The sequence below is a fragment of the Lycium ferocissimum genome, chromosome 6, assembly GCF_029784015.1.
Source record: "Lycium ferocissimum isolate CSIRO_LF1 chromosome 6, AGI_CSIRO_Lferr_CH_V1, whole genome shotgun sequence".
NCBI lineage: Eukaryota > Viridiplantae > Streptophyta > Magnoliopsida > Solanales > Solanaceae > Lycium > Lycium ferocissimum.
The window spans coordinates 68,888,247-68,960,335 of record NC_081347.1 but is presented as its reverse complement, the minus strand read 5'-3'; the positions used below and the strand labels follow the sequence as shown (position 1 = coordinate 68,960,335).

At 35.9% G+C, this 72,089-nt stretch overlaps 2 protein-coding genes across 2 annotated transcripts; one reads left to right on the top strand and one right to left on the bottom strand.

Moving 5' to 3' along the window:
• Window positions 1–14,591: 14,591 nt before the first annotated feature.
• On the bottom strand, window positions 14,592–27,482 carry LOC132061590 (uncharacterized). Its single transcript, XM_059454368.1, has 5 exons — window positions 27,404–27,482; window positions 26,993–27,201; window positions 23,915–24,227; window positions 18,287–18,405; window positions 14,592–14,906 (listed from the first exon to the last, which is right to left on the bottom strand). The coding sequence occupies exons 1-5, from the start codon at window positions 27,480–27,482 to the stop codon at window positions 14,592–14,594; spliced, it is 1,035 nt and encodes a 344-aa protein (XP_059310351.1).
• A 442-nt stretch (window positions 27,483–27,924) lies between these two features.
• LOC132061589 (uncharacterized) lies at window positions 27,925–29,329 on the top strand. The gene is made up of 2 exons (XM_059454367.1): window positions 27,925–28,724; window positions 29,284–29,329. Exons 1-2 carry the CDS (start codon window positions 27,925–27,927, stop codon window positions 29,327–29,329), a joined length of 846 nt encoding a protein of 281 aa, XP_059310350.1.
• Window positions 29,330–72,089: the final 42,760 nt, after the last annotated feature.

Below are 72,089 nucleotides of genomic sequence, written 5' to 3'. Positions count from 1 at the left end.
TGATCAATAAATATGGTTGATTTCCATTGTCTATCACTAAATATGATTGATTTCCATTGTTTATCACTACATATGGCTGATTCCCTTTATTGATCACTAAATATGGGTGAACCAGTAGTATCTGTTTGCGAGTGTAGTAAGTGGAACAAGTTTGTAGTATCATTGGAACAACTGTAGTATCCTTTGTAACAACTATAGTATCCTTTGTAACAACTATAGTATCTATTGTAGCAAGTGTAGTACATGTTGCAACAACTGTAGTATCTGTTGTAGCAATTATGGTATTTGTTGCAACAACTGTGGTATCTGTTGCAGCAACTGTAGTATCTGTTCTAAGAATACACTTAGAATTGGCCATCTAATCCATGAAATCACTATCTAATCCATTAAGGATGTTAGCGTGTGTGTGTGTGTGTATGTATGTATATATATATATATATATATAGGTATCTGTTCTAAGAATACACTTAGAATTGGCCATCTAATCCATGAAATTACTATCTAATCCATTAAGGATGTTAGTGTGTGTGTGTGTGTGTGTGTGTGTGTGTGTATTCATCACTAAATATCATTGATTTCATTTGTTAACACTAAATATAGGTGAATCAAGTAGTTCACAACAAATTCGCTCTAAATATCATTGATTCTCTTTGTTGATCACTAAATATGGGTGAATCAAGTAGCATCCGTTGCAACAACTGTAATATCTGTTGCAACAAGTGTAATATCTGTTGTAACAATTGTAGTATCTGTTGCATCAAGTGACATAGTTGTGGAACAAGTCCTTACTCTTGTTGGATAAAACACAACAAGTTACCCACTTTCTGCAATAGGTCACTTCACTTGTTGGAAAAACCCCAACATGTAACTTAGGTGAACAAGGCACTGTGGTTGTTAACAGATTGCTTATTTCTGGAAATCTTTTAGCAATTGGATAAAACACAAGTTACTAGTTGCTGCAACAAGTCCTGTTACTTGTTTGATAAAACCCAACAAGTTATAATCATTACTTGTTAGAAACTGTTCAGCAATTTATTAACAACAATACACACATTTGTGATTTGAACACGATCAACATATCATATAAACCAAGTTCACAAGCACCAAGAACATAAATTACCATTCTAAAAAAGAATAACATTAAAATGTCATAAAGTTCCAACAAATAACTATTATTACAACACAGTGCAATTAACAACTATGGAACATTTCGGCTTGGACAACAACTACAAATCTGTTGGATATTTTCTACAAATAGATGTCCAAGTTCAAGTATGTTCCAAGTGTAGAACTTGTTATCAGATTGGATATCTTCTATAAAAATGTTATACCCGTATTTTGCACGTTCGGATAATTTTAGATAATTGTGTCAAGTTACTTCTTTGCCACATAAGTTGGTTATAAAAAATTTAGATGTGAAATATTGGAAAACTTGTTGGAATTACAAAAAAAAACTATGAAATCCGTGTGGATATCTTCTATAAAAATGTTATACCCCGTATTTTGCACGTTATGGAAAAATAATGGAATAATATAATTGATCAATTTGGAAGAGGACATGAAAATGAGTGCAATGAATTGGTATTGTTTGGTTCATAAGTATGGTTATAAAAAGTATATATAGATGTGAATTATTAAATATATTGGAAAAAGGCTAAATATTAAAATTTAAATTTTCCAAAAACATTTCCTATTAAAAAAAATGGTTTCATGAATTACCAAAAGGAAGATTAGGAGAAAAGGATCATCCTTTATATGTTTTGGAAGTTTGTGTATTTGTGTATGTCTTGGAAAAAATGGGTTAATTATTTTGTTTAGTATCTTCAAAAAAAAAATATAGAAATGGAGCCCATGGTGTATATAGGGCAGTGTGTGGTGTTGTGTTGTGTGATGGTTGTTGTTGTAATGAAAATATAGAAATTCATGGAGTAGTATGCCCAAATGGTATAGATTGTGGTTGGTTTAATTGATTTTATTAGAATGGAAATTGTTGTTATGGTAGGTTCTATGATGTTAGAATAAAGATTTAATGGCACAATGAAAATTGGATTGTGGTGCTTGAATTTAAAAGAAGGAAAAAATTGTTGTTGTTGTTTCAAGAGTAAAATGAATTGTTGGAATATTATGTGGATTATATTGTATTGAATTAATTAAAGAACAAGAGCAAGAAAAGAATCGGAATTGACTTGAATTGAATATGGAAATTGTTAGTATTAAGAATGTGTTGTTAGTTTGGAGGGTTGTATATAAATAACCCCATGAAATCTTGCTTCCAAAATTATTTTCTTGTGGTTTTCATACTAATTCAAGGATGACCTCTCCTTGTCCTAGTTAGTTGTTTTGGAAGATTGAGTTCTTGTTTCTTCAATTCAACACTTGTACTTTAAGGAAAAAAAGTTAGAAGGAAAAAGGTAAGAGTTGACCCAATGGGACATAATCCCTTCTATCATCACTTGTTTTATGTTATGAAGGTTTGTTTGTGTTGTAGTATATATATATATAGTAATATATAGAAATATGAAAGTTTGCAAAGTAGGAGTCCATGTGTGCATGTGGCCGAATACATGATACGAAATGTTTTTGAACAAAGTTGTATAGTAGAATGAGTTGAATTTTATGTTGTATTATAGTTGTGGTCATTGTGGAATATGGAAGTGAAAGTTGAACGAAAATATAGTTGGAAAATTGCATGTTGGCCGTGGGGTATGTAGTGATGAACTAATGATGGATTTATTTTGTTTAACATGCTAATTGTGTTGTTGTGATCTTTACAATGTAAATGAAGATTATATGAGTGAAGTTGGCATGAAAATGGAATGTAGAGAATTATGTCATATTAATGCATTTTATGATATTAAGCTCATGAAGTTGTTAAGGTGCAAAGTTGTATAGTTGTTGTTGTTGGAGATGAATTAGTAAGTAGAAAATGTGTTGGAATGATTTTGTTGCATATATAAGAATTTTGAGATTGAATATATGGAGAATTGAGAATGTATTGAATATTGGATATATAGCTTGGATAAATAGCTCTTAGTTATGTTCGAATGATCTTAAATTAGTATGTGGATATGAAAATATTGACATTGATTTATAAATGCAAAGTTAGTTTGGAAGTTGTTACTTTATGTAGAGAAGACTATTTGTGTTAGTAAGCAATTTTAATCGCTACTTGATGTTGTGTATGGTTGTTGTTAATATTTGAGCCGAGTTAAACTCTCGGGGTGTCGATTTATAGGGGAGATCTTTAAAATTTCGGTAGGCAAATACTAAACCCAAGTTGGAAGTTTGAACCTCATGAATAGAATCGGTAAATGTGACCATTTGTAGGTTTTTGACGAAACGGGATCGGAGTTTCGACGAGCTTAAAGAGCAAGAAAGATATGTAAGGCTCCACCCTTCCTTCTCTTGGCATGTCCTAGATGTAATAGGTTTGAATTCGGATCTCGGGAACGACTCCATTCTTTGGAATCTACGTTTAAATTTACCCCTTTTCCATTCAAGTAAAATTGAATTGAATAATTCGTAAACGAGTTGGAAAGATTGTCTAAACATCTAGATTTTGGAAATTGAATCGACATCTTAAAACTCTTATAAGTGATATTGTGAACACTAAAGTACGTATTATGTCTACGCCACCTCATTTGACCCGAGGTGGGCCCACTATTCCCGAGTTTTTAACAATATTTCTTATGACTCGTTTTGGGGTAAAACTCAAAGGAGACTCTTGGCTACTTTCTCTAACTCGTTTTAATTATTTTATTGAATGTCGTAATTTGTTTGAAATATGAAAACGATTTCAAAAGAATATTTGACACAAAAGTTACGACATCCGATAGACATACTTTATGATTGTCGCTCACTTTCTTTTATATGATTCGCCATCCGAATTATGCCATCGAATCTCGTAAATGCCTTATATTTTGGTATGTACAAATACTCCGGAAGTTTTAATTTGATACAAGCGTTCGAAAGGTACGTGCTACGTCTATCGTCGATTCGTTCCTAAAAGACTTGCCGCTCGGATTATGCTTCGTCGAGTCTTTGTAAATATTTTATATTGCATTTAGTTTCTCACTACTCCACTCGTGGATGCCTCAATGCTTCCTTCACCGAGCCGGGCCAGGATATGTTATCAAGCATCTTCCGCATTGTTCGCCGTGCCTCGGTGTGAGGCGGTATACATGTACATGGGTTGTGGAGTATCTTTGTGCCATGTACACTTTGATATGATATGATATGATATGGCCATCTGATATGCTATGATATGTGCACATTCTGATATGTTCCGATATGTTGTGGCGCCAGTGTCGAGGGCGACCACTTTCTGTTTATCGAGTCCCATAATGGGGCCGGCTATGGCATATTTTCTGTTATGCATTTGCCTATGTTTTATGAGTAAGCACTTCTGATACTAAAATTCATTATGTTTTGTATCCTCTGTTCATTATGATTCGTTTGTCGTATTTTATGCTTTACATACTCGTACATATTCCGTACTATGACCCCCGTTCTTCGGGGCTGCGTTTTATGCGCGCGGTACACATGACTAGAAGACAGTATAAAAAGATGTTCCGGCGGCATTGGCAAGCTCGCTTTTGCTCTTGGAGTCGCCGAGTCAAAGTGTGTATCTATGTGTTACGGTTATCCGTTAGAGACTTTAACGCGAGTCGTGGGTTCAGCACATCAGTTTTGTATCCGGCTCCATCAGCCGATATGTCGTTCTGTATTATGTAATAAATTCCATGTATTTTAGATTCTGTTGATTTGAAAATTTCAAAAAAGTATGTAGAAAACCATTTCCGAAGTTGTCATTTGTGTTTGATTAAGAGTCTCGGGAGTTATGTCCGTAATAAGAGTCCGCGGGTTCGCTCGTTCCGAGCATGGGGAGGTGCCCATCACACCCTAGTAAAATCAGGGTGTGACAAAAAAGAACCAGATAAATATCAGGACAAGAACAAAAAAACCATCTATTGGATATCTTTTCCTAAACCCTGAACCATACCAGGACAACAACAGAAAAATCATCTATTTCACTACAAACACACTACAACAACAATCTGAATTTTATCCAAACTTTTCCTAAACCCCTAAAAAAATTAAAACTTCTTTTCAGTATTCTTTTTGAGTAGGGGGAGGGGGGTGGTGCAAAAAAAAAAAAAAAAAAAAAAAACACAAAAACTTTTCAAAACTTTTTTTTTTAAACAAACATTTTTTTTTGAAGGGTGGGGGATGGTGGGTGCAAAAAAACATAAAGAAAAACTTTTCAAAACTTTTTTAAAAAAAGCAATTTTTTTGGGGGGGGGGGGGGTAGTGAGGGGTGGGAGGAGGAGGGGAGAGTGGTGAAAATATTAAAAACAAAATATCAAAATTTTTTAATTTTTTTTTTGGGGGGGGGGGGGGGGGGGGAGGCATGGGAAGAGGAGTGGAGGTTTGTAAGAAAAATCAAAACTTTTTTTTAGATTTTTATTTTTTGGGGGCGGGGGAGGGGGTGGTTTGTGAGGGGTGGGGGAGGGTTGCGAGGAGGAGGAGGACGAGGGGTGTGAAAAAATAAATATTTTTTTGGAGTGGGGGTACTGAGGGGTGGGAGGAGGAGCGGGGTTGGTGAAAAAACAAAAAAAAAATATCAAAACTTTTTAACTTTTTTTTTTTGGTGGGGAGGGGGGTGTGGGGAAGGGGTAGGAGGAGTGGAGGTTGGTAAGAAAAAATCAAAACTTTTTAAATTTTTTTTTTGGGGCGGGGAGAGGGTTGCGAGGAGGAGGGGCGGGGGTGAAAAAACAAATAAAGAAAATCAAAATTTTTTAAATTTTTTTTGGAGGGTGGGGGGTAGGGGTGGGAGGAGAGTGCGAGGAGGAGGGGGGGTGAAAAAAAATTGGCGGGGGTGGGGTGGGGGTGAGGGGGCGGGGGAGGGGCATGGGGTCGGGGGCGGGATCTGGGCGGGGGTGGATCAAAGTGTTAAAAATAAAACTTGAGTACAAAGTGTTAAAAATAAAGTTGAGGGTCAAAGTGTCAAAATTGAAACTTTTGGCCAACTTCAAAAACCCTTAATCACTAATAGAAAATTATCACCTCCACCTAATAATTAAACTTGAGTCACCTCTCCTAAAATAAAAAACTAAAGAGTCACTAATAAATAAATGCTCCTTGAAACTAGATGATGAAAGCACGGGCCCAACACAAAAAATAATACACATTTTTTTTAATCTGTCTAAAAAAGAATGATATATTTGTATGTTTAAAAATCATTTAACTTGAAAACTTTCCCTTTTACCTTTAATGAAATGATTTAAATTCACACAAGTATCTATGACTTGTTTTAGACCACAAGTTTCAAAGATCTTTTCTTTCTTTTCTAAACTTCGTGCGTAGTCAAAATATGTCACATAAATTAGGACAGAGAGAGTACCTTTTAGTAATATAATTATGAAATTTTTGTTATAGAAAGTTTTATAATTCAATTAACTGAAAATATCAATCAATTATTTTACTTAGTCCGCTTCTTCCATATATGACTTTCCTGGTTTGGTTCTCCAATTGAAAGATTTGAAATATACCTTCTCCTACCGAGTTTCATGCCATCATCTCTTTCTACTCAACAACACTGAAAAGCGCTTTCATGTGTTAGCATCTATTGTAGTCTTAAATTTTTAAGTATAGACCAACTTCATCATTTTAAGAAAATATGTGTATACGTTTCTTAACTGTTTATATTTCGTCTTCTTGATGTTATTCCTCATTATTTGTGTGAGACGTATGTGTTTAAAATTAGTGCATTTTTATCCTCACCCAAAGGTATAAGTTTTAAATCTTTTGGTTTTATGACTTCTTTAACGATTTTTGTATTCAATTTAAATCGTTATTTCTTTTTTCCTAAATTTCTTTTCTTTAAATTTTTTCTAAGCGTACCTTACCATTTTCTGAACTTATTATCATTATTTAAATGTCTTTTTTTTTTTTGCAATTGTCTCCTACTTCTTCACGTGGACCCCACCTTAATTTTAAAAAAAAATTATTTTAACTATATTAGAAGAGTGGGTGGTTGACGACCAAACCCACTCGTCTAATATTCCTCTCTTGAAATTTTTGTCCATCTATTGCGCTGTGAAATCACCATGACTAACAAGATTAGGTAAAGAAGCATATAACATTGTCAAACGCGGTATTTAATTTTGTCGATTCCATTAAAGAAACTAGAATGGCTAATATATAATCACAAGTTGTAATCAACTAAAATGGAGCTAAAAAGTGTAAATTGAATGGCAGATTACTAGACATTTTTCACTAGTATCAAATTGATGAATTGAAAAGGAATAACGCGGCAAAGGGAAAAAAGATAAAAAGAAAATTTGGCTTTATTGTATGGAATTAACAGCAATAATCATATCATTACATGATAAAAATAAGAGCATTACAATTTATGTGACACTATTATTGACTGCGCAAGAAGTTTAAAGAAAAGGAGCTTTTTTGATACTTGTGGCCAGTCTTAAACACGTTAAATGCTAATTTGTGTGCTTATAAGATCTTTAAAAACTTATAATTTTAAACATGTCATGCTATTTATATGATTATAGAAGTTTCTCATTAAATATAAACGAAATCATAAACATATAAGAGTTTCTTATTAGAACTACATTTGTTCTTTTTAAAAGTGACTAAAAATAAAATAAAATTTACATAAATTGAAATGGATAAGGTACAAACATTGGTTGAGGTACAACTTGAAGCTTATCGTGTTTCTTATTGGACTATAAATGTCACAAACTACAAACAAACAAACAAAAAATGTCACAAACTACTCACCGTGTTTTTTTTTTTTTTTTGCGTGTCGAATAGTTGCTCCGAGTTTAACTAATTTAGAAAAGTCTCAAATTAAAAGAAAAACATTCAATACTCCCTCCTGATAAAAAAAAGAGTCCACTTAGCCATTTGCATACCCCTTAAGAAAATACTAACTTCTAGACAAAAATATGTAATTTGACTAAACTACCCCTAATTAAATAGGCATTGGGATTTGATCATATAACACTTAATAGGACCAAATATGGAAAAACAAGGTTAATCTTTCTTGATTTGATAAGTGAATACTTTTTTTGACCCAAGAAAAAAAGGGTAAGTGGACACTTTTTTTTTAGGGAAAACTACATATATATACATGTTAAGGAGAAATATCTACGAAACGTGACGATAGTTTTCCTTATTTACAAAACATAACGATATATTACGAAACATGACGGATTTTCATATATTTTTTGTTTTTTAAAAATTTAATTTTATAATTTTTTAAATTTTTATTTTTTATTTTTTTGCTCAAAGTCTTAAAAAATTACCTCAAATTTTTGTGTATGAAAGCTGTATGAAAAATGTATGAAATGTGTATGTATGAGCAAAATTTTTAATATAATTTTCATACACAAAATTGTGAGCGAAAACTTTAAGCCTTGAATATTATATGAAAGTTGTTACAATGTTGTTGTAGTTGTATTAATTTTCCAGAAACCTAATATGAACATTATATACAAAAAATATGAATGAAATTCTAAGTCTTGAGCGAGATATACACATTTTATACCATTCTCATGCATAAAATTTTGAGTGTCATGTTTAAGCCTTGATCGAGATATACACACTTCATACATTCTTCATACATAAAATGTGAGCGAACTTTTCAAGTCTTGAGTAAGATATACACATTTCATACACAAAAATTTGAGCGATTATTTTAAGTCTTGAATGTTGTATCAAAGTTGTATACAATGTTGTTGTAGTTGTATTAATTTTATAGAAATCTAACATGAACTTTATACACAAAAATGTGAGCGGAATTTTAAGACTTGAGCGAGATACAAATTTCATACTGTTTTCTTACACACAATTTTGAGCGGATTTTTAAAGCCTTGAATGAGATATACAAATTTCATACATTTTTCATACCGTTTTCATACACTAAATTTTGAGCGAACTTTTTAACCCTTGAGCGAGATATACACATTTCATACATAAAATTTTGAGCCAAAAAAATATATTAAAAAAAAAAAATATTTTTTTTAAAAATAAAATAATATTTTCAATTTTTTTTTATTATTAATTTTTAATTTTTTTTTAAAAAAAGCATGTTTTGTATAGGGTTTGTAATGTTATGTTTTGTAAATATAAAACTATCGTCATGTTTCATAAATATTTCTCCTTAAGATGTATATATACGTAGTTGTCCCTTTTTTTTATCCGGAGGTAGTTAAGTCAAACCTCTGCTTTAAGGCCTAACTTTTGCCCGAATAGGCCTAATTTTGGGCAAATGTGAGGCATTAAGGCAGACGTTTCACAAAAAGCCTTGCCTTGCGAAATTCTTTTTCTTTTTTCCACTGAGCGAGGGTTCGAACCCAGAACCTCGGGGGTATTTTCGGCCACTTTTTAAACTAAGGACAAAAATTAAAGACCAACGCGTTTGAAGGGCAATCCGCACAAAAAAAAAATGTTTATTTTTTTTGATATATACTTTCATATGTTTTGTTGCATTACAGACTTATATTTGAAATACATGTGTAACTTTAAAGTTTAAAGTAATCAACTCAAAGATCAACTAAAAGGGGGGAAAAGCATAAAAACACACTCAAATTACAGTGAAATCGTGGAGTACACACCTTTTTTCTTGGGGGTTCCTATGACCCTCTTGAATATCAAAACCGAGAGAGAAATTTATTGTTATCCAATTCGCTATACAAGATTACAATTGTTTTTATGTCATTCATCTATATTTGCTGTTTTCTATACGTTGTCTATTGATCCGTGGAGTTACAGTAAGATGTCTTATTTATGACATAAAATGAAAAGATCAGGTCATCAACGTATTATTAAGAAGTTGGACTCATATTAAAACGACAACCAAATCAGGGAGTAATTTAATCTGGTCCCATGACATTTATAGCAACGCGATTTTGTACATTGACTATTATTTGGCTGTGAAGTCATTGGCATTTTGTTGAAATTAAGGTCTTTGTCAATATTCAAGAAGCAGGTTCCTTGAAAAGATATACTCCTATCTCTAATATATTCATAGCTTTAAAATACTTATAAAACTTAGAGTGAATGTTTATGATTTTACCAAAGCTTAAATTATCGAGAAATTAATTATTTCAAATATGGGTGTCATTTCTGATTTTTTTGCAACTTGTTTTTTGAAAATATAGTTTTTAAATATATTAACCACTAAATATCTGGTCCACTCATTTAAACAAAAAGCAACAAGCAACAATTGTTTTTATGTCATTTTCAGAGATTAGCTAATATATGTACAAATTGAAAGTAAAATTTATGATAAAATGAAAAGATCAGTCATTATTTTGGACTCTGGTCAAATTACTTTAAACAAAATACAGTAATTTAATATTTGACAATCAACGCGATTTTGTACATTGACTATTATTTGGCTGTGAAGTCATTGGCATTTTGTTGAAATTAAGGTCTTTGTCAATATTCAAGAAGCAGGTTCCTTGAAAAGATATGATATACTCCTATCTCCTAATATATTCATAGCTTTAAAATACTTATAAAACTTAGAGTGAATGGTATGATTTTACCTGAAAGCTTAAATTATCGAGAAATTATATTATTTCATATGGTAGTGTCATTTCTGATATTTTTGCAACTTGTTTTTTGAAAATATAGTTTTTAAATATATTAACCACTAAATATGAAAAAAAAAATGGAAATCAAATATAGCTTTAGTCCATCGATTAGTTCTGGGCCCCTTCCTCTCTACAATGACATCAGACAAAAAGAAAAAATCAACCATGACACGAAGGTGAATAACAAGTCAAAAGCAAAGTTTGTTTACGCGGTATTTTGACCGATTTCATTAAAAGAATCATCTGGAAAATGAACCAGAAGTACCAGAGACTAGCTAATATATACTCACAAATTGTAGCAAACTAAAATATGATTAGAGGGTCATTCCTTTAATTCTCACTTAGATGTCAAAAAGCCTCATTAGTTCCATACTACACAATATTTGAATCAAATTTTTTTCCAAGCTATTAGCTATTGGGTGGAGGCAACTGGAGGAAGGCAACACGGGGCAAAGCATTTTGGTTTATGGTAAAGCTTCGATTAGTGAATTGTTAGGGTTTTTTAAATGAGGATGAATTGGTTTAATTTCATGGCTACTAATATCCCTACTCATCCATGAATTAGTGGAGTGGACGCAAGGTCTTTTTTTTGCAATATTATTCCTACAAGGAATTACCTTCTGATCAAGTCAAATGGCTAGAGAGCTAAGATTTTTAGCAAACCAAAGTATCAAAAATGTTGTCGCCACCAAAGTCTAATTGGAATATTCATTATAAGTCCCCTCCTCCTCGTCCACCACCACCTCCATCAGCACCGTCAAACTATCGACCCTGACTCATGCTAGCTTATAAGAAAATGGACTTTCGACTTAACTCTAAAGGTAGCTCAAGAACGTAAAGATCTTGTCCACGACCATATCAGGAGAAAAATGATCCAAGCCCTAATCTATGTGGAACTCGACGCTATCATGTCCAGATAAGAAGCATGCAAAAAGTAAGTAGATCAAGCTTGAGGAGCTAGTGTATTGATATGGACTCAAAAACATTTTGGTTTTGTGTTGGTTCTATTTTCCAGTTTGTTTACATTTTTAAGTGTTTGGATGAATTGATTTGAGATTATTGTGAAGCATTCACTCCGTTTAAGTGTAAGTAGTATCTTTGTGTGTGTGTGTGTAAAAAAAGGCTCATTTTTAAATTCAAAAATATTAACTTAATTATTTTTTATTAACAAGTTGGCTTTTCCCACCAGAGCATAAATTATTTATGATGCATTTTTTTCATCTCATTCCCATCAAAAGACGATATAATGAAAATTAAAAATACATGGTAAACGACAGGTTTACTATTGAAATGTTGGAAAACTTCCTATTTTTTTCCGTGTGAAAACACTATTAAATAAGTTTTTCCTACCAACATGACATGGGTAATAGTCCCATGAACATTTTTTTATCTTGGAAAAATTTATTTGGAAAATAAATAAATAGAGACTCATTAACTAAAAAATTTTATGACAAGATTTATAAACACAAGAATATTATGACATGTTTAAAATTATCAGATTGAAAAACGTTTCTTTCCCTTTTAACTATTTGTCCAGTCAAACAAGGTCACATGAGATAAAACAGGGTGAAATATTTTGAATTTGATTGTTCTTTTTTTTTTCAAAAAAGAAAAAAAAAACTTTCTGACACGATTATGCTTGAGCATTTATTTCAGCCAAACAAAAAATGATTTGAACAACTTAATCGGTTTAAAAAATCCGTTTTATAATAAGCATTATATTTTTTAGTTAGACATCAAAAGATTTTGGATATCTAACATTAATTATTAAAATATTAAAATGATATTAACAAATTAGAATCAAAGCCTGCATTTCAGTTAAATTTTTTTTAAATTTTAAATGGAGAGAGTTCTTTAGAAATTGTCTTATATCCTTTAAATCGAACTTGATTGACATGTTTGGAATTGAGTCGAATCTCAAAAATCAAATAGGTTGCTAAATTAAACGATCAAAAACTTTAATTGAAAAAATTGACTTTTGAATATGTTGTTCAAGTTAGAACCACAAGCCTCACTTTAGGAGATTTTTTTATTATTATTTCTTCCTTCTTTTTTAAGGGATCTACAGCTTAAATATTGGTAAAGACCTCAATTTCAACAAGCAGATTGGCAAAGACTACCGAGTCAAACCGTCAACCTTTCAAAATCGAGTTGCTAATGAAAGTCATGGGACGTGACTAAAGCATTTGATTAATTCGGGAAAGTGATGAGCAGATGAGGCTAGTATCAAAAATGTTTTATTATTAATCGTCCATGAAGATATTCAATAAGTGGGAACGGAAGAAAAATAACCGAATACAAAGAATATCTACGTAAAGAATTATATTCTCTCTTAAAATATGACATTTGAAATCTTGAAAATAACATATGTTAATTTGCTTTTATAGATAAAGACGACCTGATAATATAAAATTTTATTTACATTGACACTGACGATATTTATTACTTAAACTGATAACTAATTAAAATGGCTAAAAAATGCGCAAAGGGACATTCCTTAAATTGCCTGAAATTATATCCCTTTGTTCTTTTGAGACATCAATCATAAGAGCACTTAAATTTAGAAAAACCGTAGTTCCGTATATACTTGAGAATTTGACAGAATGAGGCCAGCAGGTATAATTTCATAATGTCTACTGATATATCCTTGCAATATTTTTCCTACAAGGAATTAATGTTATTTTCTCAACTCAAGGCTGTCGAAGAGCTAAAAAGTTTATACAGGAAAAAAATGCGGAGGCACACCGCCATCGCCACCACCACATCCTAATGTTGTAGCTGTGACAAGATTTACAGGTTTTACTAAATAAACCACGTAAATTTGTGTAAAAATCGAGCTTGAGAGGCTAGTTCATCTTCTGTTTTAATAATTAATAAATTCATAGGATTCTGTTTTAAACTTTGCACTTGAGTTTGAGGATTAGCTCACTTGGTAAGTTAGATGCCTTTCAAAGTTGAAGAGGGGGGTTCAAATTCCATCAATAGCTTAGCATTTTCTATAAAGGTCATGGACTCAAATAAATATGTATTTAAATTGCTTTCACTAGTAAAATTGTACTATTTATTATTGGGACCGTAAATGTCCCTAACTATTCACAAAGAGTGCTAGCTGGTCTGGAATACTGAAAATATGGACATGCCATTAAAGATTGAATTTGTTGTTGAAGATCCTCTTTTCAGGGGACCTACCTCATGAAGGATTGATAATGACTTTAATTTCTTCTTTTTTCTCTTTTACCGTTTGATGTCCAGTATTCATTTGAGTCTTATTAATTTGAATTCGCATCGGAAAATTTCATGTTAGAGGTAAAACATTAGAATTGATATAATTAAGTCTTGTATGCAAATCTCACCATCATCCATTATAAAAAGTTTTTTGTTACGTGTTTGGCTCAAGAAAAGAATCAGATTCACATGTAAAGAAACTTGTCGTAAATCCAACATAAATATATATGTTTGTCTCATGCCTAACTAATTAGACTTCTAGATAAGATGATTACATACATCAATATAAATATGATTTCTTAATTTAACTTTGTTATATATAATATTCAAATAATAAATTTTTTACAGCTAGAGAGTCTTAAGAAAAAGTCACAACCAGAGTTACCTCTTAATTGTAATGTTTCACAATTTTTCCATCCGACGGACCCAAAGTACAATAGGAGTATATGTTTACAGGAATTACCTAAATTTAAGATTGTTATTGCATATGAATTTAAGATTACTATGTGAATCTGTAAGTTTCAAATCTTAGATTCGCCTATGCTTTCTTTTCTTGAGACACCAATCATATATAAGTACTTACACATGCACTTGGTTTTCAGAAAGCTCTCTAGCTCCATATACTTGAGAAGTTGAAACAATATGAGGGCAGATATAATTTCATGTCTACTAATATCCTTACTCATCCATGAAGTAGTCATGGTGGACAAGTGTTCCACCATTTCAGTAGAAGCATTAAGGTCCCTAAAGGCGCAATTTTCCTAACATTAATGCTGCCGGAAAGCTAAAAAGTGTAGACAGGAATAAGGACAGAGGCACACCAACACCGCCAACACCAAAGCATAATTTGGGAATTCGTTGGAGGCAGGTTATGCGACCACCACCTCCTCCACCAGTATCGTCACCATCATCACTACTACCATCACCATTTCCACCAGTATCAGCTTCTCCTCCACCACCACCATCACCATTTCCACCATCATCACCACTAGCACCAACACCACCACTACCACCATCACCACCATTACCACCATCACCACCACCACCACTATCAGTGAGCTATCCATGAGCACCATGGTCGCTGCCACTATGTTGCCTGCAAGGTCCCTGCAGCAATATGATTGCTACAAGGAATTGTTTTCTCAATTCAAGGTTGCAAGAGAGCTAAGAGGGCCAAAAAACAACAATGTCACCACCAAAGCCTAATAAGGAAACTCATATGCATATCCCTCCTATGATGCCAAAGCCACGACCACCTCCGTGAGAAATGCATTCACCTCCCACTACTAGAAAAGAGGCTTTTCCCACCACGAATCACTGAGAAATTTGTGTTATAAAATATGATTTTTCCACTTCCTTCCCACCGAACCAGCTCACTTGGAAAACACATGTTAGGAAACAAGTTCTCATTGATATGCTGAGGAACTTCCTCATTTTTCCGTGTGAAAACACTACAATTTTTTCTTTTCTCCAAGATTCGATCAAAATATCTGTCGGAATAGTCACTGAATATTTTTTTAGTGAGAAAATAGTGATTTGTTAGTAATGTCCACCGCCACTACCACTACCAACACATTGACAGAGGCGAAGCTAGAATTTTAAGTTTATGAGTTTTGAATTCTAGAAAAGATTGCAGCTTACTGGGTTCTATAAACTATTTATACATAGTAAGTGATTCTTATAACACAAATATAAGGTCTGAGCTAAAACTACTGAGTTCTGTCGAATTCATAAGTAGACCTGTAACTCTGCCCCGCATGAGCACCACGCTCGCCACCGCTATAAGCAGTCGAGCTTAAGAAGATAGCTTGTAAAGTAATTAGGGGGTTAGACATCATGTCCTCCCACATATACTTTGTTTTTGGTGAGTGCTTGGATTTGGTTTTGGAATAAAAGATTCACAATTAACTTGAGAGAAATTATAATGTATTTTGATTCAAGTTTTCTTTTTTATTATCCGACAAGATTATCGGGAAACACGTATTCTATATCATTTCATTTATTTGTTGTCTTCTTCTTAGAGAGGTGTCAAAATGAGTTGTCCCAACCCTGTTCAGTCTAGTTCTCATGAACTGTAAGCTTAAACTGGTTGGGGCGGGCTGGCCCTTTCACTAACTAGCCGTTAAAAAGCCAGCCCACCCTCTAGCACTAAGAGGGCCAATGGCTAGTACGGGTCGGCTCCTGAACTTATTTATTTATTTCTGATATATACACTTACATATATTTGTTGAATTTTTGACTTATATCTGAAACCCATGTGTAACTTTGAGGATATGAACTCAAAGATTAATTTAAGATAGAAAGATCATGAAGATTTTGAATATATAGAGAAAGAAGCGACATGAGAAAGTTGAATATATAAATGACATAAGATAGTACGAAGTACAGAGAAAAAATTAGTATCAAGAATGATAATCTTTTGTAGAAAAAAGGTTCAACGACGTTACTAATATCAATCAAGCTTGAGGGGCTAGTGTATTAAGATAAGAATTGATTTGGGATTACTGTGATGTACTTGCTCAATTCAAGCCTACGTGATATTATCCCTTTTAATTTAGTCTGTTTTAAAAATATTTATCTCACTGTTTTGATTTTTCCTTAAAGACAAACTTTCTTAATCACAAAAAATATTATTACATGTTTAAAAATATAAGATTAAAAAGTTTTTTTTTCTCTTCTAATTATTTGTCCAGTCAAATAGAGTCACATAAAACTAAATCAAGGTGTTATTATTTTGCATTTTGATTGTTGTCTGTTGTTTTTTTTTTTTTCATAAAAAAAGGGAAACAAAAACAAAATGTGTTTAGACACCAAAAAAAAAAAAAAAAAAAAAAGGGAAGGGAACAACGTAACAATGTCGGCAGAACATAGATTTATTATTTTTTAAAACATAAATATATTTCGCTTTTGGCCTTTTGGAGTTTTGCATTTTTCTTTTTTCCCTTTCCACCTTTGTTAAGTGACCTACCTCTTGAATATTGATAAATAAAGATCTCAATTTCTTCAAGCAGATTAATGACGAAGACTTCAACAACAACAACAACAAACCTGCAGAATCCCACCACGGGCCCCATGGGAACAGAGTGTCAAGAGACTTAACTCCCACCTTGAAAGGTAGGGGCGGGCGGGCCTTCGATAGACCCTCGGCTCAAGGAGAGAAAACAAGATAAAAGGTCGATAGGGCCGTATATAAAAAACAATATGAAAACGAGGAATAACAAAAGCGAGAAAGTCACAGAGAAAGGCATTAACTACCATAGATAGATAAGATAATCAAAGTACAAAGGCCCAACAAATATGGCAAATCAAATGGCAATAAACAAATGAGCAAAACTACAACTACTATGGTGAAAGGATAAGCAACCTAGCCTACTATCCTAATCTGAGTCCTTCACAACCTCCTATCTAAGGTCATGTCCCCGGTGCAGCCGAAACCGTGCCATATCCCGTCTAATCACCTCTCCCCAATACTCTTTGGCCTCTCTCTACCCTCTCCCCGAAACCGTCCATAGCCAACGTCTCACATCTTCGCACCGGGAGCCTTCCGTGCCTCTCCTCTTCACATGCCCAAACCATCTATCCTCGCTTCCTCGCATCTTGTCCTCCACCGATGCTACTCCCACCTTGTCCCAGATATCTTCATTCCTAATTCTATCCCTCCTAGTGTGCCCACACATCCATCGCAGCATTCGCATTTCCGCGACTTTCATCTTCTGAACATGAAAGTTCTTGACTGGCCAACACTCCGCCCTATACAATAAAGTCGGTCTAACCACCACTTTGTAGAACTTGCCTTTAAGTTTTGGTGGCACTTTCTTGTCACACAGCACTCCGGAGGCGAGCCTCCATTTCATCCACCCTGCACCAATACGATGTGAAACATCTTCGTCGATATCCCCATCTCCCTGTATAATAGACCCAAGATACTTGAAACTTCCTTTCTTTGAATGGCTCCGGGTACCAAGCCTCACTCTCCTCGTCGCCCCACGCGCACGCCACCGAACTCGCACTCCAAGTATTCTGTCTTGGTCCTACTCAATTTAAATCCTTTAGACTCCAACGCCCGTCTCCAGCCCTCCAGTTTATCGTTAACTCCGCTGCGAGTCTCGTCAATCGGGACTATGTCATTCGCGAACAACATACACTAAGGCACCTCACCTTGTATTTTTCGCGTCAATTCATCCATCACTAAGGCAAATAGAAACGGGCTAAGAGCGATCCCCGACGCAACCCCATCGAACAGGAAGTGCTCCGAGTCTCCTCCTACCGTCCTTACCTCGGTCTTAGCTCCATCATACATGTCCTTTATCGCTCTAATGTACACCACATGTACACTTTTAGCCTCCAAGCATCTCCATAGGATCTCTCTTGGCACTTTGTCGTAGGCCTTTTCAAAGGTCAATGAATGGGCGCGCAAGTCCCTCTTCCGCTCCCTATACTGCTCCACCAATCTCCTTATAATATGAATGGCTTCTGTAGTCGAGCGCTTCGGCATGAATCCAAACTAGTTCTTTGAAATAGATACACCTCTCCTCACCCTCATTTTCACCACCCTTTCCTATAATGACGAAGACTTCAGAGTCAAATAATCAACTTTTCAAAAATGAGTTGCTAATAAAAGTCGTGGGACCTGACTAAAGCATTTGATTAATTCGGGAAAGTGATTGGACTAGTATAAAATATTTTATTATTAGTTGTCTACAAAAATTTCAACAAATTGGAACAGGAATAACCAAATATAATTAACTTATTTAATGTATTTAAGTTATATAAAATGATGATGTACTGTTTTTTCTTTACATTATCAGTATAATTTAATTTGTAATATACTAACGTTGTTATTACTTACACCATTTATTTAGATATTATTCAATGTTAGTTATTTATAATTACCTTTCAAATGATCTGATTTGGAAGTTAGTGCATTACTTTTGAATGTGACGGCGGAAGTCCACCAACAAGTTACTTCGCAATCAGTAGCCTTAGGAGTAGTTGGCATGTTGAATTCGATTTTGACCATTATTTCATATCATTAATAGTGTGAATTAATGAGGCCTCCAAGTTGTTCAAGTAGTGACATACTCTTTGACTTAAGGATTGGCGGTATGTTGTGTATCTTTAAAAATCGGTAGAAAATGAACAAAATTAAAGTAAGAGACTAATATAAATTGGGGTGTTGTGATACCTTAGTTTTCAGAAACCTCATTACTACTATACTTGAGAATTTGAACGAATGAGGCCAGCAGGTATAATTTCATTTCTACTAATATCCTTGCTCATCCATGAATTAGTTATGGTGGACGCTAGGTCCTTACAATATGATTCTTACACGGAATTGTTTTCTCAATTCAAGATTGCCAGAGAGCTAAGAGGTTTAAAAGGCAAAAAAACAATAATATTGTCACCACCAAAGGCTAATCCAGGATATCATATGCTTGTCCCTCCTGCATATAGAATATCACCTCCACGATTAGACCAAAATAGGCGCTGATCATTCAACGAAATAACCTTTTTTTTTTTTTTTTTTTGCTGTTTCGTGGATTGTTCCACGAAATAGCTTTTTATTTTTATTTTTTTTTGCATTTCGTGGAACAATCCCAGCTTTTTTTTTTTTTTTTTTTAATTTAGTGAAAAAAATGATTTTTTTTTTTTACATATCATGACACAATCCACGAAATAGATGTTTTTTTTTATTTTATTTCGTGAATAAAAAAGAAATAGGAAATTATAATTTTGCATTTTCGTGTGTTAAAAAATGAAATTAAATTTTTTTCTAATTTTTCGTAAATTTAGAAAAATGATTTGTTTTTTTATTTTTTTTGCACGTAATCTAAAAAAACGAAATAGGAAAATAATTTTATTTTCATTTCGTTTATATAAAAATTAGGAATACACATATATATATATATATATATATATATATGTATTAAAAAACGAAATAGGAAAATAATTTATTTTCATTTAGTTTATATAAAAATGAAATAGGAATACATATATATATATATATATATATATATATATATATATATATATATATATATATATATATATATATTTCATTCATGTACCAATGAAATAGGATGAATATATATATATTTTTGTGTTTCATTTATAAAAACATTTATATATTCAGAAATAAAAAAAAATCTTTTTTCGTTTTTTTAAACGTCTAGTTGAACCTTTATTTTAAATATAAATATAATTAAAAAATATAGGGAGAAAAAGCTAGTTGTAAAGTCGTCAAGCTTTAGATGGTCATAACTTTGCGCTCGGACGTCCGATTTATCGATTTTTTTTTGAGATTTGTAAGGCGGTTTTAGCCGAGCCGATTTTTAAAAAACGTCTTTTATCACATTCAATTTCAATTTTTTCCCAAATTGGCGTGAAATTTTGCTTTATTTACTTATAAGATGATGATTGATTTCAACGTAAAAAAGGTAATGTAAGAATGAACGGTTTTCAATTTTTTGAAAATAAAAGCTAATTTTCTCCCCTAAAATAACCTTACCGATTCAAACACTAAGTTTTTGAAAAAAATATTTTAAAAAAATTAAAAAATGCTTTTTAATCAATTTGGAATATATATATATATATATATATATATATATATATATATATATATATATATATATAAAATAATTTCAAAAATATATAAAAAAACTATTTTTTTTTATATTTCGTGGATTGTTCCACGAAATGCAAAATAAAAAATAAAAAAAAAAAATATATTTTTTGGATTGTTCCACGAAATGCTTCTCGGTTTTTTTTTTTTTTGCATTTCGTGTTCTAAACGAATGAATATATATATATATATATATATATATATATATATATATATATATATATATATATATATATATATATGTATGTATGTATGATTTCATTTTTATATTGAAAATAAAATTATTTTCCTATTTCATTTTAATACACAGCAAAATATATATATATATATATAAGCTGTTTTTTTATTCACTAAATACAAAAAAAAAAAAAAAAAAAACCTATTTCGTTCATTAGATTACGAAATGTAAAAAACAAATAATCATTAATACACGAAATAATATATATATATATATATATATATTTTCCAATTTCCTTTTTATAGAAATTAGAAAAAAATTTCGCTATTTCGTTTTTTTACACAAATGCAAAAAATAAAAAAAAATTATAATTGAAATAAAATTAAAAAAATATCTTTGTGTCATGATATGTAAAAAAAATAATATATTCCACAATGCAAAAAAATGGAAATACATATTTCGTTGAATGATCAACTTAAATACCCATTGGGAGATATAAAAAAACTGACCTATTTTTCAGGGTATGTTCTAAACTTGATGACTTTTTTTCAGAACTTGCTGCTCCCATATGTACTGTTAATTTTGCTTAGTGTTTATTGTTGCTAATTGTTTGGAGTATATTTGGACATTTTCAAATTTTCAGGGTATGCTTAACAATGTCGCATGAGGTATAAATAAGCAGATAGTTTAGTAAGTAAATTTGAATCTTTTATTTGTCTACGAGGTTCCACATGACAAATGTAAAGTCAAATTGGAAAACTGTTAATTGAAGAGGCTTTTATGAACCGATAGACAAAGGAAAGATAAATTTAAGACAAATCAAATGTATCAAAAATAAATAACCTTTTAAACTTCTGTGATGACTTGCGATTATCAAATATATTCAATGTTAATTACAATTGATTTAAAGCTCCAGTATTTTTTCATAGTACCTTCTTTTTTTTTTTTTGCTTTTCTACGGAATCAAGATCTCATGAAAGCATCATTCTTCTTGAGTTTTTCCTTCTCGTTCCATGAAAGAAAAATCACTTTGTACTTTTTTTTTATTACCTATTTTATACTACTAAGTTGAGATAAATCGTGATTGTGCCTAATTCTTTTATGACTTTTAACTTCTTTTGCATTATATTTCATTTTCTTTAATTTTGTTGCATCTCATCCATAATTTATGAGCTTACATTGTACATCGTGTCTTTCTATAATTTTTCATTTGTGAATAAACTTGTCTTTTTGAGGACTCCCTCTCTCGAGTCATTTGTTGAAAGTTTGAATGTGTTGTTGAAATCAGATCCACACAAGTTAAGATTTAATTTTCTTTTTACGTGACCTACCTCTTGAAGGTTGATAAACACTTCACTTCAACAAGAAGAGTATTTAATAGAGGCGGATTCAAGATTCTAATTGCTGTGATTTTGTTATATTTTTAAAATTTTGAATTCAAAATTTAAAATGTATTCAGATGAAATCCATAATTATACTCTCCATCCCGCCAAAACAGTGTATCAAACCCTTCACAGTCTAATCCTCAACTTTATAAAACCGCGTTGCTTAAAGTTATAGGATTAGACCAAAGCATTTGATTATTCAGGAAATTGATGGGACTAAACACATTCATTCCTCGTACATTAAGGTATTCAAATGTTATTGAAATCATGTGTAATAGCTAGGAAGTTTGAGTTTTTTAGCTCACCGCTTTCTCATTAATTTCGCATATTTGACTATTTCATATAATATTTGCTACCTGCCATCAACATAAATATCAAGTACTCCCTCCGGATTAAAAAAAGAGTTTACTTAACAAATCAAGAAAGAATTAACCTTGTTTTTTCATATTTGTCCCTATTAAGTGTTATATGATCAAATCCCAATGCCTATTTAATTAGGGGTAGTTTAGTCAAATTACCTATTTTTGTCTAGGAATTAGTATTTTCTTAAGGGGTGTGCAAATAGCTAAGTGGACTCTTTTTTTGATCCGGAGGGAGTATTAGAGAAATTAAATACACTTAGTCCCTTATCGCTTGTATAGGGATTTTCAAAAAAAATTGTTGGGAGCGCTGCCCCCTAAATAGACGCAGTGCGATTCAAATTTAGTCAGATTCCAATGCGAATACCGGATATTGATTAAAAAAGCAAATGCCAAAGACTTCGAAGTTAAATCGCCAACGACTCAACGTACGAAACCGTGTTACCAAGACCAAACCATTTGATTATTCGAGGAAAGTGATGGAACTACTAGGAGAAATTTTTTAATTATTCGGGTACATTGTTCAACAAACAATATTTCTCCTGTCATAATTTTATTTTTGGATTTAATGTTGAATTTTGAGTTGCTTTCATTCGGCCAGAAAATCAATTTGATGACATGTTTGAGATAATCCAAAAAATAGAGCGAGCTCAATATACTATGTACTTGAATTTGGATAATCTATATATTCGTTTTTTTGTTTTTTGTTTTTTGTTTTTTGTTTTTTGTTTTTTGTTTTTCTGGGACTAAACACAGAGTTTATATGGCATGAGACACTTAACTACCTGATTACCCAATTTAGTGGAGAAAAAAAAAAAGCAATCTTAAAAAGAAAGAATGTCACATAAATTGGGACAAATGATATATTGCTTGTATATCATAGTAAATCCGTGGTAAACTTATTTTCGCGATAAAAATGGTAGGATTTCTCCATATGCCTTTCTTCTCTAGGCGAATTTAGTGTACAATTTATAGGTTGATGGAATATGAATAACTTTTATCTAAATTTTATTTATATAAGGACAGTTCGGTGCACTAAGCTCCCGCTATACGCGGGATTTAGGAAAGGGCTTGACCACAAAGGTATATAAAGAAATAATTTACTAAATAACTATAAATGTTTTAGTATAAACCCAATTATTATTATTATTATTATTATTATATATTATTATTATTATTATTATTATTATATATTTACTTAATAACTCCAAATTCCACATCCACCCCATATATTGCTTTCTTCTCTTGAGATACCAATCATATATAACTGTCAGTTATTTTTTAGAGAACTCTTTACATTCATACACTTTGAGAAATTGAAACAATGAAGGGAGATATAATATCATGTCTTCTAATATCCTTACTCATCCACGAAGTAGTCATGGTGGACAAATACTCCAACTTTATTTCGGTAGAAGCATCAAGGTCCCTACAACAATTTTCCTACAAGGAATTGGTGTTTTCTCAACTCAAGCCCGCGGGAGAGTTTAAAAGTTTAGACAGGAATAAGGACGGAGGCATACCAACACCGCCACCACCACAGCATAATGTAGGACGTCGTTGGAAGCGTGACGTGCCACCAGGCCCACCACCACCACCAACGTTATCGCCGCTGCTGCCAGCACCACCTCCACCAGCACTAGAACTAGCACCTCCGTCATCACCGCTGCCACTGCCACCACCACCAGCAAGCGGTCCATGAGCAGCGCCACGCGGGCCGCCACTATATATGTTGCCGCTACATACAACAATAACAACATACCCAGTGTGGTCCCGTAAGTGAAATCTGGGGAGGGTAGGATGTATGCTGACCTTACTTCTACCTTTGTGTTGCCACTACATTTGCGAAAATTCTGTGCAAAAATCTATTTTGTTTATGTTTGAACTATTATGATTATGTTTTTGTTTGTTTCTAAATATAAAAAAATGTGTTTGAACAAGAAAAACAAAATTAAGTGATATAAACATTTTGTTTTCCAGTACGATTGGATCTACTATATATAATGCTCACTGTACGTAACTCAGGTTGAGACTTGAGAATTATGATCCATTTCTTTCAGCAGAGTAAGTTTTTAAAAAAAAAAACTCAAACCTGCTACCCTCTACGTATACTCACCTATTTAATTTTGATATATTTGTTTTCAGTTTCCTCCATTTCATTTATTTAATTTTGATATTTTAATGGTAATGTCCGACGCGATTATTCGAATCGCTTTATGCCATTTCATTTGTTAGTTCTCTTCTTGGTCTAATAAATGGCGTAAAAACAGCATAGCCAAAATGCTAGTCTCCATAAAATAGAAGTACCGATTAATTAGGATCTTTAAATTGAAAAGATATCGCAGTATGATTAAATTTTGGGGATCATATTAAAAAATGGTGATTTTTACTGCGAATAATCATAATAACGGTTATGACACAAAAAATATTGATACTACAGATCACGCAAAGGAAATGACTTTAAATAAGCTAGTCACAACAATTAGATATTTCAACAAGGTATAACCTAAGGCTTTATGCGTGTGTATTATCTCATAAATAGATATTTGGGCTAAGTTACCCGTAAAATAAGTCATACTGATCGGAGTGAGATAATTACTTGGTGATTCAAACTATATGACTAGCATTAGTTATATTTTAGATTCTAATTATAAATTCGTTACTTTTTTAAAATTGAATTCAAAATTTATAATTATGTATTCAGATGAAATAAGTAATTACAATCAAACCCTTCGCAATCTAATCATCAACTCTATAAAACCGTGTTGCTAAAAGTCATAGGACTAGACCAAAGCATTTGATTATTCAAGAAATTGATGGAACTAAATACATTCATTCCTCGTTCGTTAAGGTATTCAAATGTTATTGAAATCGTGTGTAATAGCTAGGAAGTTTAAGTTCTTTAGCTCACCCCTTTCTCATTTTTTTTTTCCCAATAACAGTTGCATCCGGTTCAACTTCACATATTTTGACTATTTCTTTGAATAATTGCTACCTACCACCAACACATGTACCAAGCATTAGAAAGAAAAAACACTTGTCTCTCATCTTCGTATATGGCACCTAGATTCCCAATAAAATAATGACAAGGAAAGAAATAGAAAAAGAAAGCTTGCTTCATTATATGAATTAAAAGCAATCATCTCTTATACTATGAAAATGAAAGTACTCGTAAATAAGATAGTAATGAGGTTCGAGTAACAAATACAAGGGGAACTTTTCAGACATTTTTTATCATGACTAATTTTTGGAATTAATTTATGTCACTAACTAAGTCAAGAAAGAGGGCTAGTTGAAGTACTAGGAAAAAAATGAAACTGATCACACACAAGAAAATTAAGCCTCAATTGTGTTGTGTTGTAGATGTGTATCTCACACGTAAAAGTAGAAAAGAAAAAAAAAAAAACTAACTTATTATACAAGATATTGAATACTCTGAATGGTGTGAATTTTATGGAGAAAATCGCGCGGATTTGACCTAAAACGGATAATATCACGTCATGTTAAGTTTATGCTGACTTAGCCCAACAAGTCGATTAGAGATGAATAGATTATCAATCAATACGGAGGTGGGGGTGGTGGAAATACTTTGGGCCTGACTTTGTGGCGATCCATTGGGCCAGTGTAAGCAAGTAATAGCATTGGACTAATTATTGGCCCGCCCCTCAGTGGTGGAGGAGGCGGCCGCCTAGGTCTCGCCTGAGCAGACCGTCCGGCAGAACAGCCAGTGGCCACATTTCTATATGGCTATTTTCAAATATAGCCACTTCTTGTATAACAAGTAATGCAAACATATAAGTAATAATCATCTTGATTTCTTTAGCTGCTTCTTCCCTTTTTGTGGTTTTAATGAAAGATTGCTCTAGGCTTGGGTATATAAATGGGTCATAACTCTTTTAGATTAGTCGTTAGAATTATTTATAGTATAGTTTTACTAGCTAAGAGGCCTCAACTCCAATTTCCACAGCCGCCTATTGCTTTCTTCTACTCTTGAGATACCAATCATGAGCCTGTTTGGATTGGCTTATAAGTTGCCTATGTTTCGTTTTCACTTTTTTGAGTGTTTGGTCAAGTTAGTTTAAAGCCATTTTGTGCTTAAAATAAGCCCAAAAAAATTAATTGGGTTTGTTTGACTTAACTTATCTAAAAGCGGTATTTATAAGTCGAAAACGTTTTTATAAGCAAAAAAAATAAGTTGAACTACACCAACTTATTTTTTTTTTTTTTTGGCTTATAAGTTGTTTCCAGCTTATAAGCTGCTTTTTTTAAGCCCATCCAAACAGGCTCCATATATATATCCGTCACTTAATTTCTAGAGAACACTTTAAATTCACATACTTGAGAAATTGAAACAATGAGACCTGTGGGTATAATTTCATGTCTACTAATATCCTTACTCATCCATGAAGTAGTCATGGTGGACAAATATTCCAACTTTATTTCAGTCGAAGCATCAAGGTGCCCACAACAATTTTCCTACAAGGAATCTCAACTCAAGGCCGCTGGAGAGTTAAAAAGTTTAGACAGGAATAAGGACGGAGGCATACCAACACCGCCACCACCACAGCATAATGTAGGACGTCGTTGGAAGCGTGACGTACCACCAGGCCCACCACCACCATCTCCGCTACAGAATTGTCTCCACCAAAGCCTAATTTGGGAAATCGTCGAAATGGTGGTGTTGTGCTAACAACACCTCCACCACCAGCACCATCGTTGTCGACGACACCACCACCTCCACCACTAGCATCACCACCACTGTCGCTGCCACCTCCATCACCACCGTCTCCACTAGTACTAGCACCACCACCTCCATCACCATAGGCGGATTCAGAATTTATTAAATTTTATGGAGTTCAACTTATAGGGTTCTTGTATTAAGCTTATTAGTATATAATTTATAGTTATGGATGCATACCTAGTCTTTATTGCAAGTTAGTGAATTTTTAAGATAAATTTAGACTCGGCGATAAAAGTACTAGGTGCATACGAACCCGATACCGACAAGCTACATCTGTCCCTGTCCATCACTATTGCTGCTACCACCAGTAGTAGCACCATGACTTCCATCATCACTGCTGCCGCCACCATACCACCAGCAAGCTATCCATGAGCACCACGCTTTGCCACGTCTATGTGTTGAAAAAATAAACTTGTTCACATTATTTAATTTGTTCACATTATATTTAATTTAGTTCATGAACTAGTAGATTAATGTATTAGGAGAAACATGAATTGGTGAAAAAATTCTAGATTAGTCTAGTGAGTTCTTATTCATGTACTTGGAGGATGTGAAGTGTGAAATTATTAATAGTGATACATGTATGCTAGGCTAGATACATGGATGAATTCACCTATAAATAGTCATGTAATCTAGCCATTTGAATTAAGCCAAGTTGAATAGAAAATCATCTTTCCTCCATTTCTCTTCTAGTGAGTTTTGAGTATTATTTGTGTTGTCTTGCTCTCCCAAATTTCTAACATTTGGTATCAGATCCGGGTTGTTTGAGAGACAACAAAACGTAGAGAGAAAATGACTAATACCAATGGAACTCTATTCCAAGTTCCGATGCTCACTAAAGAAAATTATGGAAGTTGGTGCATCCGAATGAAGGCTTTGCTTGGAGCCTATGATGTATGGGAAATTGTGGAGAGGGGCGTTGATGAAGAAGATGATGCCGCTACCACAAAGAAGAAATACCAAAAGGCACTTACACTCATCCATCAAAGTTTGGATGAAAAGATGTTCGAGAAGGTTGCAAATGCAACCAACTCCAAGCAAGCATGGGAGATTCTTCAAACTTTCTTTAAAGGTTTGGACAAGGCGAAAAAGGTTCGTCTCCAAACCTTAAGAGGAGAATTTGAATCGTTGCAAATGAAGGAATCCGAATCAGTTTCGGATTATATTTCAAGAGTCTTGGCGGTTGTCAATCAAATGAAGAGATATGGTGAAGAGTTGAATGATGATAGGGTCGTTGCAAAAATATTACGATCCCTAGATTCAAAATTTAATTATATTGCTGTTGCCATTGAAGAGTCCAAGGACTTGGACACCATGACCATAGAAGAACTCATGGATTCTTTGCAAGCACATGGAGAAAAGTTGAAGAAACCGAAACAAGAGTCGGTTGAACAAGCTTTGCAAGCAAAACTTTTTTCGAAGGAGAGAGATGAAAGGCGTGGCTCACAACAAAGAGATCGTGGGCGTGGAAGAGGTCGTGGTAGAGGAGGAAGAGGTGGTAGTCAACCTCCAACCAAAGAAAATAGAAGTCAAGGCTCCAACCAAGGAAGAGGCCGCGGAAGAGGTAGAGGATGGAGGTCAAATCAAGGAAGGTATGAAAAATCAAATATTGAATGTTATACTTGTCATAAATATGATCATTTTTCCTGGGAATGTAAAAATAATTTGGAGGAGATAAATAATTTTTTGTGGAGAGCAAAAATGAAGATGAAGATGACACTTTACTCATGGCATGTAAAGAAGAAGAAAGTGTAGAAAGAAATAAATGGTACCTTGATTCCGGTGCAAGCAGCCATATTTGCGGGAAGAAGCATTTATTTGTTGAGTTTGAGGAATTTAATGGTGACAACATCACTCTTGGAGACTCTTCAAAAGTTCAAATCAAAGGAAAATGTACGATTTTAATTCGTTTGAAAGATGGAAGTCATCAATTTATCTCCAATGTTATGTATATACCGGAAATGAAAAGTAATATTTTGAGTTTGGGACAACTTTTGGAGAAAAATTATGACATTCATTTGAAAGATAAAAAGTTGACTATGAAAGATGAAAATGGGAGATTGTTAGCCAAAGTTCCTATGGCTAAAAATAAAATGTTTGTTTTGAATCTTCAAAGTGATGTACCAAGGTGCTTATTTTCATGTGTCAAAGATTCATCTTGGCTTTGGCATATGAGATTTGGCCATTTGAATTTTGATAGTCTAAGGTTGATGAAAAAGGAAAATATGGTGAAAGGGTTGCCAACCATTAACCATCCTAATCAAACCTTTGCGAAGGATGTCTTTTTGGAAAGCAGTCAAGGAAAAGCTTTCCCAAAGAGTCATTGACAAGTGCACGGTGTCCTTTAGAGTTGATTCATATGGATGTGTGCGGACCTATGAAGGCCAGCCTCACTTGGTAAAAGTAATTATTTCCTTCTCTTTATTGATGATTATTCTCGAAAAACTTGGGTATATTTTTTGTAGGAAAAATCTGAGGTGTTTGAAAACTTCAAGAATTTTAAGAGCATGGTGGAGAAACAAAGTGGCTACCAAATAAAGTCACGGTCCAATAATGGTGGAGAATTCACTTCAAATGAATTCAAGGTTTTTGTGGAAAAAATGGAATACGTCATTTTTTGACCGTTCCAAGATCGCCTCAACAAAATGGCGTGGTGGAGATAAGAATCGAACTATTCTCAACATGGCAAGAAGTATGTTAAAGAGAAAAAATATGCCAAAGGAGTTTTGGGCTGAAGCAATTGCTTGTGCGGTGTATTTATCAAATCGGCGTCACCCCAAAAGTTTTCATGGCAAAACACCACAAGAGGCTTGGAGTGGTTTCAAATCAAAAGTTGCTCACTTGCGACTATTTGGAAGCATTGCTTATGCACATGTGCCGGATGATAAGAGATCTAAGCTTGTGAAAAAAGTGAGAGATATGTTTTCGTTGGTTATGCGCAAAGATCTAAAGGTTATAAGTTATATAACCCAAGAAATGGCAAGGTTACCATAAGCAGAGATGTTGAAGTTGATGAAGATAGTGCTTGGCAATGGAAATCTAAAGAGCAAGATTACTCTTTTAGTCCATTCCTTGATGATGAACATGATGAAGAAGTTATGGAGCGACCTACTACACCACCTACAACACCTCCACCGCAAGTTCAAGAAGTTGGGGAATCAAGTTCAAGAAGTGTACCTCGAAAGTCTAGAAGTCTTCGAGACTTGTATGGCGCAACGGAAGAAAAAAACAGAAAATGTAAGTGATTTAACTCACTTTTATTTATTGGTGGACAACGAGCCTGTAAGTTATGAAGATCTTTGCCGGTAATCCAAAATGGAGAGATGCGATGGATGAAGAAATCGTGGCATCAAGAAGAATGACACTTGGGAGTTGGCAAAACTTCCAAAAGGAAAAAGCACCATTGGAGTCAAATGGGTTTACAAGCTAAAGAAAAATTCCAAAGGAGAAGTAGAGAGGCACAAAGCAAGATTGCTAGCAAAGGGGTACAAGCAAAAGGCCGGTATTGATTATGATGAGGTGTTTGCACGCCTTGCTCGTTGGAGACAATCCGCTTGATTATTTCTTTGGCGGTACTCGAGAATCGGTGGAAAATCCATCAAATGGATGTGAAGTCGGCTTTCTTGAATGGGATTTTGGAGGAAGAAGTATACATTGATCAACCTTTGGGCTATAAGGTTGAAGGAGATGAAGATAAAGTGTTGAAATTGAAGAAGGCTCTTTATGGCTTGAAACAAGCTCCACGGGCTTGGAATTGTAGAATTGACAAATACTTCCAAGCAAATGGTTTTATAAAGTGTCCACATGAGCATGCACTTTATGTAAAAATTAATGAAGATGGTGACACATTACTTGTTTGTTTGTATGTGGATGATTTGATCTTGACAGGAAATAATCCAAAGATGTTTGAAGAATTCGAGAAATCAATGACAAGGGAATTTGAGATGGCAGACATTGGCCTAATGTCATACTATCTTGGCATTAAAGTGGAGCAGAAGAATGATGGCATCTTTATTTCTCAAGGAGAATATGCAAAAGAGATTCTCAATAAATTTGAAATGGAGAATTGCAAGCCTGTTAGCACCCCCGTGGATTGTGGAGTTAAACTGTCCGAGCGTGAAGATGGAGAAAATATCAATCCCACATATTTCAAGAGTTTTGCTGGAATCTTAAGGTATTTAATTTGTACGAGACCCGATATTCTTTTTGGTGTTGGACTTGTCAGTCGCTTTATGGAAACTCCAACAACTTCTCATTTAAAAGCAGCCAAAAGAATACTCCGGTACATCAAAGGTACACTTGATTATGGAATTTTTTTATTCATCTTCCAAGGACATCAAGCTTGTTGGCTATTGTGATAGTGATTGGGCTGGTGATGTTGATGACCGGAAAAGTACTACCGGGTTTGTTTTCCTTTTTGGAAATTCTGCATTTACATGGAATTCCAAGAAGCAACCAATTGTGAGTTTGTCAACATGTGAAGCAGAGTATGTAGCAGCTTCTTCTTGTGTTTGTCATGAAATTTGGCTAAAGAGCTTGTTGAAAGAACCTCACCAACCACAAGAAGATGCAACTAAGATTTGTATTGATAATAAATTGGCCATTGCGTTGGCCAAGAACCCGGTGTTTCATGAAAGGAGCAAACATATTGATACTAAGTATCATTTCATTAGAGATTGCATATCGAAGAAGGAGGTAGAGCTTGAGTTTGTGAAATCTCAAGACCAAGTTGCGGACATTTCACCATGCCGTTAAAGATTGATATTTTTCAGAAGCTGTGGATGGCTCTGGGAGTAGTGAATCAAGTTTAAGGGGGGATGTTGAAAAAATAAACTTGTTCACATTATTTAATTTGTTCACATTATATTTAATTTAGTTCATGAACTAGTAGATTAATGTATTAGGAGATACATGAATTGGTGAAAAATTCTAGATTAGTCTAGTGAGTTCTTATTCATGTACTTGGAGGATGTGAAGTGTGAAATTATTAATAGTGATACATGTATGCTAGGCTAGATACATGGATGAATTCACCTATAAATAGTCATGTAATCTAGCCATTTGAATTAAGCCAAGTTCAATAGAAAACCATCTTTCCTCCATTTCTCTTCTAGTGAGTTTTGAGTATTATTTGTGTTGTCTTGCTCTCCCAAATTTCCAACACTATGTTGTCACTACATATGAGAAGATCCGTAGGTTTTATTGACCAAATTAATCAAGTAAATTTTGTGCTAAATTCGAGCTTGAAAGGCTAGTTCGTTTTCTGATCTTGCTAAGTATGTATACGTAGAGGCTGAACCAGGATTTGAGATTCATGGTTTTGAGGTAAGCCTGTCAATTGGGCCGGGTCGGCCCACCAAACCCGGCCCATAACCGGCCCGGCCCCCAATCCGGTAAGAGGGTGGTGGGCTGGGCTAATGGAAAAATTGGGGGGCCGTGACATGCCATTTAGCCCGGTAGCCCGGCCCACCAACAGCCCGGGTTCTGGCCCACCGGGGGCCCGGCCCACTTCAAATTAATTTAATTTTTTTTTTATTTAAGTGGTATGTTTGTGTATATCTTGTATATGTTAATGGTATATTTGTGTATATCTTGAATATGTTGTTGGAATGAAGACTCCCAACGGCTATTTAAGTGCTAAAAATTATAAAAAGTTGAGAATGTGATACAAGACTACATAAGTAATTTAAAATAAAACTTCAAACTTAAATTGATAACATTGCAAATTCAAAACATACAAACTTGAACAGTTAGCTTATTACAAATGAAAATTTCAAAACGCTAGCATTGATGGAGAAATTTAAAGAAGAGATAAACTTCAAAGATCAATTTTGTGCCTTTTGTCCAAGTGCCTACGTAACGGACCGGTACCCCCCAAAACCGGTTTGGACTTATGGAGATATATTTGACCACAATATTGACATTTAGAATGTTCCTCGTCTACTCGCTCAAAATGCAACCACACCGAACTTGAAATTGATCTTCGGACTAGAGGAGGAGGTGGAGGATTATCATTATCCATTATTTAAATTTTGAAATTTGAACTTGGAAGTTGGAAGAGAGAGAGAGAGAGAGAGAGAGAGAGAGAGAGAGAGAGAGATTTAGATGAGTAGGAAATTTAGGGAAAGAGGTGAGTAGAGAATTGCGAGACAATATGGAGAAGAATGAATGGTATTTATAGATTGAAAAGAAACTTGATGGTTAAAATAAAGTTGACAACAACTAGATTTTAAAGTATTAAACTTAATAAATTTTAGTATTAGAATTTTTATTTAAAATAATTAAAATCCGGCCCGGCCCACTAACTAAAACCTGGCCCGGCCCACTTAGCCCACTATGTACCCCTACCCGGGTAGGGGACTGGGACGGACACCCCTTTCCCTCCTCCAACCCGGCCCCCAACCCGGCCCACTAACTATGGCCCGGCCCGGCCCCCGGCCCCATGTGACCTGCATTTAAATGGCCCGGCTTGACCCACTTGACAGACTTATTTTGAGGTTCGAATTTTATCGCAACTTATTTGATTTACTGGATTCAATAATCTATTAGTTATAATTATTTAGTGAAATTTTAACAAGAAGTGAGACATCAAAATTTGACGCATACATTCTTTTGTAGTCGGAGATAGAGGAAAATAGAAAATATATGAATTTTCAATTAAGATTTTCCTCGCAACCCGATTTCCTAAGCAGAGCCGCCCATGTTGCAAAGTTACAACATGCATGTCCATTCCCACCATGTACTACTTATTTTCTGATTTTAATTTGGTTTTGCTATTTCTTTTTATTTTGGGCTTACTGTATGCTTCTGTTTTTTATAAGTGCATAGATTTGGTTTTTGAATATTAGTGCGAGAGAAATTATGTTTGATTCATGTTTTGGCAAAACAACCAATAAGTAGCCCCTTTTCCTTCTTCCTTTTGACAAACACCGATATTGAAAACATTGGCATGGAAAGAAAGGTAGAAACAATGATTTGCTTAATTATATGAAAAAAAAAAAAAAAAAACAGTGATTTGCTTAATTATAGGAAAACAAAAGTAATCTTCTTACACAATTGAGATGATTATAAGAACACCATAGTTGAGTAACAAATACGAGGGGATGGGACTGCTCCTTCCTTAATCAGTGGTCTCGGGTTCGAGCCCTGGGTATGGAAAAATCCTTGGTAGGGATTGCTTCCCCCCAAATGAGACCCTATCCGGCACGAATCAGAATTAGTCGGGCCCCAATGCCGATACCGGACTCCAAAAAAAAAAAAATACGAGGGGATACTTTGCAGACATTTGCGATGACCAATTATCGAATTACTTCTTCCGTCTTACTTATGTGGCACGTTTAATTTTTCAAGGTTCAATTTGACTAATCTTTATACCTAAATTGGATTAGATCACCCGAGATTCAAAACTATATGAGTAGTACTATAAGTTGCAACTCTTCATCAATATGATGAAAACACACACATGCTTTAGTCAAAGTTTACATAGTTTGAATCTTGTAAATCGAAAAGTGTCATATAAATTGGAACAGATGGAGTATTATAGATGTTTGTAACTATCCACAGCTAGTGCTATTAGATGAACTGCTGAAAATTAACATATTAACATGATCACGCATAAGCAAATTAAGCCTCAGTAAACAAGAAAGGTGATCAATATGGAGGTGGTGCCGGAGCTGGAACAAGTAATAGTATTGGACTAATTATTGGCCCGGACCGCGGTGGTGGAGGAGGCGGCGGAGCAGGTCTAGGCTGAGCAAGTAACCGTCCGGCAGAAACAGCCAGTGGCCATATTTCTAAACCTAAAGAGACTTTCTCTGTAAAGCTATTTTCAAATATAGCCGCTTCTTGTATAACTAGTAATGCAAAGATACAAGTTATAATCATCTTCATTTCTTTAGCAATTGCTTCCCTACTTTGTGGTTTTTATGAAAGATTAATTACTCTAGGCTTTGGGATATATGGGGTTATAACTCTATTAGATTATTTATAGTATGGTTTTGCTAGGAGGCCTTAAATTAGTCACACCAAAAGTTATATCCCATTTTTATACGACGGATTATTCGTAAGCTAATTGACATAAATCCAAGGACAAGATTATTTTTGGATATGAGACAAGGACTTTTAATTCCCAATTTTTTTTTTTATAATGCACGAATTGCTTATTAATTATAATTAGTGGAAATATTAGTGGAGATTTGGGATTAATTTACCATGATTAAATTATTAAGTGGGGATTAGTGATTAATTGTGATTAATTAACTTAATTGGACCACTAAGTGGGCCCCACAAAGGTGGCTGAATCTGATTGGTGATTGGGTTGAGTGGGACACATGTCATTGTGGTTGGACATGTGTCCACTTCATAGGCAGCATATATATTCTTAATTGATGACTAAGGATTAGTCATCCACCTCATTGTTCATCTTCAACCAAAGGGAGTTTGAGAGCAGCCCAGCCATGGCAACTCACGGCCATGGCTGCCCTTGAGGAAACTTGTGTTCTTGATGAAGAAAATTAATTTCTAAGGTATTCCAATCACTTAGAAACCATTAGCAAACGTGAATTGGAGCATTGGAGCAGCAAGAAGGTTAACGTTTCAATTCTACAAATTTCAGCAAATTAAGGAGCCAAGTTGTTAAGGTAAGATTTAATCTTCTTCTATGTGATTTAGAGGTGGATTAGACTTGTATAATATTGGTAGATGTGTGTTGGATATGAGAAATTATGTATGTTGATGTTGAAGAGTTGTTGAAACCGTTAGGGGGCTGCTTGGTGTGAAAATGGTGAATTAACTTTAATTTGTATTGTGGTTGTTGTTGACAAGGATTATGTGGTGAGAATGAAAGAATTAAAGGGTTAAAGTTGGAGTTGAATTTGTTTTGTGGGCTGTTGTAAGGGTTTATTATGATATTAATGTAGTTTCTTGCATATAAACGAGTAATGTTGTTGTCGTATGGTTGCTGGTATATTTCATTAATTTGGATGAAAAGAGTATGTTGGGTAATGTAGAATAAACGTAGGTGGTTTGTTTGGCATGTTCATAGGTGTTCGTGAGATTATCGGGCATCTTTTTATGTTGTGATTAGGGGCTGTTTTGACCATGTTGTTATTCTTTTTGAATTGGAAGATTAAGCCTAGTTAAGAGTATATACTGTGTTGTTGTATTAGTTGGGCTGTTATATAAGGTCATTCCAATGAAGATGTTTATGACTATGGATCATTAAGAATAACTTGAACATGTTGTAGTCGTATGTGGATTATCATCGAATGTTGTAAACATGGGTTGTTTGGAATGTTGTGTGGGCTGTTCGGAGTGTTCTTGAATGTTGTATTGAATAGTCTCGATATAGTACTTGAACGCGTGGTTGTTAATGTTGGCTTAGTGGTTATGTAGTTAGTTTGAATATAAGGGAAACGTCGTCTAATTTTCTAGAAAGGAGTTACTAACGTTAGAATACGTTTTGAATCTCCCTGTAGCTTAACCATAGTTCTTGATGTCTTAATATAGGTTGAGACGCTTCGGGCAGCGTATACGTGTTGTGTTGCGAATAAACGCTAAAGGTATGTAAAGCCATCCCTTCTTTCTTTTGACATGTCTTAGACGTAAGTGATGTACGATATAAGCTTTGGGGTAATTCCATTCATAAGTCCCGAATATGATTCATGATTCTTATTCACTTCTTAATGTTAAAACTCTTAAAGTAGTTAATTCTTCGCCCTCGAGCCTTCTATATGTCGGATAGTAGTCGGATGTATAAGTTCCTATTCCTAAAGGCTTTACGATGACTAATGTCTCTGATTCCATAAGCTATTACACATTATCTTGATACATGTCTATGATTCCTGAGGCTCTATTTTGATATAGTTCATAGTGACATTCAAGAGTACTTAACATGACTATCGCCTTGATACTCAAGTGCAAGTTTATTCTACTTATTCTATTGAGTCTCAGATGATGATTTAATTTGCATATTGTTGCTCACTTTACTCTGCTCGTGCATCTTTGTTATTACATCTTTCACCGAGTCCGGCCGGGAATGTTATCGTGCACAGTTCTTGCATTGTTCACCGAGTCCCTCACTAGAGGGCCGGGTACGGTATATATATATATATATGATGATATGATGATGTGATGATGGCGCCGAGCCCCATGATGGGCAGATTATGATGACAGATTCACCGAGTCCATAATGGGCCGGATATGATATATGATATAGTCATGCATGATTTTATTTCATAAGGCACAGGTACAGTGATTCCTTGATTATCGTACTTGTCTCCTGAAACCTCTACTTCAGTTATGATGTTCCTTAATGTATTTCATGCTTTATATACTCAGTACATATTTCGTACTGACCCCCTTTCTTCGGGGGGCTGCGTTTCATGCCCGCAGGTACAGATGCTCGTTTTGATGATCCTTCAGCTTAGGATTTCTACTCAGCTGTCTTGGAGTGCTCCGTTGTTCCGGAGTCTAGACTTTTGACACAGATCTTCTGATATATGTATATGCTTATTCAGGGGTACGGCGGGGCCCTGTCCCGTCACATGTCACTGTTGATACTCTTAGAGGTCTGTAGACATATGTGTGGGTTGTATATAGATGTTGTCCAGCTATGTTAGTATGACTTATGTTTTGGGACGTTCCCATTCGTAGTGGCAGCCTTGTCGGCTTGTGTATATGTATATATATATTTTGGGATGTGTATGTAGTGGCAGCCTTGCCGGCTTGCGTATATATAGTTGGGACGTTCCCACATGTTATGACAGCCTTGTCGGCTTATGTACTGTTTATCTGTTGATGGTTGTGACTCCTCAGGAGACAGGTTACGTTGACATATATGTATATGTGAAAGTTCTGAGATAACGTTCTCCTTTTGTAAGATTCATAATATGTTTAGATATGGATTGATTATAGCTAACAGGTGTGTATACGAGTGTCCAGCTCGGGCACTAGTCACGGCCTACGGGGTTGGGTCGTGACAATGTTAAAGAAGAAACTACAGAGAAACTTCGTCAAATTTAAATTCAAAGGAGTTGGTAACTTAGTACATCAATTAGGTACCAATTCCCTTATCAGTCCGTCTAATGTTTTATTTATAGTATAACTCTCAGTTTCTTTTGCAGAAAGTGTATAATTTTACTCTCTAAAATTATATACGTACTTAGCAAGGCAAAGACTTCACTGCCACATTTTGGCATATGCAAAACTCTGTTGCTAAAACCTAAAAGTCACGGGACTAGATTTACCGATTTCATGTGTTATATTTTGCCTATATTCAACGAAAAGAAATATACAATTAAAAGAACATTTATAATATGCCATAAAATCAAACTGATAAAACCTCAATCCCTAAACATTTAATATTATAATAAAAAATCCTTTTCGTCTTCACTCTTGGAGCTCAAGTAACTTTTCTTGGCGAAGTATTTGGGATTCAGCTTGTTGAATTTAAAGTCTTTATCAGTCCTTCAAGAGGTAGGTCCCCTGGAAAAAAAGAAGATTATTTTCAATACACATCTCAACAACCAATTCAAGGAAAATTATTCACAACTAATTACTAATGTGAATAAAAGATCAATAAATTCATCACGCATGGGCTTGATAGGCTAGAATATGTTTTACTTAAAAATGTGAGCTGTGGTCAGTTAGAACCAGCTGATTGGAGAATTACATAACACGCCAGAATATAATTACAATCCTTATATATTACTCCTGCGGATCAAAAGAATATCCACTTAGCTTTTTTTTCTTGGATCAAAAAGCGTGTTCACTTATTAAATCAAGAAAAAATTAATCTTATTTTTTCAGATTTGTCCCTATTAAGTGCTATGAGATCAAATTTCAATACCTATTTAATTAGGGGTAATTTAGTCAAATTACCTATTTTTTCTAGGAATTAGTATTTTCTTAAGGGTGTGCAAATAGCTAAGTGGATACTCTTTTTTATCCGGAGGGAGTAACTCAGATCATTAATGTATATTAGACCAATCTGGTGGTATAGTATACTCTACTAATAGAAGTACTTCAGTAATAAACAACTTTATTGGGATTCTAGTTCTAGTAATGAGACAATTGGTCTAGTTAAATTGGGCTAAGAAATTAGGGAAATGAGACCTGAGGTTAGGCTTAGTGATGAAATCAGACTTAAATTGAAGCTAATGAAATCTTTACACGAGTAGCCGGGAGGAAATAGGCTATTAGAGCCACCTAGCCAAACAAGTTAGTAATAAACAATTCATAGTCTGAAAACTAGTTATAGTATTAGCTGATTAAACCAAAAAATCCTACTAATATTATCCCTTCACCCCATTTCTTCAAACTCAATCATTCATGATTCCTCCTTGATTCCATTTAAATCTCCCACCAAAATCATCATTGCTTGATAAAAACACAAAAAATACTCAACGAAACCAAAATAAAAAATATTGAAATCGCGCGTTGACTCATCTCATTCCCATATGATTCAATTCCAAAATTTGAAAAAAGCATGGCAAAAATCAGCTACATTATAAAGCTTTTTTTTACAGGATAAACTAAGGGGAAATTTCAATAATGTACAATCTAGCATACAAAATTGCATTTGTCTAGCCATATTTTTAAATTACACACCGCATAGTCACTTTTTCACAATATACAATATTATACAACTTTATACATCTGGAGTAGATAATGTATCAACCTTGTATAAAAGTGTATAATAATGTATAGAGTGAATAATAATGTATAAGAGGTGTTTATATACAAGAAAATTCAATTGTATAAAACATTTTTTAAATTGTATTATCACTTCTGTTATATCTAAGGTACCCCAGCCTGATGGAATCACATTTATATGCTTTTGAAGTGAGGGTACAAATTGGGCCATTTTGGGTAATATTACAAACATTGGCTATTTTGAGTAATTATTTTTTCTAAATAGTCATAGAGTGTTATTTTCCCATAAATCAATGATTATGCTGTTTAAATTTTAAAAGTGTATAAGCAATTAGAGGTGTCAACTGGGTGAGTTGGGCTGAAATTGGCCCAATCAAAATGGGTAGGGCTAACATGACCCAAAAGTTACTTGGGCTAAATGGGCTAAAAATGGGTTGGGTCATGACCCGCCCAACTTGACCCAGTTTTTCTGAATGGTCTATTTTCTAGTAAATCATTTTTCATGGAAAATATTTTTTTGAGGAAAACATTTTCCTTGAAAAATATATTCGAGAAAAACATTTTTCGTGGAAAATATTTTCCTTCATATCAAACACACCACAAACTTATAAGATACTGCCTCCGTCCCAATTTATATGACACCATTTGACTTGACACGAAGTTTAAGAAAGAAAGGAAGACTTTTGAAATGTGTGGTCCGAAATAAGCCTTATATAAATATGTGGTTGTAAATCATCTCATAAAGTTAAATTGTTTCTAAATATAGAAAGGTGACATTCTTTTTGGGACACACCAAAAAAAAAAAAAAAAATGGTGCCACATAAATTGGGACAGAGGAAGTACATGATACAAGAAAAGTGTATACATAAAAATAAAAGTAAATTTCAAGCAATAAACCCAAATTTAAGTAAATCTTAAAAACGGGCTAGAATTGGGTTAAGTTGAAGATCACTTTAAAATGACTTATGTTGGATTGAGTTAAAATCAGCCAAATATGAAATAATCTTGAGCCAACCCATAAAATTTTGGGGAAAAAACGTAAGTATCCAATAATTTAAAAATATTTACGTTCTTTTAGCAGGTAATTACAATAAACATTCAATGGCAGGTGCTAAAAATAAGGAAATCATCCGAACATTAATCAGGTCAATAATGCCCATTACATTATCTTCCAACGTTTTTGCTCATTATCTTCCTATGTTTTAGCTCATAAGTATTTTCTATAACTGTTTTCTAAAGTCTAAAGCAAACTTTAGTCTAATTTTATTGTTCATTCAGGTAGAATAAAATCATAGTTTTGGTTCAACACGATGGGAAACGGGTAGTATAATAAAATAGTTATACATAAAATATCATTCGTATAATTTTGTTTACACCTTATATAATATATTTAATATACCTCGTATAATTCTATTATGCCTTTATAATAAGTTTGTATACCTTGTATAATTTTATTGTACATTTATAATAAGTTTATATACCTCGTATAATTTTATTATACCTTTATAATAAGTTTATATACCTCATATATTTTTATTATACCTTACATAATAAACTTAATATACCTTGTATAATTTCTCTGTAACTCTATCAACCAAAAAGGGAAAATGAAAGAATGGAGGGATAGTAACAGGAGATGAAGGATATATTGAAGAAGATTGATACGTTGGTTGATGTTTATCTTAAATCAGACAGATAAATGATGTGTTTATCTCTTAAATGATGGATAAATGAAAATAAAGACTAAAAAATATGACTGAACCCCCTGATTTTAGGGATATTTCCATTCGTCACATACTTCTTTTAATGTGTTATATATGTAATAAACAGTGTTGTTTTTGAAGAATATGAAAAGTTTTGCTATTTATGTTTTTATTTCTTTCATAGTGACTTATCTCGTAATTTTCTCTAAAATTTTGGGCAGATTAACCGGGCCATCATCTTTCGGGCTATATTGTATAAACTTGTTATACACTGTTATATAGTGTTTATACGCCCGTTAATCCGCATATAATGATACAAAATATTAGTAGAAACATGTGGTACATGAAATTAAAAAACTTTTCGATAGTATAATATGTATAAATAATATATCTATAATGGTGTAGATACATCTTTTCTACACATTTACCTTACCAAAACACCTTCCAACCGCCCCTCTCAATCACCATTAAAATCCCCGCAAACTACTATAGAGTTTTAATCAAAATTTGCGCCAAAAAGTCCAAATTTGAGGTTAAACGATTTTTAAACGACTTCATTCCTAAGCCTTGAACAAAAATTAAAAAAAAAAATGCTACAACACCCACAATAAATAAATAAATGGCATGGAAAGAACGCGCACTTTGCTTCATTGATATATGTAATTTTTTTTTTTTTATCTCATTACATATTTTTTTTTTAAAAAAGATACCATGGCATAGAGAGTAGCGTATACTAGAGGAAACTTTACTGGAATTTCTGGTGAACATTTGTTGGACTATATATATAGTGAAAACATGAACATGGTGACACAACACCAGAAAATTAAAGCCTCAAGTAGACTAGAGAGAGATGATCATCAATATGGAGGTGGAGGCCGCCGTGGCTGGGCTGAAACAGCCAGTAGTGGCCACATTCCTATACCTATAGAGGCTTTGTGTATACAACTATTTTGAAATATGGCCACTTCCTTGTATAACATCTGCTTGGGAAGTCGCTGATGCTGAGTCGGCTCCTAAGCCACTAGTTATGCATCTGCTTGGCCCCCCTCCCCTATCATGATGGAGGTTCTGTAGCACGTCATGCGCACCGGACTAAGGGTCGGTCGTCTTGAATTTCTGAAAATGACTTAACAATTACCAACCTCGTTGAATTAGACTTTAATTTCCCTTATCAAGTCCGTCAATGTTTTGCTTCATACGAATTCTCATTTTTCTTTTGAAGAAAATGACATGACATGACACTTAGGAGTTTTAGTTCTCTAATACGAAACTGTAATTAGCAAGGCAGTTTCTTCTCGTCTGGAAATCTTGCACGAGATGATCAAATCATGACTTTCTAAATGCAGCAAGACTCAAGAGATTAATTGTGCGACTCATTAATGAAATTATTTCATATGACTACTTACAATTTAAATAAAAGAAATTAATTCTACAAATATTCTCGGTGAATTTAATTTGTTGTTGAATTTAAAGTTTTTATCAGTCCTTCAAGAGTTAGGTCCCTGAAAAAAAAGAACTATTTTCAATACACATCTCAACAACCAATTCAAGGAAAATTATTTACAACTAATGTGAATAAAAGATCAGTAAATTCATCACACGTCACTTTTAGGAATTACATGTGAATGGAGACTTTATCTTTCGTAACACATGGAGTTGAAGGGCAAAGAAAAGTTATTGCTTGGAGTGTTAATATAGAGACTTTTAATATCCCTCTGTCCCATATTAGTTGTCACGTTTTTCCTATATACGCCTCTTAAGAAATCATAAATAAAAAGTAATTTTTAACCAATTTATCCTTCTCTCTTTTCAACTAAAATACACTTTTTTTAAGAACAAGATTAAGCTAATCTTATTGGTATTTGAAAAATCATAATACCAATCAATAATCACTTGAACTTTTCAAATTTGTATTTTTTGTGCTATGTATCAATGTTGGTTATCTTCAAGAACACTTCAAATTAGGAACAAAATGGGAAGAAAATAAGTGATTTATTTCATTTTGATTTTGTAAAATAACAAGTATTTTGGGACAAATATTTTTAGTAACGTTGACAAGTAATATGGGACGGAGGAAGTACAAGGAGATGAAAATTGATAAGTACGTTTGAAATTTCTCATGAATTTTCTTTGTTGTTTCTTCTATCATTGTTTTTGACACATTCAAGGCCTCCTAGTATGCAAGACCTGAATTATAAATTCTGACGAATCAAATAGAGTTATAACCCCATTCCAAAACCTCAAGCAATAATAAGCTTCTTTAAGAAAACACACGAAAAAAGAGGAGAAAATGAAGATGATAATTTGTATCTTAGCATTACTTTGTATACAAGAAGTGGCCATATTCCAGAATAGCTATACAGACGAAGCCTGTTTAGGTATAGGAATGTGGCCACTGGTTGTTTCAGCTTTGCGACCTTCTGAGCCTCCTCCACCACCACCAAAGTCCGGGACGATAATTAGTCCACTTTTATTGGTTCCTGCTCCTAAGGATCGGCACAGAATTAGGCCAGGAGTATTTCCACCACCTCCATATTGATCATGTTCATGCTTTTAGTACTCCAGCGATCGAACACCCTTTGTGAGTAGTTTGCATACAACATAAATATAGTCCAATAATTGGCCATCAGAACGCCAGCAAAGTTTCCTTTTTGTATTTGTTATCAACCATGGTATATTATTTAATGAGATGATTACACTGGCTATGTTGTTGTTGTTATTGTTTATAGTGATACACGAAAATAAATTCATATTTATCATAACTAGTACAGTATACCGAGGTCCTCGGCCAGAACGCACCACACGTACAAGGTTCCCTGCATGTGGCTTGTCTGTCTGAGGCGCTGCTTACAATGCTATTCCACTTTAAAACAATAGCAACAATAACTTTATAACACATATACAACAATAAATCCCAGAAAATGAAGAGTTCTGTATTCTAATTTCTTTCGCACAAACCCTAGTCATCAATGTCCCCATCCACTCACCGGCCACCGCCGTAACTCCACCACCAACCGTTTCTCCACTGCTTCTTCACTGCTGACCGTCGTTGCTCCGTAAAATTGTCGGAGCTTCGTCCGGAAAATCAAATGATGTTATCCGTCGCTTTTTTTAATTCCTTCATTTGGAATTTTATTTTTCGCCCGATTTTTCTCTCATGGCTTCCACAACTTCTTTTCTCCATATACATATGTATATCATTGTATGATCTATGTATGTCAATGTGCACACTTGAAATACGCATGACACACAGTGTTGTATACTGATATACGTGACATATACAATATATAAATATACACGCTTGTATGTTGTCGTTTGTACTTGAATATCGTGTGTATGCCACTGTATGTACAAATTAGAGGCTTTGTCAATTTTTTTTTTAAGATCAAGTGTATAGCAAGGAGGAGTGAGTTCTTTATAGCTCGACGGTTTCTCCTTACTTTGTCCGGTAAACTTGCACGTATTTTGACTATATTATTGGATACATGCTATTTATCACCGACATAGATATGAGAGGTACGCCTGTTCTTTGTTGGTTTTATACGTATTTGCAAGGAAATTTACACTGTTCTGGGCCGCTCCACCACTGCCTTGAGATCTTGGATCGGATGCTCAAACTCTTTTTCGTCGTGTAACTTTGCGCACCAAACCTAACGAAATTAGAAAGGAATTGTTGGTGCTTTGTTGTCTCTATTGGAAGACTCGAACCATGGTCTCGAGATTTGCGCTCAATCATTGGCCATTTCTTCCTTGGCTTTTATTTTTCAAATTATTTTAGTATTTCTTTTGGTAATATATCATCTTAGAGTACATTATAAACTCTGATATGATTCTAGGAGATATCATTTTGGTTAATCCTTAAGGAAAGATTTTGACCACCCTTAAGCATAAAAAAAAACTATCCCATCCAAAGATCCGATTTTTCAAAACTTAGTGACCCTTTAAGAAAACTACCAATAAGTAGCTCTCCCCTTTTCCGTCTTAGCCTTTTGACAAAACAATAATAAATCAATAAAGAAAAGTACAATGCTATATATGACACCTACCCGTGCCATGAGAATTTTTCACCTTTTTTGGAATTGTTTTTTCATTTTATTTGAAAGTCAGTGTTTGGCCATGAAAAATCCATTAAGTTGTATTTCGAGTTTGGAAAGTAGAGATCTAGTAGCTCAATTTGTTGACTACCTGAAGTTTCACCTAATTGGTGAGGATTCGAATCTCCACGTTGTAATCCCCTCTCCCATTCCCCTACCCCTACCCCCTATGTAATTAAAAAATAAAAGGAATTTGGAAAACACCTAAAGTCATGTTTTCACTTTTTTTTTTTTTTTTTTTTTTTTTTTTTTTATAACTTTTAATGCATTCAAACAACCAAATATTCTTTGTAAAAACTATAACCAAGCACAACACCATCTTCAACTACAACTCCAGCTCCAACTTCAAAATTCCAAATAAAGTGAAAGATATTTGATTTTCATGGTCAAACGCCTAGATTTCCAATAAAATAATGGCAAAGAAAGAAATAGAAAATAGAAAACTTTGTTTCATTATATGAAATTAATTAAAAGGAATCATCTCATTACATGATGAAAATGAAACTAAATACGATACCATGGTTGAGTAACATATATACAAGGGGATAATTAGGGGAACTTTCCACATATTTCTGATGAGCAATTATTGGAAAAAATGAAAATGATCATGCACGAGTAAATTAAGCACCACACTATTAAAAAAATCGCTCACTTTTAGCTTATTGGTGAGGAATTTTCAACGAAAAGTCCTCCAAAAATATTACAGATGAGCCAAATTCCGACTAGATGATTGATCAATATGGAGGCGGGGGTGCTGGAAATACTTTTGGCCTGACTATGTGGCGATCCTTCGGAGATGGAGCATGTAATAAACTTGGAGTAATTATTGTCCCGCTCGTCGGTGCTGGAGGAGGCGGCGGGTCAAGTCTCGGCTGAGCAGGTAACAACCCAGCAGAAACAGCCACTGGCCACATTCCTATGCCTAAAGAGGCTTTTTCTGTAAAGCTATTTTCAAATATAGCCACTTCTTGTATAACAAGTAGCGCAACGATATAAGTAATCATCTTCATTTCTTTAATTTGGAAGGTTGTTTATATATGAAATCTTGCCGTAGGTTTTGGGATGATGTGTTTTAACTTTTTTTGATTATCATTGGGATTTATAGTATATGTTTTACTAGGAGGCCGTGAATATAGTAAAAAAGAACATGTAAGAAGAAACAACAAAGAAAATTCGTCAATTTCCAAATGAGAACTACATTAATTACCAACCTCTTATTTGACTTTACATTCCTTATGAGTCTGTCAATGTTTGCTACATAGAAATTCTCCGTTCCATTTGAAGAAAACGAGTAGGAACGGATTGTACCTATATTCTCTGTTTTTTAAGTTATGGCTAAATATTAAATGCTTTGCAAATGCTGGTTATATTTTAAACAACAGCCAGAAAAGTATATTTTTGCCCAGTTATGGCGAAACAAAACCGGTTGCCACTTTTAATAGTGCTACATTAAACACAAATCACAGTTTACAATATATTTAAAAAATTTAGCCACTTTATCAATGCATTATTTTGCTTCTTGTAGAATTAATATATACAAAGTACTACTGACTTCTGACAAAAAGTGAAACAGTGTTTTTTTTTTTTTGACATTCACAATATACCTTAAATTACCTAACTTATCAAGTCAAAATACTGTAAAACTAGAATTACCACAGCAAATAAAAATGTTGCTTTATTTATTTTTATAGTTTATCAATAAATTACAATTCTAACTTTAGGATAGTGGTATGAAGTTTAAAATTCCTAAACTGAATTTTAGGATATTGTCATGAAGTTTGAACCGAAGGACCTGAACATCAGGACATGCACTTAGTGAAATTCAAAAATGCGGGTCTTTGCCTCGTTCTTTACATATAGTGAAAAACCTATATACATATAGTGAAAACATGAACATGTAAACACACCAGCAAACTAAAGCCTAGAGATGATCATCAATATTGAGGCGGAACAAGTAATCTTGGCCTACTTATCGACGCGGGCATCGGTGGTGGTGAAGGTGACGGAGAAGGTCTCATCATCTCGGCTGAAACAACCAGTGGCCGCAATATTCCTATACCTAAGGAGGCTTTTTCTGTAAAGCTATTCTCAAAAATGGTCACTTCTTGTAAACAAAGTAATGCAAACATACAAGTTATAATCATCTTCATTTCTAAAAGCTTATTGGTGGAGGTTTTTGGAATATGGGTTGTACCTCCTTCATTTGTAATAATTTTATTTATAATGTGTATGTACTCTTGGTAGGAGGCATTTGAATATTCAAAAATCTTGAAAGCACAAACATGTAAGAAAATTCATGAATTTCATAAAATGATTTATCAATTACCAACCTCCTTGAATTAATCTTCAAAGTCTTTAAATCAATCGGTTCAAAAGCAAGTATTGAATATTGGGTGAAAAATATTGTTTTCTTTAAAAATAAAAAAATAAAAAAAAATAAAAAAAGAAGAAGAAGAAGAAGAATTTTAACGCCTACAGTTTTATGATCTAGGTACTGATAAAATCCATATATGATCCTGGCAATTCGTCTCACATCATGAGCTAGTTTTTGTGATTGGTTTAGACCCAAGGTCCCTTTATTTATTTATTCTTTTTTTAATTTTTTTTTTTTAAATCATGGTATCAAAGTCAGGGCCATCACAATTTATTGTTTACCCAAAGTTGGTCTCCCATCTTATATTGTCCATGCTCCAAATATTCATTCCTGGGCGTACGAGGGTGTTGAGTCCCACGTCGGTTGGCGATAAGGAAAATCAATCATTTTATATGGTCTTGACAATCTTCACCTCATGAGCTAAATTTTTTAGTTGAATTAGCCCAAAATTCATTTCTTTATCTATGAAAATAAGGATCAACGAAACTTGGAAGACACATGAAAATTTATAAATTTCTCTAGTCATCTGTTGAAAGGTTGAATAATGTGTTGTTAATTGTTATCATCACAACCTTGACCACGTCTTTAGAAAATTTATTTTTTAATTTGAAGAAGCATATTACAAAACCGCGTTTCTATAGAAGTCATAGGATTATACTAAAAAAGTTTAATATTCGGGAAAGTGATGGGACAAGTCCGGTCCTAAAAATGTGATCATTCGTCGTACATCGAGATGTTTTTTTTTCTCATTCAAAGTCTAGTATTTACTATGGCTCGATTATTCAGGTTCGTACGCTTTCAAATTCATTTTTAAAAGGCCAAACCCAAATTGACACACGCTTCGTGGTCGTCCAAACTAACTGGAGCATCTAAAGTGGCCCTTGTTCCATTTAGACACATTTTGGGCCATTTCTATTAAAACGAACCAACTTTTGTACCGTTATCGGAAGCAAAACCAACTTTTGATCGTCTCCTACGTGAATTAAGTGGCCAATTAAATTGTGCTGACTCATTTAAATTGTGCTAACTCAATTAAATTGTGTCAACTCATTTTAATTGTAAATTCACTAATTTGTAAATTCGTGGAGTTTGACCATTAAAATTGGGGCTTTTGGGCCGGTTGGATGTGCAATGAGGTGGCGCCCCCGTTGGTGTTGGTTTTGCTCCGATAACGATGCAAAAGTGTCTAAGTGGAATAGAACGACCCACCGCGAAGTGTTTAAATGGAACAAGTGGTCACTTTTGTGTGCTGAGTGAAAGAAGTAGACGACCACAGGTGTCTGTCGATGGGTTTGGCCTTTTTAAAATTTAAACTCGTGACCTCTAATAGCGTAAATGCTTCTTATATTTGCTAGGGAAGTTCCTCTTGTGCTAGGATATCTATGAAGAAGTATGTCTGTTAACAGTGTAAGTCAGGATTATGATTATGTATTTGTATATTGTGTCTTTGTTTACCTTTAAAAATGGATAACAATTAAATTTATACGCGGTTCAAAGGATATGTGGTTTAATTTAATACGAATAAATGTAAAGCAATAAATAATAGTGCAAAACGAGTAAGAACAATCAAAACACAGCAAAAACAACAATTGATTTTAGGAGGCAACCGATCAGTAGGCGCGGGTCCTCTGAACCAAGCTCGTGTTTCAGTGGCCAATGAATAGACAATTATTTAACACTTGGAGAGAGTAATAAATGCTTAGAATCAAATTATATTGCTTAGAATGTTTGTCTGTGTCAAAGAACTGCCCAAAGTAAAGGGGGGTCCTCCTCTTTATATAGTAGAGGAGTCCTAACCCTAGTGTAAGTCTAAACAAGGTACATAATCTTTAGTAACTGACGAGCGAGATCGGCGCCGAAATATTCGACTGATGGCGGATATTTCAGACCCTCATCTATCATGGTTAACCGCCTTCTCGTCCTATTGCGGTATTCGGTTCCAACCGAACTCAATGACCCGAGATCATATGTGCTCGGCCCTGCTACGATCCAACGCTTGACCCTGATCCCGATTGGGATTCACCCAATTTAGCAACGACCATTATGATCTTAGATTTCTTGTCGGGAAATCGAGGATACCCTTGTCCTCGATTTTGCCCGTATACAGATAGTCCCCCTATTTTTCAGAGGGACGTATTAACTTTGAGAAATGGATCCGGATAAAATCGAGGAGTCCATACCTTAGCCACCTTGGACAAGATGTACCCATCAAATCCTTGCACTCTGCCAGATGTCAATTCATAATTACTGCAGCCGCCTAATCTGTATTGAGAATCCGCCTTTCGTAAGAACTCTTAAATCCTTCAAAGCCTTTTCCTCATTATATAAAGCCCATATACTTCCTTCTTGCCATGCACTTTGAACCTAAACATTACACCTCATCTTTTCAAAACCTTTGCTTGCAGCATCCAAATTCTACATTCTGTTTCGAGTTTTGAACCTTTCTCGAACCATTATTTTTCATCGCTTAACACTATGCTTTAATCTTGATCATGTCTTCTCTACCGTTGCTAACCCAACGTGCAAACCATTTTTCATCACCGCCACATTCACCGCCCTTGTTAGTGATGGGAGTGACCAGCCCTGTGGAGGAGTTAGAGTTTCTGGCTGCGGACATTCTTCCTATCGGTTTCAGATATGCGAACGATTGCAAAGTATCTTCTTATCTCAATTCTGTGGAGAAATTTGAATCCCTTATCGATGATGCCACAATCCCCGTAGTTCGAAATGATTGCAACTTCGGTGCGGATGTCGAAGTCTGCCCTGTTGAAAGTGGGGTAAGGATCAATTATCATGTTGTTGGTTATTCGATGATCTATACCTACCCTTTTGCCATCGGGTCTTCTCTTCCCATCCCTCAAGTGATTGAGGACCTCTGTCATCGATACGGCTTTTATACTGGCCAAATTGCTCCACAGATTGGAGGCTCGTGTACTGCCTTAAAATTTTAGCCAACATAGCCGGGGTTTTTTTTTTTTTTTACCCTCGACCATCTAATGCATATATATGTACCTCGAGTAATCCGAGGAGGCATAGTTCATCTGCTTCCTCGTGGAACTCGAGGTCTCATAGCTCCGAAAGATGACTATGATCGGGGATGGCTACATCGGTTCGTGATGATTCATACGGTCCAACTCCACCGTTACCTATTCGTAGACTTCCCGGAGATATGGAACCCTAACCCGAATTCGATCGAACCTGAGCTTGTAATCACCATTCTTAAATGGGGAGTTTTACTTTTATGCGCCTCCTGTGACGTAGGCCGTTCTTAGAGGAGCATGACACCCGAAGGGTGGAAAGGCAAGACCCATGGTAATTTCCAATCTATTTGTGCAATTCCTTAGTTTTTCCATTTTATACTCTAAACTTGACTATTCAATTTTCAGGGCTCCTGATGAAAATGACTGCAAAAGGGAAAAACATCGTCGAAGAGGGTGTCGAGCATATTCGGGAAAGGACTACGGCTATGTCGAAGAAAGCATCTAGTCAGAGAGCTCCTGCAAGCACCTCGGCTGTTTCCTCAGGGATACACTCTCGAGTCAGATCGCGCCATCTCATGGAGATACGACGGGAAATCCCCCGTGATGGACCACCCCTGGTAATTGTGCTCGATGAAGAGGATATATCGGAACAAAACAGCCCTAGTTTGGCTACTCTCTAGGATAATCCCGGGGGCCATTTAGTTGATGCTTAGTATTGTAAAAATATTTGAGGGTATAAGCCGAAGTTCTCAACCTTCGATTTACTATACCGGCTCAGAATTTCCTTCTGTTTCTAGTTTTAGGACCATAAGTCAGGCCCTTTGTTTTGTGGAACTGATGTAACCAAAGAAACCGGTCATTTGTTATATAAAGAAAATTAGTAAAATCTGTAGATCGGCCTTTTATCTGGTGCAGTTGGCTTTTACCCTCCGTTCGAACCTTCTTCTTCTTTTACGCCACCGTTACATCGATCTTATGGATACCTTACTCTGTAATTTTCAAGGCAACGCGGGAAACGACCTCCAGTACTACTGAACCGATTCGGTTCCTTCCTTTGTAAGCGTCATGCGAGTTTGATAAGTCTAAACACGACATCGTTTTGACACCAGACACGTGCCAAACCCCGATAGGCTACCTCGACTGTTACAGGATGTGAACCACCTTGGCCTCGCTGTATAAATGTTGGAAATTTTCACTTTAACCCTTTTACTATTGATCTCAAGCTCTTCCGATTTACCACCGTTTTTTCAATCCATTCCCAAAACCTTCAAGTCTTCATATCTTCATATATTCATTCTCTTTACCCAAATTTTCTTCGCATCTTCATCTAATCTTTCCCAGATCTTCATATTTCTATCTTCCAACCTCCAATTCTTGTTATTTTTCTCAAAAAATGATGAAGACTTCAAAATCTAAATCCCAAGATGCTGCTCCGGAGCCACCCACGTCGGATTTCGTCCCCAGTAACTACTCATCGGATAACGATTTTAAGTTGAAAAACCTTCGACGTAAGGAGATCGGGGTGAAGAGGCGTGGAAGTATCTCTACATTATTACCTTGGACAGACTCGAAAGGGTCCGCGAAGACTGTAACTGGAAAGGGAAAGACATCATCATTCCCGGCCTCGAGGATGGTATCACGACGCGCGTGAAAAGGTACCTAAGTTTTTATACTTATCCTTTCACGTTCGGTCCTTTTGATTCGGTAATTTTAGAGTTCTGCAAGAGGTACGACCTTTGCCTAGGTCAGATCCACGTGACACTCCTCCGTCACTTCACGGCTCAGGCGGAGTAGCCCTTCACCATTGATCATTTCGTCCGGTTGTACAGTCCCCGAGTATTCTGGGACAGCTTAATCAAGCTCGCCCGACGAGCGAAAAAAGCTTCTTTCTCATGTATCAACCAGGATAGGGATCGAGGATGGCAGATCAGGTTCGTCCAAGTTAGGACCGAGGACCTCATCCCTTCCGATCAACTTCCATTTCCCGAGAAGTGGAACTGTTACACCCTGTAGTTTCGTATGTTGAGATTCGAGTTACCCTTCAGGAGGTACATGAGATTAGATGCGCTTATTTTATGAGGATTTAGGTTTACATAATAAGTTACGGAAGGATCGGAAGGATTGGAGGGAAAGTGAATCAAGGAAATTAAGGTTGTTAGATTTTAGAGAAAGTAGGAAGAGTAATTTTGGCCCTACTTGAGGAAGGAATATCTTATGGTATACGAGGAGTTTTGAAGTGAAATAAAAGCCTAAATTGAAGTTCATGAAGTCTAGTTTCTAACGCAACAAACCGTTCATCGTACGACTTCGGAGTAGAGAATTATGGACGTTACAAGTTAGGCGGGCAGAGCAGGGCGCGCTACTACAGTGCTACAGTCCACCGACTCTAAGCCACTATATAAGGGCTAAAATTCATCTTTTTCTCTATAAAAAATTTCCCAAATGCTCTAGAAAGCTCATCAAACATATGAGAGCCTATATATCACATAAGAGTGAGGATTTTGAGTAATTTCAAGTTACGGAGTATTAATCGAGGTCCGGACAATGTGTAGTCGCGATTATAGTTTCGTTTTATGTTGGAGTTCACTTGGAAGCAAAGTAAATCTTGAAGATCTTCCTATTCTAGCAAGGATAAGGTATTAATTTCTCTTTCTTAATATCGATTTAGGAATATTTACGAGAATAAGGGTTATGGATTGTTGTGTTGGCGTTGTTGAGCATGGATTAAGAATTGAAGATAGTTTAGATGTAATTGTACATGTATATCTTATAGAATCTTGATAATATTGTGTTGATGTGGTTGGTACTGTTTGGAAGTTGTTTTGGTATTTGGAGGAAGTAGATAATATAGGGGAGATGCTATCCAAATTTTCGTAACCCAAACTAGTATTTGATAACTAGTACGAGTGAATTAATGGGAAGCATGATGATGGTATGATTAAAAATGTATTTCTCACCATATAGGTTCAAGTGAGGGGCGAGCCTCGGAATAAAGGATCTTTTAAGTGGTGGCTTGGCGAACAAGGTATGTAAGATGTTCGTTTCTCTCTTTCCTTGGCACGAATCCAACTAGAGTATGAATATGAGTGTTCTATAATAAAATCACTCCATTCCTATGCCATGTAGTTCAACTCTTAATGTCTTAGTTATTTGATTGATGATTCTTGGTATATTATTATGTTCATCATCGTTAAGTTATTTCTTTGGATTTGACACGAATTCCATAATATAAATCGGAGGTTACCGACCTTACGTCACTCCGATAAAGTTGTAGCTTTCATATGAGCTCTCATGCATGCTATTTACATTATGTATAGCTAGCATATTATATTTATGGATGGAGCCGTGCGTTCCTCAGCACTAACATATATGGATTGGGCTGCACGGTCAGCCGCACTAACACTTATATAATATACATATACACATATGTGCTTACTTATATATGATTTTTAAGATTCATGCATTGCATATTGTAAGTTCTCAGCCGACAGGTTACCTTTACTCTATTTATATTTTCGTCCCACTTATGTTATTGCTTCCAGCCTTACATACTCAGTACTTTTATCTGTACTGACGTCCCATTGTACGGGACGCTGCATTTCGTGCTGCAGGCTCTGACAGGGTTATTGAGGAGCGACCGCAGTAGGATTTTCCAGCTCAGTAGTGTCAGCAAGTGCCACTACTCCGTACTTGCTATCTTTTGGTACTTTCCTGCTAGTGTAATATATGTTCATATGTACACTCTTAGAGGCTCATAAACATAGTGGGGTATGTAAGCATGGTATATGGTCATGTTGGCATTGTTTTGGTCTGTAATACTTTACTGTTAGCCTTGCCGGCTTTATGATATACGTTATGTTATGGCGACCTTGTCGGTCTGCATATGTACATATGTGTTGAATGATCGGATATTTCTATGTTGGGCCTTTTCTGCATGTAGGTGTTCTTTGAGTTATGGTATGTGATGTTCGAAGTAACTGCTAAGTCAGGTGGTTTTCGGCCTACAGATTGGAGCCCGTCATGCTTCTCGTTGGGGGTGTGACAGGCAGTGGCGGAACTAGGATTTGTACTAAGGGGTGTCAAACTATAAAAAAATAAATATATGACAAAATAAAGGGGGTTCAACACATAGTATATACACATAAAAAAGTTATTTTTTCATATTTACACAGTGTAGTTTTCAGCGAAGGGTGCCGATTGACATCCCTTGGGTGTATGTGGCTCCGCCACTGATGACAGGAACCCCAAGCGTGAGTGCAACTCCTTCCAAGTAAATGAGAATCTTTTCGGTATCGTATTTTTAAGAATACGAATTTTGCTTTTATTTGTAGCCACTCTTCAAGTTCTCAATGCGGTTCCAAAGTGGAACCTTTTGATCGAGAGCATATGTAGCCAGCTCCCTCATGCCGAGCGCAAATGGCGGCTACTTTTAAAAAATAGATGGGAGGCTCTTCATCACGGTGAGTGTCTTGGGCTAATATATCCTCCATTCCCTTGCTTTATATGTCGGTACTAACCGGATTCTCCCTTTACTTTCGTTTACAGGCCTTCCGAAGACTACCATAATTCAGAGAAGAGCCGATATCCAAGCATCGAGCTCATCTATCGAGGATGAAGCCACAACATATGAGGAGAAACTCACCAAGAGGAGGAAATAGTCGCCCGATCCTTCCGATGATCCTGCTGAGGGTACAAAGAGGATAGTGATTAAGGTTAAGCGGAGCGCCATTCAAAAGACCATTGAGGGCAGGCCCAAAGATCGTTCTAAGAGTGAGGATATCATGATATCCTCCGTGTTCCAGCCCTTAATATCTTTGGAAAATATCGACTTGGGCTTTTGAGATTTGGAAAATACCAACAAAGAGCTGAAAAGCTCGAAAGTCACTGCCACATCGTCGGCAACTTTGGGTATCGCCGATCAAGAAACTAGAATTTTCAAGGATACTGTCATCGTGCTTTCGCCCACTCGGGGCCCCAAATTGGATTCTGTTGCTGCTGTCGTTTCGTAGGATGCCTTTCATACCCCGATCCAATCCCTGCATAAGGAAGATTTGATACGTCCGACTTGGGACGTGTCTATACTGGCCGAGACCACAACACACAAACTGAAATTGTTATCCAGACAAACGCCAGCACGTTCTGAGGGCACCGGTGCCGAAGAGAGATCGACGGATCCATGCCTATCTTTTGATAAAACTATCGACCACCTATTCGATAGTGGAGAAGCTGGTGCTGTCGGGGACTACTCTGGGTTTAGGCACCTGACGGTCCCTAGGAAGGCTGCTCTACTCGGGGTTACCTCTGGACCCTCGTTGGAGAAGCAGTTCCCTGCCCCGAGTATTAATCCTAATCATTTGAAGAAGGTCACATTTCTTATGCCGACAGATGTGAACATGCTGACCGGTCCAGTCGGAGTGGCCAGTTATTTGCGTGTTTTGGTGTCTGAGGAGGACCAGCGGAAGATGAATAAGGTTGATGAATCGTGCCTCTTTAATGAGGCCCAGCAGGCTATTAACCGGGTATGCCTCATTCTATTTTCATTTTTATGCTAGGTTCCTATCCTGATAATTGATTTCTTCTTTTATCTTAGGCCTCCGTGCTTTATCACGAAAGCTTTCTTTGGTTGAGGATGGAGATGAACCATTTTGATGATAGACTCCGGGAGCAGACCCAATGGTTGGATTCTCACAAACGACTTTACGAGCAACGAGAGGAGTATATTGTAACACCTCGTAAAATCCGTGCTAAATCATATTCATGACTCAGGAGGTTAGAAACCCAAGAAGGAGAGTGTTGGAATCGAAAATATATTTCAGTTCAGAAAACCCGGTGTTACGCTTCAAGGGATGGTCCGTAACGTGTGTTACGATCCGTCATTCATACCGTAACGGGTACGCTTGAATAATCACCGTCTTGTAACTTTTGGACTAAAGGACGGTTCATCGTTACGGACCATAACACGTGTTATGGCCCATAACATTTCACCGTAACCCAACTTCAAAAAACCAGACCCTCACTGGAAATTTCACACGCATTACGGTCCAGTGTTACGGACCGTAACATGTGTTACGGACCATAACGTGGTCCGTAACCCAACCTCCAAAACTTAGCAGCTCACTGGAATTTTGGCACACGTTACGGTCTAGTGTTACGGTGATATCCTCTATTGCCTTTATCTTATCTGGGTTGATCTCGATCCCTCAAATCGATACTATGAATCCGAAAAACTTACCCGAGCCGACATCGAAGGCACATTTTTCTGGGTTCAGCTTCATGTCGTATTTCCTTAATATGTCGAAAGTTTCTTACAAATTAAATGGTCCTCTGCTCCCAGGAACTTAACAACCATGTCATTTATATAAACTTCCATTGATTTTCCTATTTGATGTTCGAGCATACGGTTAACTAGGTGTTAATAGGTGGCACCGGCATATTTTTAAGCCAAAAGGGATTACATTATAACAATATGTGCCAAACCTAGTCATGAAAAAAGTTTTTTCTCAGCCCTCCAGGTCTATCTATATTTAGTTATACCCGAAGTAGGCATCGAGGAAACTCAGCATCTCGTGCCCTGCCATGGCGTTGATCATTCGATCGATGCTAGGCAAAGGAAACGAATCCTTTGGGCATACCTTTTTTGAATCGTTATAATCTATACACATTCTAAACTTATTTCCCTTTTTAGGTACGACTACTACATTAGCTAACCAATCTGGGTATTTAACTTCCCGAAAGGATCTTATTTTAAGGAGTTTCAATACCTCGTCCTTGATGAATGCATGCTTGACCTCAGGCTACGACTTTTTTTTTTATTTAACCAGAGGGAAATTTGGGTCCAGACTCAGCTTGTGGGTTGTCACCTCGGGTGGAATACCTGTCAAGTCTAGATGGGACCAGGCAAAGTAATTAGTGTTATCTTTAAGAAACTCAATAAATTTTTTCCTGAGCTCAGAGGTTAGCCCCGTGCCCAGGTATACCTTCCTGACCGGTAGATGAGCGAACAATATAACTTGCTTAAGTTCCTCGATCGTTGATTTAGTGGCGTCTGAATCATCGGATACCACGAAAGATCTCGGGACCCCATAGTCAGTTTCTTCATCTAGCACGTTCCTTTCTCGATCTTCCAAGGACACCAGGATAGGAGCCTATGATTTTTATATGACGTCTTCTAGTTTGACTACTCATCCTTCAACACCGGAGCCTTGGCTTCCTTGACAACGAATATTTTCTTTGTAGCTTGCTGCTCACCACGAATCATTTTAATTCCTTCTGGGGTCGGGAACTTTAACACTAGGTGCAGAGTCGAGGGCACTGCCTTATGTTGTGAATCCATGGTCTTCCAAGTAATGCATTGTATCGCATGTCACCTTCAATCACGTAAAACTTGGTCTGCTGCATGGTTCCAGCTGTGCGGACCGGCAAGGTGATTTCACCCTTTATCGTTTCAAGGCCATGTTGAACTCGTTGAGGACTCAGACTGTGCGCACGATCTGGTCCAGTAGTCCCAGTTGCTCGATGACTCTCCATCGGATGATATTAGCCAAGCTACCTGGATCAATCCATACACGTTGAACGCTAAATTTATTAACAAGGACAGATATTACCAGTGCATTGTTGTGGCGTTGAACGATGCCTTCCATATCCTCGTCACTGAACGAGATGGGACCCTCGGGGTCATAACTTCGTGTACGCTTCTCTCTAGTGATGGAAACTTTGGTACGTTTCATTATCTGTCCCTAGGGAATATCCACTCCCCCAATTATCATATGAGGCTCTTCTTATCTATCTTGCTTGTTGGCATCCACGTTCTTGAAATGGGCTTTGGCCCGTTCACTCAGAAATTCTCGAAGGTGACCCAGATTAAACAAATGAGGGACCTCTTCCCTTAGCTGTCGACAATCTTTGATTCATTGTCCATGGGTATGATGGTATTCCAAACAGGCTCTTATCTCGTTTTTTCGGATCGGACTAGATAGGCCTTAGGTGCCTTATTTCTCTGTTGCAGATGACAACTGTTGCTATGGTCGCCACATCAATGCAAAAATTATACTCTGACAATCTCAGGGCTTCTTTATTTCCCAGTGGTCTGCTGGTCAATTCCTGTTCACTAATCCTCGATCACTTGAGCCGCGATCATTCATTTTATCGTTTCTGCTTAAGTCACCGTTGCCCCTTCGATCGGGTGGATAAGGATGGTACCTATCATGGGTGGTCTCGGCTCTCGATTCGTTGCTCTGCTTGACTGTTCGTTCCCTGTACCGGAACGCTATGATCCCGATACAGTTCTCAAAATTTGATCGTCCTAGACCTCGATCTTCGATTGATATCTGTTATGTACATCGGCCCAAGCGATCGTTAGATATCTACCAAATTTTGTTTAAATTCCAGATATGTGACCGAGCTTCTTGGGTTGAGTCCCTGAGTAAAAGCTTGAGCAGCCCAATCGTCTTGAACATGTGGTAGATCCATGTGTTCTATTTAGAATCGAGCCACGAACTCATGGAGGGTTTCATCTTCTCGCTACTTGACGTTGAACAAGTCCGACTTTCTTATTTCAACCTTAATGGCTCCTGTATGGGCTTTCACAAAGGCATCTGCAAGCATAGCAAACGAGTCAATAGAATGCTCGGGTAAATTATGATACTATACCATTGCTCCCTTTGATAGGGTTTCCCTGAACTTCTTAAGTAGCACCGACTCCCTATCATCCTCTGCGAGGTCATTGCCTTTAATAGCACACGTGTAAGCTATCACATGCTCGTTTAAGTCAGTGGTCCCGTTGTGCTCTCGGATATCGGGCATATGAAACCTCTTTGGAATAGGCTTCGGTGCAGTACTCGGTGGGAAAGGCATTTGAACGAACTTCTTTGAATCTGGTCCGATCAATATCGGGGGCGGCGCTCCAAGAATTTGATCGACCCTCGCATTATAGCTCTCCACCTTCTTGTCATTTGCCTCTATCTTCTTCTCCGCAGACTCTACTTGTTTCGTCAGTTCTTCGAGCATTCTCAACAGCTAGGAATTTTAGCTGGATTCATTCTCGTTGTTCCCAGCAATGTGCCTTTCCTCTCTCGAGGTAGTTTCCTCGGGTTGTTCAAATTGCGCAGCATTAGGCGCTCGATTTTGATTTTACAGTTGTGCTATAACCGCTTGTTGGGCTTGCAATTGTGCCATAGCTATTTCCAACTAGTTCCTGAGCTGTTGCAATGTGGATCAATTATCCCCATCCATAGGCACATCCCGCACTGATGACCGATCAGTATTAACGGTGTTTTGAGAGTGGGGGTCGGCTCCATTAGGATCGACTGGGGGCACGTTATTGTTAGGTACCCAGTTGTCGTTTTTCTCGTGGTGGCTTGATTCAGCATGGAAATTGACAGAGTGAGAGTCTGACATGTTGGATTAATCTGAAATCAAAATTAAAAAAAAAAGTGTAAAATATCAGTGTGTTATCAACACTCGTATTAAACTACCACTATTATCCTAGGTCCCAAGGTGGGCGCCAAACTATTTACCCTTAAAAATGGATAACAATTAAATTTATACGCGGTTCAAAGGATATGCGGCTTAACTTAATACGAATGAATGTAAAGCAATAAATAATAGTGCAAAACGAGTAAGAACAATCAAACCACAGCAAAAACAACTATTGATTTTAGACGGCAACCGATCAGTAGGCTCGGGTCCTCTGAACCAAGCTCGTGTTTCAGTGGCCAATAAATAGACAATTATTTAACACTTAGATAGAGTAATAAATGCTTAGAATCAAATTATATTGCTTAAAATGTTTGTCCGTGTCAAAGAACTGCCCAAAGTAAAAGGGGGTCCTCCTCTTTATATAGTAGAGGAGTCCTAAACCTAGCGTAAGCCTAAATAAGGTACATAATCTTCAGTAATTGATGAGCGAGATCGGCGCCGAAATATCCGACTGATGGCAGATATTTCGGACCCTCATCTATCATAGTTAACCGCCTTCTCGTCCTATTACGGTATTCGGTTCCAACCAAATTGAACTCAACAACCCGGGAGCAGATGTGCTCGGCCCCGCTACGATCCAACACTTGACCCTGACCCCGATTGGGATTCGCCCGATTCAGCAATGACCATCATGATCTTAGATATTACATCCCGTACTTTTGTACGTTGGATTTGTCGTAAGTTAATCGACATAAGCTTGAAGAACAAGATTATTTTGAGGATATAAGTATTTATGCTATGTTTAACAAGTGATGAATAAGTTTCATGAAGGTTAAACGAATCGGAGAAAATAAGTTTTGTCAAAGTTTGGGATGTTGAACAAGTTATACAGATACGTATGGAATTTTTTTCATATTCGAGTATGCAAATAAAGAGATCGGTGTATAAAAGATTGAGGTCCAGAAATAATTAAGGACCTAACAGACGAAAGTGATTGAAAATAATATTTGGTGTATGTATAAAGAGGCTATGGATTAGAATTCTATCACATGATTATAATAATGAGTTTATTAAGTGTGTTTAAAATGATTATTATTTAAGTGAATTGAGGTCAAGGATCTAATTATGTGGGTAATTGATTAAATGTTGGAATATAGTGGGAGAGTAAGAAATTAATTATTGTACTAATTAGGATTAAATGAATAAGGGGCTTTGGTGGACTGCCACATGTCATTATATAAGCCAAAGGTGGCATTAATGGTCAATTGGTGAGTCATAACACTTCAAGTGTATAATTGACATGTGTAAAGTGGAAAGGTCCTAAATTTAGTACTTTCCCAAAGGGGAAACGTATGTAGCAACATCGAGTTCTACATTCAGCAGTTCTACATTCAGCAACATTGTACTCTACATTTCAGCAAAGTCTTATTTTCTTTTACATCAGCAAAACAACAAAATGTGAAGAACGACATCGAGGTTATACCCACGTTGGTTTTCTCCAGGTGATAGCAAATCGGAGATTTCTTCGAAGTGAAGAAGTGGAAAAAGAATAGTTCTTGGCATATAAGGTAAAAAAATTTCTTCTCCTAGGATATTTAGATTCATCCAGGCTATAGCTAAATCGTAAAATGAGAACTACGAGATTAATGGCGGGAAATCGTGTAAGCCGTTATTATCGTTGTGTAGACTGTTTTGGAGTGTATTTTTGAGTTGTGGTAGCTGGAATTCTAAGAGTTTAGCTTGTTTATGTTGTTGTTGATGTTGTGGTTCTTGATGTTGAGTTAAGGATGTGAAAAAAATATCGGAGATGCTGCCGGATTCTTTATAGAAACGAGTTATCATTTCTTATACATCATATACTAGTGTTCTCTAAGTTGACGGGCGTATTATCATTGATATAGGTTGAAGTGCTAATTGCGGCGAGTTCGTTATTGAGTGTGTATTGACTACAAGAGGTATGTTAAGGCTAACCCTTCTTTCATTTCTTTTGTCATGATCTATGTGAACATCAAGCGTAACGAAGCTTACTTCATAATGAATTCACTCTTAGAGGATTAGAGACGATCACTCTTTGTTGTTCCGTAAGATTATCTTCGTGTTTAAGTCCCGAAGGGGACGTTCATAAAATTCCTTGTTTCATATTCATTTCATTGTTGATTCTGAGTCCCGAAGGGGACATGTGCTAATTGGAAGATGTTCATAATTCGATCAGAAAGTGATGGCTAGAAGTCGCTCCAAAGGGAGTTCTGAGTCTTATGAGTCTGTCATTCATCTTCATACTTACATATCTATATATATTTATATGTACTACATGATTTTATGGGGAAAGAGAAAAGGGCTATGGTGTTATATACGCGAACCACCTAATCAGCTGGTATATGATGAATATGATGCCCGAAGGGGCCGATATGATATGATGCTCAACGAAGCGAATGAGTAAAGGCATATATATATATATATATATATACACATACATATATGATAGTCATGCATTGCATTGCATTTGCATCGGTTTTATTGTATTCAGAAAGGTTGTATGCCCTATGGACGGACTATGATACGCATAGGTACACAGTCATCCAGATGTGGTTATGCATAAAAGAGTCGTAGAGGGGCATATATGCTAGATTCTCACCAGTACAGTAATGTTATAGATACATAAAGATGCATACGATCGTGCGTAAGAGGTTATAGTATCACACAGGTTTCAGTCCTCAGTGGTAAGTCAAAGGTTCACAGGTTGATTCTTATCCCACTTATTCTACAGTATGATGTGTTATTATTATACTTCAATCCGCCTTACATACTCGGTACATTATTTCGTACTGACGTCTCTTTTTGGGTTCATGCCCGCGTTCATGCCCGTGCACCGATGAGGTTTGCCGAGTATCAGCTTGGATTGATGAGCTCCACTTTTTCCTGGAGCATTGACGAGTCAGGATTGTATATATACTTTTGTATTATGGGTTTGCCCCGTGCCGACTTATATACTTTGGTCATGTTCTGAGGCGCTTGATTGATGAGCTAGTCACTTTTTCCCCGGAGCATATGTATATGTGTATTATGGGTCGTTGTTCCCGAGCAGTTACATGTTGTATATATACTTTTGTATTATGGGTATGTCGTTGGCTTTGTCCGGGGCATAGAGAGGATGCTAGTTACTTATATACTTTGGTCATGCCATTTACGTTAGAGGCATTTTGCGGACATGTACGCTTAGTCATGCCTTGATAGTTGTTTTGTCTAAAAGGGCCCCGATCGGGCAAAAGTAAGTAGGATATTCCTAAAACACCCTTTTCGTGGTCAAATCTTTCATTGTCTATAGTCTACGCGATAACGGGTGATTCGGTTATTTAATTGACGAGTTTTAGTCCTCATTTGACATGCGAGGACGAATGTTCTAAAGGAGGGGAGAATGTCACACTCCATAATAATCCTTGCTACTTGTATTAAAACAAGAAAGAATGAGTTAAGAAGGTTCAAGGAAAGTTAATCGAGTTAGTAAGAATATCGTTATAAATATGGTTGTCTTAAGTATCTCGAGGTGACCGGGTAACCTAAAGGATTTGAAATCGCGTTATGAGTATGTATATGAGGTAATGTGAGTGACCTTTTAAAGTATTTGAGATTATTAGTAATGATATAGAAGATGGACAAAAGATAGGAATATACTTTTTCGATTGGAGTTTCGTCGAAGCTTTGTGAGTTCTACTTATGGTTATTGTGATTCTACGGACCCTTCGAGACATGTATATGAATTGTTATGGATGTAAATGACTGTGTATATGTATGTATAAGAGGTTACATGAGGTTGGAAGAGGATTAGAAGTTAAACGAAATGAATCGGAACAATTTCAAGTAAAATCTCGGACCCGATTTTAGCCTATATTGTAGGAGGCATATCTCCTAGTATATGAGGAGTTTTAAGGTGTTTCAAAAGCCTAAAATTAAGTTCATCGAGTCTAGTTTGCAACGCAACAAACAGCTCGTCAAAATGATATCGGGGTAAGGAGATATGGATGATTCAAGTCGGGCTGAGTATTAAGACTATCTCAAGATACAAAGTAGAGACTTTAACTTCCGATTTCGTTTGAAGTCACAATTTATCTACAAATTTTGTTTGGTATAGAAGCATTAATGGAAATTAGGAACTACTTAATCGTGGTGTTAAGTTAAAATTAGTGGCAACAATGAGCCAATATGAACATTAACATGCCATGTCCAAAAGATGACTCAAAGTCATCTTAAATAAGACTACTATGGGAGACATACAAATATACATTTAAATGTGATTCATCCACTACACTTACATTATATTGTGGACAACCAAATTGAAAGAAAGGAGTGTGGAATTCAGCCAAGTGACTGAAAATAAGGCATCCATGTGAAGCATGCATTTGAATATTTAAGCATCTACTACTTTATGAAAGTATACATTATTTTAGGAAGACATGGTGGAGGGATCATTTCACATTAAATATTGCTCATTCATCTTGGCATAATTACAATGGACAAAGGATGGTGTATGAATCATTCACCACACATACAATTGTCTTGTAAACAATTGAAAAGAAAGAAGAAAGGAGAAACAAGAAGGTGAGGCTTGGCCACACTTGGCCTAAAGTTGTAGAAAAATATTGGAATTTTAAGTGTAAAGTTAATGGAGTGACTCATGCCATAAGTGGAGCATGTGACCAACTTGTAGGCATCAAAGTTGAACCAAATAATGACTAAGGAATCAGCCATTACATTCATTTTCAACTTCACAACAAAGAAAGAAAACCTAGAGGGAGAGAGGGGAGAGCATTCGGCCAAGGGGCTGATTTTTGAGCCCTTTGAGTCTTGATCCAAAAATTATTTTCCAAGGTGTTTCAACCCTTTAGAAGGTCCCTAAAACGTGAAGATAGTCTTTGGAGCAACAAGAACCATTTCCATCTCAAGTCACCAACTCTAGCCAAGTAGAGAAGTCAAGTTGTCAAGGTAAGATCTAACTTTCTTTTCATGTATTAAGGGTGATGTAGATGTGTGAATATAAGTTGTATGCATGAAATAAGGTGTGTTGATGTTGGAACATGATGGTAGTTATGGGGTTATATGTGTTGATGTTGAAGTATGGTTGTAACTTGACGAACATGAATCGCATGCATAAAATCATGAAAGTTGGTGTTGGAATGTTAGTTGGCCGTAGGGACTGTTTTGGTGGAATTAATGGACTGATTTTCTTTAATAAATATGGTTGTTACTATCATAGATCTCATGGTAAAAAGAATGAAAAGAATTGGAAGGTTAAAGGTGAAGTTATGTTAGTATGAAAATGGTTGAATCTATGATTTTATGTGAGCGATGTTGAAGCATGGTGTAGCCGTGTGTGGACTGTTTTGTGAAGAAGTTAGTGAACTGTTTTTACTTGATATTTTGATTGTTATTATCATGAATTTTATGATGGAAATGAAGGTGTTTAATGGTTGGAGTTGAAACTAAAGTCATTTGTGAGTTGTTATAAGGATTATAAAAATGACGATATAGCGTAGTTGCGTATGAATTGATGTTGTACTTGTCGTGTGGATAGCTGGTCATAACTTACTGAAATTATATGAAAAGAAGACATGAAATGATGTATAAAAATCGCATGTGGTTGGCTTAGTATGTTCGTAAACGTTTGCAAGAATTCCGAACATCGTTATGTTGTCGTTAGAGACTCGTTTTGGACATGTTGTGGTAGTGGACTGTTTTGGACTTGTGTTTTCATTAAGTTGGAAAGAATAATTATAAGTTAAGAGTATACATCATATTGTATGTTGGATGGGCTGTTATAAGTTGTTACATGCAAACGTTAAGGCTACAAACTAATAAAAGTAACTTGAGAATGTCGAAGCCGTATGTGAATCGTTATTGCATGTTATGAATGTGGGTTGTTTAGAATATTGTGTGGGCTGTCCGGATTGGTATTGAACACATAATTATTGATGTTGTATTGGTAGTATGTGGTTGGTTTAGATACAAGAGAAAACATCGCCTAAACATCTAGAAAGGAGTTACTAACGTTAGAATACGTTTGAATCTCCCCGTAGCTTAACCATAGTTGTTGGCGTCTTAATATAGGTTGAAGTATTATTGGGTAGCGTACACATATTGTGTGACGAATAAGCACTAAAGACCTTGTCCGATCGGAAGCACTTCGAAGGAAAAGCTTTGGCGTGAAAGTTCGTGACACTGTTCGGCATCGAGGTAGGTTACGGTTTACTTTATGTCTAGACTCCGGTTAGCGAAACGTATGTAAATAGTAGTGATTGACGGGGAAAGCATGATAGGCCTTCGGGCATGGTGTGGAGGTAAATTCCATCTAGGTTGGTATTATTGTCGCCATTGTTATATGGGCTTGTCGCCATTATTGTGATATTATGTGGGCTTGTCGCCATTATTGTAATATTGTTATGTGGGCTCGTCGCCATTATTACGATATTGTTATGTGAGCTGTCATTGTATTGTGATTTCATGTATTTGATATAATTCTCTCTCTCTTGTTATCCCACTGGTCATATGGAAGAGGAAGGTTATTACCGAGAATTGAATATTGAATTGCAATTCCTAGTATGAATCTATGGAACCTATGATTGCGGTGATTATTGAGGTTGATTCCATGCGAGGCATGCATCCCATATTCTATGTGCTATGTGATGTAATTATCACCCTAGTTGTATCTTTATCACATACTAGCTCCCTCACCTTATGAAAGGGAAGGGTAATATTGATGATCGAGCCGTGGGCAATAATATGACTTGTACTTGTTTATTGCATATTGGTGATATAATTGAGACTGATATCATGCATGACATGCTTTCATATTACTCTTATGTTGTTATAATGGTGAGGAGAGTGATTGAGAGACTCCGAGGTTTTTGCCGGAGATTGAGAGTGACAGAGAGACTCCGAGGTTTCGGGAGATTGAGAGTGACGAGAGAGACTCCGAGGTTTCGGAGAGAGCCGGAGATTGTGAGTGTTTGTTGCCCGAGGTTTCTTGCCGGGAACGATGGAGTGTCCGATGCCCGAGGTCTTTGCCGGGATCGTGAGAGTGTGCTCGTGATCCGAGGTTATATTCCGGAGCGAGTGGTACATGGACTTCGCGGGTCCCCCATGGGTCATGACTATGAGGCATTGCCATAGCATGTGTGTACGGGAGTGGAGTGTGAGAGGTGACTACCGCATTGCATAACATTTACATAGCACGACATTGCATTGCATAGCACTCCATTTGAATGGTCATTCATGTCATTGCATGGCACATTCTCTCGATTGATTCTTGATTTGTGAATTACCGAGTTGTTGTTTGTGAGTATTTATTTTAAAGGTTGGATGGAATCGAGGTTTATAGAATTCTCCCTAGGCTTATAATCCGAGATATTGAGATCCCCGTGACTATCGTTAATGCAAGACTTTCTCACGTGCTAGATGTGTGACCGTGTTTGATTACTTATCCGCTTACTTGTTAGTTGCTTCTTGTTTATATGCGTGAACTAACCATTGTCGGCCTATGATACCTACGAGCCTAGTGTTGTGCTCATACTACTTTGCTACACTCCTTCCGGAGTGTAGAGTTATTTTCGTGTGATGTTCGGAGTCTCACGACCGTTTCGAGGCATTCGTCAAAGACGTTTGGGTGAGCTATTGCAACCCGCAGTCTCTCCTTAGATTTTTGTTGTTCTCTATCCTTAAACGAAGTCGTATCCGCTTGAGTCCGTTATCTATTCAAATTGTAAACTTCTTAGAAGCTCTTGTACGAGTCTAGACCGATTTTGGGAATTTCTTATAATAAAAGTATTTATTCCGCATGTTGTATCAAATTAAGGTAGTTATCTCGAAGGGTTCGCCCACCGGGGAAGGTTAGTGTGGGTGCCCGCATGATCCATGATTTGGGTCGTGACAAGTTGGTATCGAGCTTAGGTTACCCGGTCTATAAGTACAAGAGCAATGTCTAGTAGTAGTCCTACTTATGGGTGTGTTGCGCGCCACACTTATAATTGGGAGGCTATGGGACATCTAGGAAACTTCGCATTCTTTCATTATTTCGTGCTACTTCATTCAAATTGGTATCTAGTTGATCCCAATTGGTATCCGAACTTCTCTCGTTTTACCTTCTCCCGATGATGGGAACTCATCCTTAAATTCTTGCGCGAACGGTTGTTTCCGACACGTGGTACAAAGACGAGTTGTGTTGTCCTAATTTAGATGCGTGACTAAGTTCGGTTTCTAGATATGACTTGAGGTTTCACTGTGTGGAGTCGTGATTAGGCTCGTTATTGTGAGGTTGGTTGAAGAGATGGGAAAGGTGATTCATAGGGTCATAGGATCTCCATATTTATAGTATGGGTTTTCTCGAAAGGGCAAGAGTGCATTTATGGCTTAATAAGAGCGATTTGTTCGATGATATGATCGGTTTTGGGAAGCGTATAGCAAAGTAAGAGTTCTTATGGTATTTTGGCAAGAGTGTTATTTTGAGGATGTGACAAAGGCGTAAGAAAAAAAGAAAAAAAAAATGCTCAGATAGATCAATCTCCACTATAGGAACGGAATGATTGGTATCTGATACGTTTATGAGATAAGTTGCAAAGTGTGCGTGTGCACAAATTGTATAGGCTATGAAATGTGGAGTTGGCTTAAATTTGATTAGTATTGTGATAGCAGAATATAATTAGTGGTTGAGTTCGTTCGAAAATGGTTTTCTGATAGAAATCAGGTTGCAGTGTTACTTATGATAAGTGAAGTCTAGTGAAATAGACAGTAGTGTTCATTCACTTGTAAAGTGTGTTCGTGGGTTCACTTAGCATCTTCGAGGTTAGTGATGATAGAGGGAATTGTTGAAACCAAGAGTGTTGATTCGTGGGCATTTTCATAGTGGGTTGGTATTAGGGGAGTGTTAAAATCGTATATGCGTTGGTCTGCTGAACTCGTCGTAGGCTAATGGGAGCCAGTGATCGACAATTAGAAACAACTCTTGCGTTGGACAAGGATGGAGGTATAGTTGAAGGATTATCGGGTGCTGCATCTAAGTTTTCGAATGAGAATTATCGGAAAGTTGTGCAAAGGTTAAATCTTGAGGATTTCTTTGATTTTGAATACAATGACTTAGGGTTGACCAAAGGGATAAAAAAAAAAAAAAAAAAAAAAAAAATATACACACGGTTAGTTAGATGTGTATGGTTCGGTATAGTTAAGTAAGGGGTTGGTTATTCATACGTGAGCACCTTTTTGAGGACTATTGAATAAGGCATGGGTCAATGGAATTATTTACGGTGTGAACAAAATGATGATGGTGTGACTAGTACTAATGGTGAAAGACTTTTAGAGATCGGTGATCACGTTAGTGAACTTATGAACTAAGGTAAAAGGGGAATTATTTCCATTAAGGATTTTTGGCAAGGGTATTTCGACGAAAGAATATGAGAATATAAACAAGTTTGAGCAGCAATTGGTCGTTTTGAAAATCGATCCTCTTTTTGATGTATCGTCCATTCTAGAAGCGCCGTAGTATTTATTTTGATCTGCTTGCAAAATTTGAAGTCAATAGATATCATTTGATTCACTTTGGCAGAAGGTTTCACTATGAAAATTTTGGAATTTAAATTATTTGGATAAATTATTTATTTTGGGGAAACGTGTTTCGATTGAACCGTTAGATCCGTATCGTAATTTCGGAGCCGTAGCAACAAGTCTCCTCGCGTTTCGCCATCGTATGAGGGAGATATGACAATTTTACTAAAGGAATTCACTGCTGGTTTTTCTGGTGTAATTTTGCTTAAAAGTTGCGAAATTGCTACTGAAATTCGTATTAAAAATCTGCAGTCTTTCCAAAAACTTTAAACCACCATATCTCATTCATTATAAGGTCAAATTGAGTGATTCAAAAGCCTAACTTGAGTGAAATTTCACAAGGAATCCGTTGGAAGCATCAAAAGCGAGTTTTGGGATCAGTTGGCACGAGAAACGAGGCAGAACAGCTGGGCATTTTTGTTATTAATGTTGCTTTTGGGTTCCTCATAATATTGAAAGCTTGGACTTAGGAGAATTCAAAGGCGTTCTCCAAGTTCCTTCAATGGAGTAAGGTCTAAACCATAATATAAGTATTTCCCTTGATTCAATTCCTTAGTTTAAACTTTAATCCGGAATTTCTAAGTAGAAATTGGGGTTTATCCATGAAAAGTGGGTTTGTGGATTCCGTTGAGTTAAAGTATGATTAAATTAATGGGTTACGTTAGTACTTGGTAGTGATTTAAGGTACTATGGTCGCAAGAGGTTATAGGGTGATCGGATGGTGTCCTACGAACTTGGCTGCGGAGTATTCGGTGGTATGCTTCGCATTGTGATTTGGAGGTGTAAGTAAGACTTAGAATTAGCAAGGTCGATTTATGAGTGGATCGTTTGTTGGGATCGCTTAAGGTTGCTCCGCTAAAGCAAGGAGTCTTTCCCGACAAGAGTATGTTGTGGTTTCGGGTTGGTCTTCATGTATTCCTAAGGAGTCGTGGTACGAAGAAAATTTAAGAATGGTGAAAGAAGGGTTAGTGAAATCGAATACTTTACCGCTTTAAGAGTGGGCAAGGTTTGCGTCTTATTCTAAGGTTGGTGTGGTTCTAAGGAAAATTGTGGGGCCTATCGATAACATTCATAGGTTTGGTTATATAGGATTAGAACATTTCGACAAAAGCAGTGCTTATATTCGAAAACCGAGGATGGGGGAAAATTTGAATTTGGAAATATGAAAATTAGGTCTTTTATCTAAGTTAGAGGGAGTTCCGGCTAGTAAGGCGAGAGAGAAATGTTTATGATGCATTCCGTAGAGGTTTCCCGCATTGTCCTATTAAAGATTCTTTAGTTACCGTCAGCGTTCATTCTCTCATGTCGCTCGAGGACGAGCGATTGTTTAATTGGTATCTGATGTAACGACCCATTTGGTCGTTTAGCACTTTTAGGCATAATATTCCTAAAACACCCTTTTCGTGGTCAAATCTTGTTGTCTATAGTCTGCGATAACGGGTGATTCGGTTATTTAATTGACGAGTTTTAGTCCTCATTTGACATGCGAGGACGAATGTTCTAAAGGAGGGGAGAATGTCACACTCCATAATAATCCTTGCTACTTGTATTAAAACAAGAAAGAATGAGTTAAGAAGGTTCAAGGAAAGTTAATCGAGTTAGTAAGAATATCGTTATAAATATGGTTGTCTTAAGTATCTCGAGGTGACCGGTAACCTAAAGGATTTGAAATCGCGTTATGAGTATGTATATGAGGTAATGTGAGTGACCTTTTAAAGTATTTGAGATTATTAGTAATGATATAGAAGATGGACAAAAGATAGGAATATACTTTTTCGATTGGAGTTTCGTCGAAGCTTTGTGAGTTCTACTTATGGTTATTGTGATTCTACGGACCCTTCGAGACATGTATATGAATTGTTATGGATGTAAATGACTGTGTATATGTATGTATAAGAGGTTACATGAGGTTGGAAGAGGATTAGAAGTTAAACGAAATGAATCGGAACAATTTCAGTAAAATCTCGGACCCGATTTTAGCCTATATTGTAGGAGGCATATCTCCTAGTATATGAGGAGTTTTAAGGTGTTTCAAAAGCCTAAAATTAAGTTCATCGAGTCTAGTTTGCAACGCAACAAACAGCTCGTCAAAATGATATCGGGGTAAGGAGATATGGATGATTCAAGTCGGGCTGAGTATTAAGAC

Excerpts from the sequence above, each read along its gene's own strand:
- LOC132061590 (XM_059454368.1), bottom strand. The coding sequence starts at position 27,482 with ATGGTGGCGGCAGCAGTGATGATGGAAGTCATGGTGCTACTACTGGTG. Across the intron at positions 18,406-23,914 it reads CTGTGGTGGTGGCGGTGTTG|GAAAGGGTGGTGAAAATGAG; the intron begins GTATGCCTCCGT and ends TCGTCATTATAG. Across the intron at positions 14,907-18,286 it reads ATAAGGAGATTGGTGGAGCA|CTCACTGATAGTGGTGGTGG; the intron begins GTATAGGGAGCG and ends GCTCATGGATAG.
- LOC132061589 (XM_059454367.1), top strand. The coding sequence starts at position 27,925 with ATGACTAATACCAATGGAACTCTATTCCAAGTTCCGATGCTCACTAAA. Across the intron at positions 28,725-29,283 it reads TGGAGGTCAAATCAAGGAAG|ATTCATCTTGGCTTTGGCAT; the intron begins GTATGAAAAATC and ends CATGTGTCAAAG.